The following is a 72089-nucleotide window of genomic DNA, read 5'->3' as shown; positions in this document are numbered from 1 at the left end:
ATTATATATGCATATGTAAATTATGTATTACAGGGTACTAATCTACATCCTATAATCTATTTCTTATCGAAAATCCTTCACCGGATCGTACGAGATGAATCCTGCAACCAGTTCGAGTCCCTCAGATTCCGATAGCTATTCCGATAGTTATTCCAACATAGATGTTCACCTAAGCTCCGAAAACAGCGTCATCGGCATGAATCAACCAATCAGCCATTATCAATTCAGCTGATGGGTTCGTAGTTGACTTAATTAATGGAAACGCGCAGAAAGCAATCTCTTTCACCAACCGAATTCACCTCTTGATAATGAACCTGAAGCGGTTACCGGCGAACCTGTTTGAGACATCATTTTCAGTCTCATTTCCAGGGTAACTCGACAAGGTTATATTCTATCCACAATTCTGAACCTTATTCATCCGCTCGTTCCGATCGACAATCATCTCGGAATAATATAAGAAGTCAACGAACTTCGCAACCGAGTTGTAGCCTTGAAAAGTATGGTGAAAAATGTACCAGCTTCAGCAACATCACTAGCACCAATAGTATCACCAACAACAACATCCGCATCTCAAGCCTAAATTTCACAATCTGTCCCACGAACATCAATATCTGTAAAGACCCGTCCTTATCCACCTGGACAAAGTCTTCAACATTTGGTTCCATTGCGATGATCGACATCAAGTAATGTCTTTAGTATGAGCTAATGCACAGCGGAAGACTTAATTCGTACCTGAGAATAAACATGCATTAAAACGTCAACATAAAGTTGGTGAGATATAGGTTTGATGCTAGCAGCGTTATAACTATGGACCACAAGATTTCATATATTTAAACATAATACACTCGCAAGTGTATGTAAAAGTAGTTGAGCACTTGGTAACCATACTTAACATTTAAATCATCGCAGCATATTCTTAAATAATTGCTACACCGTACCAAGTGTAGTATACAAAAACGAAGTACTGTGCAACCGTTGAAAACTGGTCGTCCAGCCCGGTTGGGGTTGTCAGGCCCGATAGATCTATCAACAGGATTCGCGTTTACATTTCTCATGTAAATATTAGCTACCAAGTATAAAGAAATATGCCATGGTACAACTCAACATAGAATTTATTTTTGATCACTTGTGTCCATAACGTAAATCATAAAATGCATGTATTCTCATCCCAAAATATTTAGAGTTTAAAAGGGACTATATACTCACCATACTGTATTTTGTAGTAAAAATACATATAACATCATTGAACAAGTGTAGGGTTGGCCTCGGATTCACGAACCTATATAAGTTATATATATTAACACATATAATGGTAATCGAACAAATTTATGTATTATTAGTGAATTAATTGTTATTTTAATTATGTGTTTCATTAATAACCTATTTAGTTACATTTATTAGTATTTATTATAAAGGTATTAATATAGTTATGTTATATGTGGTAAATATAGTTTTATATAACTAATAGCTATTTGATAAAATAATATTGATAATAATAATAAATAAAAAGTTGTTTTATTTTACAATAATAATAATAATAGTATAAAAATAATAGTATTATTGTCAAAATAATAGTAATGATAATAATAATATATTAAAATGATAATACTTATAATAAAATAATGATAATATTATAAATAATAATAATATTAATAAAATCATATCTAATGATAATAATAATAAAAATGATAAAAATAATAATAATAATACTTTCAATGATACTTTTAATTAAAATGATAATTTTAATTATAATGATAACTTTAATAGTAATGTTATTTTTAATAATAATAATAATAATAATCTTTAATGATAATGTTAATAATAATATTGATCTTAATAATAATAATAATAATGAAATAATAATAAGAGTATTAGTATTAACTACCTCAAAGGAGTAGCCCTTAAAAATGCCCAAGCCCGGGTTTGAACCCGCGACGTCCCGCTAACCCGATAACATCCTTATCCGTTACTCCGTATCAATTTTCTATTATCATTATTAAGATTTTAATATCTTAAATAACTTTTTTTCAGTTTTGACTCATCATCATTCAGGTAACATATTCTTATGATCATAATTTCGTATCATCATTATCGATCCTGCCATCATACCCGTAACATCACACATAACCATATTCGAATCATCATCATTTTCATATCAACACCATCCATAATTCATGCCATCATATTATTATGTATCATTCTCATCAATTACTGTATTCGTTAACATTTTTCCTAATCAGATGGGCCTCGACCCAATTAATTAACAAAAGGTTTCGGCCCAATCATTTAACTTGTTATGGGATCTCGGCCCAACAGAAAAGAACTACGGCCCAAATACATTTACTGGATCACGGCCCAAGTATTCAACTTGCGTAAGCCCGATTTAGGGTTTAATTTGTACGGCCAAGTATTACAAGACAAATTCGGTTTTTTTTTTTTTTTTTTTTTTTTTTGAATCCACGAACAGGAACAGATGATTTACAGCAGCCACTTTACAGCTCAACCGAAAGGGATCCAGCTTTCTTTTTCTTCAATAGTAAGTGAGGTATTCTTCTTTTGATTTATTCGGTTATCATTTTCTTATGCTCCTTTACAGCTCATCAATCATTATTAGTTTTTGTTATACCTAACTTACCTCATTGTTACTGTTTCAGTCGAATAGTAACTGCAGTAGCAGTTGATTAAACGCGAGTAAACATCAGGTAGTTGGTTCGATGATGGTAGTGTTTGAGGTTCAAAAAGAAACAGAAGGAAAGAAATGAAAACAACGCTGCAGCAGCAAGGTTCGAAAAAAATGAGTAGCAAGCTGTGAAATTGTGAGGTTGTTTGTTGGGTGAAGGATTTACGAAGAAAACAGACAAACCGTGACCAGGAGTGAGAGAGAGGATGAGAGAGAGAATCGTGAATGTTGTCTAGGGTGGTTATGGCGAAGTGAGTTCTCGAAGAAGAAGGTAAAGATAGGTGGATGGCTTCGTTTGGTGATGTTTGAATGATGAAGATGGTGGTGCTCATGGTGGCAACCGGTGGCTATATAGTGAAGATGGTTGTGAGTTTTCTTCGGTTATCACAACAACAGGAATTAAAATATATACATATCGATAAAATGGTGAAGTGAGCTATGGTGGTGGTGTTGGTGGTTTGTAGTGTTTTATGGGTGATGGTGAGGGTGAGCCGATGGTGTAGCTAGGGTGGCGAGTTAAGGTGACGGTGGTGGGTTCTTAAACAAAACCGAAATAGGAAGAGAGCAAAACCGAAATAGGAAGAGAGAGAGTGGTTCACGAGGTATAGAGGTGAAGAAAATTGTGATAGTTGCAGTAGATCAATGGGTGTATATGTATATATTTATGTGTTGCATATGATGTATGATATATGTGTATATATCATAAAGAGGATGATGGATAAAAGGGATAAACAACAAACACAGTACATTTATTATTAATTCACGGGTTTAATTACTATTACTCTGCCGACGTCTTAACACGGGTATTATATCGTGGTCCATTGCTAAACAGTTAAGACATAAAAGTCTTCCTAAAAATCCCAAATTTTTAGATTAAATAAATTTAATTATTTCACTCATTAACTGTTTGAAACCTGATCAAAACGGTTCGGAAAATATTTATTTTCTGTTCTAATTTATATCTACGGAGTACTAATATTTAAACTTTAAAAAGTAAAAATATATTTAACAACTCTAAAGTCTTCGTAGTCAATTTACAGTTCAACTTTTATTTCAATCCTTCATAAACATGTACAATATCTATATTAAAACTAATAAAACATCAACCGAATGTTACCGACGTTTGCCAATTAAGCTCGAAATCCTTCATTTTCCATTTACTCTTTCTCTATATATATAATCATTTTTAAATAACAAAATTTTCTACACAACTAAATATATATTAAATAATTAAATTAAATATAACAATATATATATATATATATATATATATATATATATATATATATATATATATATATATATATATTTATATATACACATATTTATATATATCCACATGTTTACAAGCAATGGTTCGTGAATCGTCAGGCTTGGTCAAAGGGATAACTGATTAACCGAATAAAGATTTCAAACTTTCTAAACTCAACATTACAGATTTTGCTTATCGTGTCGGAAATATATAAAGATTAAGGTTTAAATTTAGTCGGAAATTTCCGGGTCATTACAGTACCTACCCGTTAAAGAAATTTCGTCCCCGAAATTTGATAGAGGTTGTCATGGATAACAATAAGAATGTTTTCATGACGTATATGAGGCAATAATGGAGTTTTATCATTATTGAGAGGTTTAGATAAAACGATTCGATCATGTGAAGCGCACTAGTGAAGCTATAAAAAAAAAGTGAAATGAGTAAATATGGAATCATTTTAATCGATGACGTGGCTACTATTGATTTCCGGAATTTAAGGGATTTAAAGAAAATCTTACGTAATAAGATTTGGTTCTTCGGCGATCAGGATCTTCTTTGATTTAATGCGGCAATCTGTTTCGATTTCTCTGTCGGATATTTCACTATAAATCCGCCTCCTTCATTTCCTTTTTTTTTTTTTTTTTTTTTTTTTCACAACTCACACCTTCTATTCTTTCTCGCTTGATTCATACTTTAAAGCATTCATCAATATATTCCATCCAGTCCCGATTCTTGATATACTCCTAACTTTCGTATCTATAATTCTTCTTTTTCATCTACCGCCCGAAGAATCTATTTACTTCTACTATACTCTTGTGTTTATAGTGTTTCTAGTTCTTCCGTGTCTCTATATTGCTATTTGCATTGATATACACGGTTTGTAGTTTCTGGGTGGTTGTTGGGTTTTATATCTTCCCTTATACTTCGATGTCCCTACTTTTGTCTTCCATAATCATTGTCATCCACAGTTAATACTCTCTCCTATTTGCTGCGATTTATACTCCAATTTTTATTTCGGAGCTTCATTCTTTCGTTTCCTCTTTTTGAGATTAAGCATCTCATGTAATGGTCCGGAATTCACACATATGGATTTCGGAATGAACATAGCTAATGCTCTAAGAAAGAAATGGTAATGGGACGATTTTGATTTGTCAAATGACCTGAATATCTTGGAAAAGACCGAATCATCAAAAAAATATTTTCTTGATATTTTTAGAAATTAGATAGAATGTAAGAATCGTGTAACATGGCGCATGATAATGGTACTGTTGATCATCACATTCCATTAAAAACTCAACATGACTTACTGTAATATATTGACGTTGATCAAGTGTCATTATATTATACTAATTCATGCTTCAGTTCCCAACACTACTTCAAAACATTCATTTTTGTATTTTTCAGAATTTAGAATCTAACACAGTTTCTTTTATGTTGTATCGCAGATGTTTGAAGAGATAACTGATCTCAGATAAGATTAGTTGTGAAAATATCTCCAGAAAGATGGAGAATATTTATAATGGAAGGTACGAAGATATCTTATAATATCTAAGGTCAGAGGATGATGGAGACTATTATTCACAAGGGTTTAGAGTAAGGAGCAAGATATTTGCTAAAGACTTCAGCAGCCATTGAATCACTTGGATTCTTTGAATTCGAACTTATTCTTTGTGATTTGTTCACGGCTTTCTTCATAATTTCGCATAATTCACTTTTCGGTACTAAATTTTCTACCGAGTGTTCCTCACACTCCTTTCTGCATCATCAAACTTTTGGCCGTTTAGACCATCTACCACTTCCCTGTTTCCTCTGCATTTAATGCTACGATATCTGAATCATCGGTTGTTAACCCGAGGTGGTTTCAGGAGAATTGTGTTTTTAAATGATTAATCGCTGATAATAACATGATGGAATATGAAAGGTTCCCCGGTAACGATGAGGGAAGCCAATCGTATATATCAAATTTATAATAAGACTTTATTCGAATGAAAGGTCGAAGTTGTTATGCTGGAGTTGTGACAAAATTTGGCTAATTTGGAAAGGAAAGGAATTGCAAAGTTATTTTGGGTAATAATAACGCCAAAGGAAGTAGCACAGATATGTGTTAAACGTTTACTCAGATTCCGAGAGCCTTTTTCAGGTGCATAAATCTTTTCTTCCGTGGATGAAGTGCGGCTGGTTCATCCTTCCGATCGAGGTGTTTTCAAAAATTGCGAAAGATTTGAACGCGGATTGTAATTGTCGAGGTACAAATGAGGTTTAAGATGAAATCAAGTGGCAAACTTGAAGAATTGTTTAGTTTCATATGTTATAATCAATATTTTAATTCATTTTAATTGTTCAAAGTTAGCAGTTCAAGAGTCCAATAGTCCAATAGTTCAATAATTCATATATAATTTAATATATAATATTCGAATTAATTAATACGTATCGTGACCCGTGTACCGGTCTCAGTATTGATCACAACTCAAACCATATATATATTTTGGAATCAACCTCAACCCTGTATAGCCAACTCCAACATTCACATATAGAGTGTCTATGGTTGTTCCAAAATATATATATAGATGGGTCGATATGATAGGTCAAAACATTGTATACGTGTCCCGTTATTTAAAGTGCGTAAAATAAAGTGCATAAAAGTAAATAACAGAAATTAAATGACGATAAATAAAATCGTGAGAATGTAAATTGCAATAAATAAAATGTAATACGGAATTAACAGTTAGCTGGGAACAGTTAGCTAGGAACAGTTAGCGTGGAATCTTAACAATATTTCAATTAATTAGCGCGTTTGTTTCTAACAAATTTTTATCATATCCAATGTTTTCTTCATTATGCCACTTGTTGTATTCTGATAGGTCAAAATCCAATTATGAAATTTGAATGGAAATGGTTATTTGGTGGTGAATGGATTCGTATATCGGTGGTTGTAGGTAGGATAGTAAATGACCGTTGAATCAGATTCGAAGAATGTAACTTATTAATGTGAAATCTAAATATTCTTCGGGTACTACCTACCCATTAAAATATTTTCATCATTAATAGTTTGTACAAAAGAATTTTTAATTACAATCTTTATGAAAAATATACTTGCATATATATTTTCTTCGGATGTAATTATGAATTTAATGAGTCAATAGGATTTTAAACTCATTTGATTTATCGTTATTACTAGATTACATGATCTCTAAAATATTAGAGATTACATAATCTTCATGTCGAACGAAGATAAATGAGGTGGAACGATATGTAAAGCGAAGATATTCGATGTAGAACGATATGTAGAACGAAGATCATACTAGAAGTACAGATGGTGATATTGAGACGTGTGATGTTGATATCCGAGATACAGTTTGCGATATTGAGGTTTACGACGCAGTTGTGGTTGAAGGTGATAAGGGTACTGTCGGCGTTGATGATGGTGATGCTGATTGTGCTGATTGTGCTGCTGCTGGTGTTTGTAACCTTCGCACCATGTTCTCTAAAGCAGTCACACGAGCGCGTAGTTCGTTAACTTCTGCTAGTATACCGCGATGATTGGCGGTTGGAGCGAGCGGATGAATAAGATTTGAGATATGGGATAGTATATAATCGTGATGAGATACTCTAGAGATGAAAGAGAAAATGGTTTCTCGAACAGGTTCACCGGTAAGTGCTTCAGATTCATCGCCAAATGAGAAATTTGGTGGATGTAAGGGATCTTCGATGTGAAATGATTTTCGGATATCGAATGATATTCTAGCTATATAGAATATCTATATATATAATACTAAAGATTTCGTAGACTACAAAGGAACCTACAGCATATGTCAGGCAAGTCTACAGATATGCTAAGATATGAATTATCAGATACGCTAAGATATGAATTTTTTCTATACACTATCGATGCACTAAATGCCGTAAGACGTGTCTAGACTTAAGAATGATAAACAGGAAATTTTCTAAGGATAATAAACAGATGATTTCTGACTAGATATGATAAGCAAAACTTTTGATATGTAAACATGGTCGAAGTCCAGACTCACTAATGTATCCTAACATCTTATCAGTTAGACACAATAATGTAAGACCTGGTTCACTAGGACCAACGCTCTGATACCACCTGTAAAGACCCGTCCTTATCCACCTGGACAAAGTCTTCAACATTTGGTTCCATTGCGATGATCGACATCAAGTAATGTCTTTAGTATGAGCTAATGCACAGCGGAAGACTTAATTCGTACCTGAGAATAAACATGCATTAAAACGTCAACATAAAGTTGGTGAGATATAGGTTTGATGCTAGCAGCGTTATAACTATGGACCACAAGATTTCATATATTTAAACATAATACACTCGCAAGTGTATGTAAAAGTAGTTGAGCACTTGGTAACCATACTTAACATTTAAATCATCGCAGCATATTCTTAAATAATCGCTACACCGTACCAAGTGTAGTATACAGAAATGAAGTACTGTGCAACCGTTGAAAACTGGTCGTCCAGCCCGGTTGGGGTTGTCAGGCCCGATAGATCTATCAACAGGATTCGCGTTTACATTTCTCATGTAAATATTAGCTACCAAGTATAAAGAAATATGCCATGGTACAACTCAACATAGAATTTATTTTTGATCACTTGTGTCCATAACGTAAATCATAAAATGCATGTATTCTCATCCCAAAATATTTAGAGTTTAAAAGGGACTATATACTCACCATACTGTATTTTGTAGTAAAAATACATATAACATCATTGAACAAGTGTAGGGTTGGCCTCGGATTCACGAACCTATATAAGTTATATATATTAACACATATAATGGTAATCGAACAAATTTATGTATTATTAGTGAATTAATTGTTATTTTAATTATGGGTTTCATTAATAACCTATTTAGTTACATTTATTAGTATTTATTATAAAGGTATTAATATAGTTATGTTATATGTGGTAAATATAGTTTTATATAACTAATAGCTATTTGATAAAATAATATTGATAATAATAATAAATAAAAAGTTGTTTTATTTTACAATAATAATAATAATAGTATAAAAATAATAGTATTATTGTCAAAATAATAGTAATGATAATAATAATATATTAAAATGATAATACTTATAATAAAATAATGATAATATTATAAATAATAATAATATTAATAAAATCATATCTAATGATAATAATAATAACAATGATAAAAATAATAATAATAATACTTTCAATGATACTTTTAATTAAAATGATAATTTTAATTATAATGATAACTTTAATAGTAATGTTATTTTTAATAATAATAATAATAATAATAATCTTTAATGATAATGTTAATAATAATATTGATCTTAATAATAATAATAATGAAATAATAATAAGAATATTAGTATTAACTACCTCAAAGGAGTAGCCCTTAAAAATGCCCAAGCCCGGGTTTGAACCCGCGACGTCCCGCTAACCCGATAACATCCTTATCCGTTACTCCGTATCAATTTTCTATTATCATTATTAAGATTTTAATATCTTAAATAACTTTTTTTCAGTTTTGACTCATCATCATTCAGGTAACATATTCTTATGATCATAATTTCGTATCATCATTATCGATCCTGCCATCATACCCGTAACATCACACATAACCATATTCGAATCATCATCATTTTCATATCAACACCATCCATAATTCATGCCATCATATTATTATGTATCATTCTCATCAATTACTGTATTCGTTAACATTTTTCCTAATCAGATGGGCCTCGACCCAATTAATTAACAAAAGGTTTCAGCCCAATCATTTAACTTGTTATGGGATCTCGGCCCAACAGAAAAGAACTACGGCCCAAATACATTTACTGGATCACGGCCCAAGTATTCAACTTGCGTAAGCCCGATTTAGGGTTTAATTTGTACGGCCAAGTATTACAAGACAAATTCGGTTTTCTTTTTTTTTTTTTTTTTTTTTGAATCCACGAACAGGAACAGATGATTTACAGCCGCCACTTTACAGCTCAACCGAAAGGGATCCAGCTTTCTTTTTCTTCAATAGTAAGTGAGGTATTATTCTTTTGATTTATTCGGTTATCATTTTCTTATGCTCCTTTACAGCTCATCAATCATTATTAGTTTTTGTTATACCTAACTTACCTCATTGTTACTGTTTCAGTCGAATAGTAACTGCAGTAGCAGTTGATTAAACGCGAGTAAACATCAGGTAGTTGGTTCGATGATGGTAGTGTTTGAGGTTCAAAAAGAAACAGAAGGAAAGAAATGAAAACAACGCTGCAGCAGCAAGGTTCGAAAAAAAATGAGTAGCAGGCTGTGAAATTGTGAGGTTGTTTGTTGGGTGAAGGATTTACGAAGAAAACAGAAAAACCGTGACCAGGAGTGAGAGAGAGGATGAGAGAGAGAATCGTGAATGTTGTCTAGGGTGGTTATGGCGAAGTGAGTTCTCGAAGAAGAAGGTAAAGATAGGTGGATGGCTTCGTTTGGTGATGTTTGAATGATGAAGATGGTGGTGCTCATGGTGGCAACCGGTGGCTATATAGTGAAGATGGTTGTGAGTTTTCTTCGGTTATCACAACAACAGGAATTAAAATATATACATATCGATGAAATGGTGAAGTGAGCTATGGTGGTGGTGTTGGTGGTTTGTAGTGTTTTATGGGTGATGGTGAGGGTGAGCCGATGGTGTAGCTAGGGTGGCGAGTTAAGGTGACGGTGGTGGGTTCTTAAACAAAACCGAAATAGGAAGAGAGCAAAACCGAAATAGGAAGAGAGAGAGTGGTTCACGAGGTATAGAGGTGAAGAAAATTGTGATAGTTGCAGTAGATCAATGGGTGTATATGTATATATTTATGTGTTGCATATGATGTATGATATATGTGTATATATCATAAAGAGGATGATGGATAAAAGGGATAAACAACAAACACAGTACATTTATTATTAATTCACGGGTTTAATTACTATTACTCTGCCGACGTCTTAACACGGGTATTATATCGTGGTCCATTGCTAAACAGTTAAGACATAAAAGTCTTCCTAAAAATCCCAAATTTTTAGATTAAATAAATTTAATTATTTCACTCATTAACTGTTTGAAACCTGATCAAAACGGTTCGGAAAATATTTATTTTCTGTTCTAATTTATATCTACGGAGTACTAATATTTAAACTTTAAAAAGTAAAAATATATTTAACAACTCTAAAGTCTTCGTAGTCAATTTACAGTTCAACTTTTATTTCAATCCTTCATAAACATGTACAATATCTATATTAAAACTAATAAAACATCAACCGAATGTTACCGACGTTTGCCAATTAAGCTCGAAATCCTTCATTTTCCATTTACTCTTTCTCTATATATATAATCATTTTTAAATAAAAAAATTTTCTACACAACTAAATATATATTAAATAATTAAATTAAATATAACAATATATATATATATATATATATATATATATATATATATATATATATATATATATATATATATATATATATATATATATTTATATATACACATATTTATATATATCCACATGTTTACAAGCAATGGTTCGTGAATCGTCAGGCTTGGTCAAAGGGATAACTGATTAACCGAATAAAGATTTCAAACTTTCTAAACTCAACATTACAGATTTTGCTTATCGTGTCGGAAATATATAAAGATTAAGGTTTAAATTTAGTCGGAAATTTCCGGGTCATTACAATATCATACGCACCATAGATACCAAAGAGTACCAACATCAATTAACGATGAAGTATTGATCCCTAACTTCATCAATATTCTGCGAAGAATATGTGGATCCTAATAGTTTTAGGGATTACTTATTCTAGCTCGAACCAAAAAAAAAAAAAATCAAATGAGTCTAATATAATGTTGACTTATTAAATCCATGATTACATCTGAAGAAAATATATATGTATATATATTTTCATAAAGATTGTGATTAAAAAGTCTTTCGTACAAACTAGTAATGATGAAAATATTTTAACGGGTAGGTAATACCCGAGGAATATTTAGATTTCACATTAATAAGTTACAATGTACATTCTTCGAATCTGATTCAACAGTCATTTACCATCCTACTTACTCCACAGATATACGTATCTGTTCACCAAAGAATAACCATTTTCATTCCAATTAAATTTCACATACGAGTTTCTGCCGATCAAAACCCAAGTTGAGATTTGACAAGTGGCATAATGAAGAAAATAATGAACAAAATAAAATTTATTAGTAACCAATTAATTAATTACGTAAAACTTTAAAACTATGTTAACTGTTCCTAGCTAACTGTTACTATATGACTATTTCCTTAAAATATACTAGTTTTGGTGGAGCTATTGAACTATTGGACTATTGGACTACTATTATTATTAAAAGAGTAGGAAATATTAAATACAACACTTTTCGACTTAAAAGATTGTAAATAAATTTCATCTTCTACAGTTAAATATTTCCTCAAGTTGCCACTTGATTTCATCTTAAACCTCATTTGTATCTTCACGATTACATTTTTCATTCAAACCTTTCATGATTCTTGACAACACCTCAATCGATTGGATGAATCAACCGCACTTCATCTACGGAAGGAAAAATTTATGCATATAGATATGCACCTGAGAAACTCTCGGCAACTGAGTAAAAGTTAAAACGTAGCCGCGTCAGATCCTTTGGCATTTATTAGCAAAAATAACTTTGCGATCCCTTTTCAAGGTAGCTAATTTTGTCACAGCTCCAGCAAGTCAACTTTGACTTTTTATTCGAAGTAGCCTTACTATAATCCTGATATATACGATTACCCTTTTGATACCGGAGAATTATTTTATATTCCACCATATTACCAGCAACCTCGTTACTTCTTGGCTTAAATCTCTCTGACAAATCATTATATTTATTCACTGAAACCCTATCATATACTCACCCGCATCTTGTGACGAGAACTGCCATACCAATTACCAGGAATCAGCAACCAGTACTTTGAAAACTCACAGCATATCTACATCAACAGTTATATATATATGACATTTATCTCTTAGAATTATGATCTCTCCTTCTGGAATTCTGAAAAGCACTCAGTCACAAATCAATACTTTGAATGTTGAAAAAGCTGAATGAAGCAGCAGAAACCATAGACAACCATAAACGACCATAATCATCGAAAGTTTGATGATAAAGAATAGTATGTTGGAAAAGCTCAGAAAAGTTGGAACTGGAAAACGGATTGAGCTACCCATGAAGGAGACCAAGGACAAATACAAGGACCAAATCCTATATTCAAAGGATTCAGGTAATTCTGGATCCGTTGAAATCTTTAGAGAATATCTTGCTCCGAAGTCATGTTAAAATCTTGCGGAAAATCTTACTCCATCAACCATCAAACTTAGAAATTCCAAAATATCATCATCAATATCTTCGCTATTTCTGAGGATATTTTCATAAATATTCTCGTCCGAAATTATATACCTCTTCGTGCTTCCTGTGTATCATTATATTGGAAACATTCAATAGAAAATTTAGTGCTGAAAAGCAGATTATGCGAATCTATGAAGAAAGCCGTGGATAAAGCACAAAGAATAAGTTTGACTTCAAAGAATCTAAATGATTCAATGTCTGCTAAAGTCTTTAGTGAATATCTTGCTCCTTACTCTAAACCCTTGCAGACAATAGTCTCCATCATTCTCTGATCTTAGATATTCAAAGATATTATCGTATCTTTCATTATAAATATCCTCCATATTTCTGAAGATATTTTTATAATTATTCTTATCTGAAATCATTAATCTCTTCGTGCTATCAGTGTTACATCATATAGAAACTGTTAGTTTCTATATTATGTAAACTTTCGAGTCTAAAATATGAATGTTTTTGAAGTAGTGTTGGGAACTGATGCACGAGTTAGTATAATATAATGACACTTGATCAACGTGATTATATTACAGTAAGTCATGCTGAGCTTCTAATGAAACGTGATGATGGTTCACAGTAGATCATACTGTCATCATGTGTCATGTTACATAACTCTTTCATTCTCCTTAACTTCTGAACATATCAAGAAAATGTATTCTTGATGGATCTATCTTCCGTGATGTTGATAAATTTGAAAATCAAATCGTGCTATCACGTTCTTTTCCGCTTAGAACATTATAATCATTCAAAACTCTATATCTACGAATTCTAGACCATTATTCGCTTGATTTAAAGTCAGGAAGAGAAAACAAAAGAATGAATCTCCGAAATAGAAAAGGGGGGAATAAATCACAGCAAATAGGGGAGAGCATTAACTGTGAATGACAATGATTATTAAAGACAGAAGCAGGGACTTTGAAATTTAAAGGAAAATATAAAGCCCTATAACAACACATAAATTACAAACCGTGTATGTCAATGTTTTTCGCAACATAAAGACACGGGAGAATTAAAAACACTATAACCCCAAGGGCGAAGTAGAAGAAAGCAGATTTCCTCTGGTGGAAGTTGCAAAAGGAGAATGATTGTTGCGATAGTAAGGATAAGGACAAGGATCAGAACTAGATTAAGCATTTTCATAATCTTTTGGATGTATGAATTAAGAAAGAAAATATAGGAATGGTGAGAATAATGGAACGGAAGAGTTTAATTTATAATGGAAATATCAGACAGATTAATCGAGGCAGATCGCCGTATTTAATTATAGAGATCTTAATTTCCTTACTCGCTGAAGAATCAAATCTTTTAGATTTCGAAGATTTTCTTTAAATCCCTTGAATTCCGAAATTCAACCCTGACTCTGTTAAAAGTTAAGACGCGCCTTATTTTCTAAATTCAACCATGACTAGTCAAAAGTTATAATGAATCATGTCTTTCTCATTTCACTATTTAGTGATAGCTTCACTCGTACTCTTCGAGTAATCGAAATATCTTATCTATATTACTCAACAGTAATAAAACTCTATTTATCAGCTCAAATTCGTCATGAAAACATTTTTATAGTTAGCCATGATGACCTCGATCAAATTTCGGGACGAAATTTCTTTAACGGGTAGGTACTGTGATGACCCGAAAATTTCCGAACAAATTTAAACTTTAATCTTTATATTATTCCGACATGATAAGCAAAGTTTGTTAAGTTAAATCTCAAGGATTTTAAACTGTGTTCATACATTCATTGACCTTGATCATTCCCGACGATTCACGAACAGTTTGTTTTTAAATAAATATGTAATTAAATACATATATATAAATTTATGTATATATGATAATTAGAAATAAAAAAAAATGTAAATTAAAAACATTAGAATTAAAAATGTAAGATAGGTTACAAAATAATTGTATTGTAATCTAAAAAGGAATCCATATATAAATATGATTTCTATGTGTAAAAAAAATTACTATTATATATATACTGAATAAATATTCAAATACATATTATATAATTAAAAATTATGAAATGATTGATAAATTATGATATTAAAATTTTAAATGTAATTACAAGTTAAAAATATATTTGTTATAATTGCTTTTATTATTATCAATGTCTGTAGTATTAACATTTTTATATAAAAATGAAAATATGTAAAGTGTTATATCTTAATTATAAATTGTATTATTATTACATTATCATTAACAAATATTATTATTATAGCCATCTTTATTATTATTTATTATTATTTAATATTACTATCAATGTATTATTAATAATTATTATTATCAGTATTATATTTATTAGTATTATTATTATTATTATTATTATTTATTATTGTTATCAAAATAATTATTATTAATATATTTATTTATTAATTATTAATAAGTATTATATAAACTATTAAAATCAAGGAAAAGAGTACGAATCCATTTAACATAGCTATCTAACTGTTTCATATTCAATTTCCTGTCTCTGATTGATTACAAAAAGGATTCCAAATCACAAGAATGAATCCAAAAATCAATAGAAGTCGATTTCTTTTTTTTTATTTTTCTCTGATTGAAATCCTTTCTTATGTACTTCTTGTCTGTCATCTGGTACAACTTGATTCCAACTAGTTCTATTAACAAACAAAATTAGTTAAGGTCAAATACATTTTTTTCAAACCTTTATTCTGACAGAATATTTTATGTGGACCTCAAGTCTGCTACAAACAAAACTTTGAGAAATTAATATCAAATGAGTGTACGAATCTGTTACACATCACTTTCTGATTTATATGTTTTTGTTTTCTTCTTCCTGGCTCGAATAGCTCTGTCGACCACCTTCTTCACTACAAAACAATCGAGACCAAATTCTTGACACGAAATATACATTCACTTATAGATATAAAATCACTACTTCAATTCGAGAATTAAATAGAGAGAGATAGAGAAACAAAACTCACTTATTTTATGTCTTGCTGTTAGAAAAAGATCACCTTCAAAACACCTTCACTTCATTCGGACGGAAACCACAACCATATATTGTTATCGTTAACAAACAATGAAAGAAAACGGCTGCAACTTCTGTTTGTTTCCTGTTTTAACCCGTCACCAAGAACCACTTTCTCAATCCTCGCCACCTTTGAAAACCCACCTCAAATCCATTTGATCACCAATCGAAAACCATAAATCGTCACCTTCATGATCACCATGATTCCGCCATGAACTACCTTGCACCTTTATTAAATCATCATCATTATAACCCATTCAACCATCGAATACCCCTTTAATGGGATATAAGCTTACTGTTTTCTGTTTCAATCCACAAAGCCACCTTCTACTTCCTCTCCTTCGTTACAACCATTAAAACACCACCTAAATGAAGGCTGCACTTGTTTATTCTTTTCTTTTTGTTCAAACCAAACCCATATCACCTTCTCATCCTTCTGCTGCTGTAAGTTATACTACTACTATATCTACTTTGTTACAACTATCCGATAACCAAAATATATCCAAAAACCCTCATACAACCACTATATATTTGCAATCTTTGTATCACTTATTCAATCAAAAACTGCTGTAGCGAATGCCTATGTTCTCTTTTTGGCCGACAATTAAAAAGAATACAACCCCACTTATCCTTTTATTCATTAGTGGGTTTTGTCAAAATTAAATATCTTATACAGCAAATCCTCAAAACAAATGTTAGTGTATGTGGGACAATGTATAGATTTTTGGTCGACAAAAGGAATCATTTTAAATAAAATGGAACACTATCATCACCAACACCTTCCTTGCTTATTCATTCGGGCTTAACATAAAACCAAACAGGCCGCTTTTCTTTTGGGCTTGGTAATTACTAATGGACTTGATTTTTTTTTCCTGATGGGCTATTATAGGACCAACTGAAACCCTCATCTAATCGTTGTTGCTGCTATACAACCTTTCTGTTAAAGCTTTATTCGATTGTTATATTGCAGCCGTAAATTTCTATTTTTCTTTTAACTTTGAACGAATACATGAGGATAATAAAATACAATGATGTGAGGGAGTTGAAGATCACGTGAAGTATGGTGATGATAGAAGAAAATGAAGACGATAAAATGATGTATATTATGATAGATATTAAAGATGATAATGAATCATGATAGTTATAATGGAATGATGTTACGCGTATGATACATATATGATATGAAGCTGAGATGTTAAAATGACGACAATGATACGTGATGATGAAGATTTATGGTGATACATGATAATAACTACAGTTGCTTTCGGTTCGAACGATGATGATGGTGGATAATATCACGATTAAGATGATATAGTGATTATGTGATGCATAATAATGAGTTCTATGATAATGATAACGATGATGAAATGAGATTTATTTTTAGAAGATAGATAGACGGGTTAAATATATTACGGTATCATTAATTTCAGAAAAACATAGTTAGAAGAATGGTTTGAGTGCGTGTTAGAGTGACGAGAGGTTGCCGGTTCGAACCCGAGCTATGACATATGGGTTATCTTTTAAGGTATTACCATTATTACTACCATTATTATTATTATTATTATTATTATTATTATTATTATTATTATTATTATTATTATTATTATTATTATTATTATTATTATTATTATTATTATCATTATTATTATTATTATTATTATTATTATTACTACTAAAAGTATCATAATTGTTAAATTTATCTTTATTATTAAAATCATTTTTTATTTATTTAAAATTATCATTATTTTCAATCATTATTATCATTATTATTTTTAACATTAATATTATTGTTTTTAACATTATTACTATTATTATCAATATTACTATTAATATTATTAATATGATTACAATAAAGATTAGTCATATAAAAATATACATAATGTAACTATATTAAAAAAATTTAATGAAACATATAAGTTATCAATGATATCACTAATAAATACATATACAAATTGTTCGATTACAAATATTATGTGTTAATATATATAAATGATATAGGTTCGTGAATCCGAGGCCAACCTTGCATTGTTCTGTTGTTCAATATCGTCATATGTATTTTTACTACAAAATACATTATGGTGAGTTTCATTGATCCCCTTTTACTCTTTACATTTTTGGGGCTGAGAATACATGCAAATGCTTTAGTAACTATTTTACAATAATTATATGCGTGAGTTTCATTACTCCCTTTTTAAATCCTTTTTGCAATATATATTTTTGGGACTGAGAATACATGCGCTGCTTTTATAACTGTTTTACGAAATAGACACAAGTAATTAAAATTACATTCTATGGCTGGATTATTAAACCGAATATGCCCCTTTTTAGTTTGGTAATCTAAGAATTAGGGAACAGACACCCTAATTGACGCGAACTCTAAAGATAGATCTATCGGGCCCAACAAGCCCCATCCAAAGTACCGGATGCTTTAGTACTTCGAAATTTATATCATGTCCGAAGGAGGATCCCGGAATGATGGGGATATTCTTATATGCATATTGTGAATGTCGGTTACCAGGTGTTCAAACCATATGAATGATATTTTTGTCTCTATGTATGGGACGTATATTTATGAGAAATGGAAATATGAAATCTTGTGGTCTATTAAAATTATGAAATGATTATTTATGCTAAACTAGTGAACTCACCAACCTTTTGGTTGACACTTGAAAGCATGTTTATTCTCAGGTATGAAAGAAATCTTCCGCAGTGCATTTGCTCATTTTAAGGACATTACTTGGAGTCGATCATCGCTCTGGAATCAAATGTTGATGACTTCGTTCAGATGGATTAGGACGGGGCATCTCATAGCGCAGCCTGTACTGCGGCTATGTTTGAAGCTAGAAAAGTACGGAATTCCTCTTCATTCATATTCACGGTGTGTCGAGTAGTCGGTGCCATTTCCTTCAAAATAGTCAAATGGAACAAGTTAATCATACAGAATATTAAGAGTAGTTAATAGTATTTCGTAGCATAATATGAACTCATTTATAAAAGCTTTTTCTTCATATTAGCGTTTTATAAGTTTAAATTCGGGTAGTACCTACCCGTTAAGTTCATACTTAGTAGCTAATATACCATTCAACTACTACAATTCTATATGAAAAACTGATTATAATAATATTTCGCGTTCAAACTTTTACACAATATTTTACAAACTTACAATACCGCTTATTTTACATATAGCATGAAATATAGCACACAATAAATTTGATACAAGATGGTTGTGAAGATAATTCTAGCTAGTACACAAGTCTTTCAGCAAAGGAAATAAAGACACGTAATTCATACGTCCAGAAACAAGTCATGCATTCTGGTTTTACTAGGATTACTTCCCATCCTTGGTCTTGTGGAACATAACCATTATGGCCGTTGATAAGACAGCGTGTTGTAACGTCATCAAAGGGACGAGGGTTACGTAATGTCCAACAGTCCCGTAACAATCTAAAAACCTCATTTCTTACCCCAATTACCGACTCCGTCACTTGTGGGAACGTTTTGTTTAATAGTTGTAGCCCGATGTTCTTGTTCTCACTTTGGTGAGAAGCGAACATTACTAATCCGTAAGCATAACATGCTTCTTTATGTTGCATGTTACCCGCTTTTTCTAAATCACGAAGTCCAATATTCGGATATATTGAGTCAAAATAATTTCTTAACCGATTGCGTAAAATAGCATTTGGGTTCCCCGCAATATATGCGTCAAAGTAAACACATCGTAACTTATGGATTTCCCAATGTGATATCCCCCATCTTTTGAACGAAAGCCTTTTATAAACCAAGGCATTCTTGGAACGTTCTTCGAATGTCTTACAAACTGATCTCGCCTTAAATAGTTGTGCCGAAGAATTCTGACCGACTCTAGACAAGATTTCATCAATCATGTCTCCGGGTAGGTCTCTTAAAATATTGGGTTGTCTATCCATTTTGTGTTTTTATACTGTAAAATAGACAAGAGTTAGATTCATAAAAAAAATACTTATTAATACAAGCAATTTTTACATATATCATAAAGCATAAGCACACTATATTACATATATTACACCACACGAATACAACTATCTTATTCCGACTCGCTTGTTTCTTCTTCTTCGGTTTTGGTTCGTTTTGCCAAGTTTCTAGGGATATATGATGTTCCCCTAATACGAGTCGTCGTTTTCCACATTGGTTTAGAAAAACCTGGTGGTTTAGAGGTTCCCGGGTCATTGTTACAACTTAAGGACTTCGGGGGTTGACGATACATATAAAGTTCATCGGGGTTGGAATTAGATTTCTCTATTTTTATGCACTTTCCCTTATTATTTTCTTTTGCCTTTTTAAATTCAGTTGGGGTAATTTCTATAACATCATCAGAATTCTCGTCGGAATCCGATTCATCGGAGAATTGATAATCCTCCCAATATTTTGCTTCCTTGGCGGAAACACCATTGACCATAATTAACCTTGGTCGGTTGGTTGAGGATTTTCTTTTACTTAACCGTTTTATTATTTCCCCCACCGGTTCTATTTCTTCATCCGGTTTCGATTCTTCTTCCGGTTCCGACTCTTCTTCCGGTTCCTCTCCGGGAACTTGTGAATCAGTCCACGAATCATTCCAATTTACATTTGACTCTTCATTATTATTAGGTGAGTCAATGGAACTTGTTCTAGAGGTAGACATCTATCACATAATATCAAACGCATTAAGAGATTAATATATCACATAATATTCACATGTTAAAAATATATAGTTTCCAACAAAATTTGTTAAGCAATCATTTTTCAAGTAAACACGGTCGAAGTCCAGACTCACTAATGCATCCTAACAAACTCGATAAGACACACTAATGCAAAATTCTGGTTCTCTAAGACCAACGCTCGGATACCAACTGAAATGTCCCGTTCTTATTGATTAAAAACGTTCCATATTAATTGATTTCGTTGCGAGGTTTTGACCTCTATATGAGACGTTTTTCAAAGACTGCATTCATTTTAAAACAAACCATAACCTTTATTTCATCAATAAAGGTTTAAAAAGCTTTACGTAGATTATCAAATAATGATAATCTAAAATATCCTGTTTACACACGACCATTACATAATGGTTTACAATACAAATATGTTACAACAAAATAAGTTTCTTGAATGCAGTTTTTACACAATATCATACAAGCATGGACTCCAAATCTCGTCCTTATTTAAGTATGCGACAGCGGAAACTCTTAATAATCACCTGAGAATAAACATGCTTAAAACGTCAACAAAAATGTTGGTGAGTTATAGGTTTAACCTATATATATCAAATCATAATAATAGACCACAAGATTTCATATTTCAATACACATCCCATACATAGAGATAAAAATCATTCATATGGTGAACACCTGGTAACCGACATTAACAAGATGCATATATAAGAATATCCCCATCATTCCGGGACACCCTTCGGATATGATATAAATTTCGAAGTACTAAAGCATCCGGTACTTTGGATGGGGTTTGTTAGGCCCAATAGATCTATCTTTAGGATTCGCGTCAATTAGGGTGTCTGTTCCCTAATTCTTAGATTACCAGACTTAATAAAAAGGGGCATATTCGATTTCGATAATTCAACCATAGAATGTAGTTTCACGTACTTGTGTCTATTTTGTAAATCATTTATAAAACCTGCATGTATTCTCATCCCAAAAATATTAGATTTTAAAAGTGGGACTATAACTCACTTTCACAGATTTTTACTTCGTCGGGAAGTAAGACTTGGCCACTGGTTGATTCACGAACCTATAACAATATATACATATATATCAAAGTATGTTCAAAATATATTTACAACACTTTTAATATATTTTGATGTTTTAAGTTTATTAAGTCAGCTGTCCTCGTTAGTAACCTACAACTAGTTGTCCACAGTTAGATGTACAGAAATAAATCGATAAATATTATCTTGAATCAATCCACGACCCAGTGTATACGTATCTCAGTATTGATCACAACTCAAACTATATATATTTTGGAATCAACCTCAACCCTGTATAGCTAACTTCAACATTCACATATAGAGTGTCTATGGTTGTTCCAAAATATATATAGATGTGTCGACATGATAGGTCGAAACATTGTATACGTGTCTATGGTATCTCAAGATTACATAATATACAATACAAGTTGATTAAGTTATGGTCGGAATAGATTTGTTACCAATTTTCACGTAGCTAAAATGAGAAAAATTATCCAATCTTGTTTTACCCATAACTTCTTCATTTTAAATACGTTTTGAGTGAATCAAATTGCTATGGTTTCATATTGAACTCTATTTTATGAATCTAAACAGAAAAAGTATAGGTTTATAGTAGGAAAAATAAGTTACAAGTCGTTTTTGTAAAGGTAGTCATTTCAGTCGAAAGAACGACGTCTAGATGACCATTTTAGAAAACATACTTCCACTTTGAGTTTAATCATAATTTTTGGATATAGTTTCATGTTCATAATAAAAATTATTTTCTCAGAATAACAACTTTTAAATCAAAGTTTATCATAGTTTTTAATTAACTAACCCAAAACAGCCCGCGGTGTTACTACGACGGCGTAAATCCGGTTTTACGGTGTTTTTCGTGTTTCCAGGTTTTAAATCATTACGTTAGCATATCATATAGATATAGAACATGTGTTTAGTTGATTTTAAAAGTCAATTTAGAAGGATTAACTTTTGTTTGCGAACAAGTTTAGAATTAACTAAACTATGTTCTAGTGATTACAAGTTTAAACCTTCGAATAAGATAGCTTTATATGTATGAATCGAATGATGTTATGAACATCATTACTACCTTAAGTTCCTTGGATAAACCTACTGGAAAATAGAAAAATGGATCTAGCTTCAACGGATCCTTGTATGGCTCGAAGTTCTTGAAGCAGAATCATGACACGAAAACAAGTTCAAGTAAGATCATCACTTGAAATAAGATTGTTATAGTTATAGAAATTGAACCAAAGTTTGAATATGATTATTACCTTGTATTAGAATGATAACCTACTGTAAGAAACAAAGATTTCTTGAGGTTGGATGATCACCTTACAAGATTGGAAGTGAGCTAGCAAACTTGAAAGTATTCTTGATTTTATGTAACTAGAACTTGTAGAATTTATGAAGAACACTTAGAACTTGAAGATAGAACTTGAGAGAGATCAATTAGATGAATAAAATTGAAGAATGAAAGTGTTTGTAGGTGTTTTTGGTCGTTGGTGTATGGATTAGATATAAAGGATATGTAATTTTGTTTTCATGTAAATAAGTCATGAATGATTACTCATATTTTTGTAATTTTATGAGATATTTCATGCTAGTTGCCAAATGATGGTTCCCACATGTGTTAGGTGACTCACATGGGCTGCTAAGAGCTAATCATTGGAGTGTATATACCAATAGTACATACATCTAAAAGCTGTGTATTGTATGAGTACGAATACGGGTGCATACGAGTAGAATTGTTGATGAAACTGAACGAGGATGTAATTGTAAGCATTTTTGTTAAGTAGAAGTATTTTGATAAGTGTATTGAAGTCTTTCAAAAGTGTATAAATACATATTAAAACACTACATGTATATACATTTTAACTGAGTCGTTAAGTCATCGTTAGTCGTTACATGTAAGTGTTGTTTTGAAACCTTTAGGTTAACGATCTTGTTAAATGTTGTTAACCCAATGTTTATAATATCAAATTATATTATCATGATATTATCATGTATGAATATCTCTTAATATGATATATATACATTAAATGTCTTTACAACGATAATCGTTACATATATGTCTCGTTTAAAAATCATTAAGTTAGTAGTCTTGTTTTTACATATGTAGTTCATTGTTAATATACTTAATGATATGTTTACTTATCATAGTATCATGTTAACTATATATATATCCATATATATGTCATCATATAGTTTTTACAAGTTTTAACGTTCGTGAATCACCGGTCAACTTGGGTGGTCAATTGTCTATATGAAACATATTTCAATTAATCAAGTCTTAACAAGTTTGATTGCTTAACATGTTGGAAACATTTAATCATGTAAATATCAATCTCAATTAATATATATAAACATGGAAAAGTTCGGGTCACTACATTGTGATGTTATAGGTGTTGTTGATTCTGATGTTGACTGTACTGACGATGCTGGTGACGCTGACGGTACTGTTGATGCTGTTGATAAAACAAGTTTAGCTTGTTAATCACACACCATTTTTATCAAGGTTTCTACTCTTTCTTCTACCATTTTGGTTCACTTAACTGATTTATGGTTAGGGCTAGATTATATAATCTCTAAGACTTTAGAGATTACATAATCGAGTTATTGTTGTTGGTACTCCTTGGTATCTATGGTGCGTATGACGTTGATGCTCGTGGGACAGATTGTGAGGTTGAGGTTTACGACGCGGTTGTGGTTGGGGTGGTAATGGTACTTTTGGCATTGATGATGGTGGTACTGGTTATGCTGCTGGTGCTGCTGCTGGTGTTTGTAACCTTTGCACCGTATTCTCCAAAGCCACTACCCGAGCGCGAAGCTCGTTGACTTCTTCTATTACACCGGGGTGATTGTCGGTTCGGACGAGCGGATAAATAAAATCTAAAATTTGATGTACTATATAATCGTGACGAGATACTCTGGAAATGAGAGAGAAAATGGTGTTTCAGACAGGTTCGCCGGTAAGTGCTTCAGGTTCTTCGTCAAGAGGGCAATGTGGTGGATGGAAATGATCGCCTTCTTCTTGTCTCCAATGATTGAGGAGGATACGAACCCATCCCCAATTCATCCAGAATAGGTGATGACTGATTGGTTGATCCATTCCGGTCACACTACTTTCGGAGCTTGAGTGAGATTCCATTTCGGAATCCGAGTGACTTGAACTAACGATGAATTCCATTTCGTACGATTTGATAAAGGATTTTTCGATATAAAATGATTTTTCTGGCTATCGGGTGATATACTATTTACATAGGATATCTATATATATAAATCAAAAGATTTCGTAGAATACGGAGGAATTTGCGGGATATGTCAGGCAAAGTTTAAAGTAACAGATACGATAAGATATGATTTAGCAGATACGCTAAGATATGAATTTTGTCTATACACTACTCATGCAATTAATGTAACAAGACGTGTCTAGACTAATAATGATAAGTAGGTAATTTCATAAGGATGATAAGCAGATGATTTCCGACTAGAAATGATAAGCAAAACTTTTGACATGCAGACACGGTCGAAGTCCAGACTCACTAATGCATCCTAACGACTTATCAGTTAAACCCATTAATGCAGACCTGGTTCGCTAAGACCACCGCTCTGATACCAACTGAAAGGACCCGTTCATATACATTATAAATGATTTACAATAGTTGATTACATCGCGAGGTATTTGACCTCTATATGATACATTTTACAAACATTGCATTCGTTTTTAAAAGACAACTTTCTTTACATCGAAAATTGACAGGTATGCGTACCATTTCATAATATCCACTATCCAACTATAAATTTACTTAACAATAATCTTTGATGAACTCAATGACTTGAATGCAACGTTCTTCGAAATATGCCATGAAAGACTCCAAGTAATATCTTTAAAATGAGCAAATGCACAGCGGAAGATTTCTTTAACACCTGAGAATAAACATGCTTTAAAGTGTCAACCAAAAGGTTGGTGAGTTCATTAGTTTATCATAATCATTCATTTTCATCATTTTAATAGACCACAAGAATTTCATTTCCAGTTCTCATAAATATACGTCCCATGCATAGAGACAAAAATCATTCATATGGATTGAACACCTGGTAACCGACATTAACTAGATGCATATAAGAATATCCCCTATCATTCCAGGACATCCATCGGACATGATATAAAATAACATCGAAGTACTAAAGCATCCGCTACAACGGATGGGGTTCGTTAGGCCCAATAGATCTATCTTTAGGATTCGCGTCAATTAGTAGACTGGTTTACTAATTCTTAGGTTACCAAGCAAAAGGGGCATATTCGGCTTCGATCATTCAACCATATAATGTAGTTTCGATTACTTGTGTCTATTTTGAAATGTCCCGTTCTTATTGATTAAAAACGTTCCATATTAATTGATTTCGTTGCGAGGTTTTGACCTCTATATGAGACGTTTTTCAAAGACTGCATTCATTTTTAAAACAAACCATAACCTTTATTTCATAAATAAAGGTTTAAAAAGCTTTACGTAGATTATCAAATAATGATAATCTAAAATATCCTGTTTACACACGACCATTACATAATGGTTTACAATACAAATATGTTACATCGAAATCAGTTTCTTGAATGCAGTTTTTACACAATATCATACAAACATGGACTCCAAATCTTGTCCTTATTTTAGTATGCAACAGCGGAAGCTCTTAGTATTCACCTGAGAATAAACATGCTTTAAACGTCAACAAAAATGTTGGTGAGTTATAGGTTTAACCTATATATATAAAATCGTAACAATAGACCACAAGATTTCATATTTCAATATACATCCCATACATAGAGATAAAAATCATTCATATGGTGAACACCTGGTAACCGACATTAACAAGATGCATATATAAGAATATCCCCATCATTCCGGGACACCCTTCGGATATGATATAAAATTCGAAGTACTAAAGCATCCGGTACTTTGGATGGGGTTTGTTAGGCCCAATAGATCTATCTTTAGGATTCGCGTCAATTAGGGTGTCTGTTCCCTAATTCTTAGATTACCAGACTTTAATAAAAAAGGGGCATATTCGATTTCGATAATTCAACCATAGAATGTAGTTTCGCGTACTTGTGCCTATTTTGTAAATCATTTATAAAACCTGCATGTATTCTCATCCCAAAAATATTAGATTTTAAAAGTGGGACTATAACTCACTTTCACATATTTTTACTTCGTCGGGAAGTAAGACTTGGCCACTGGTTGATTCACGAACCTATAACAATATATACATATATATTATAGTATGTTCAAAATATATTTATAACACTTTTAATATATTTTGATGTTTTAAGTTTATTAAGTCAGCTGTCCTCGTTAGTAACCTACAACTAGTTGTCCACAGTTAGATGTACAGAAATAAATCGATAAATATTATCTTGAATCAATCCACGACCCAGTGTATACGTATCTCAGTATTGATCACAACTCAAACTATATATATTTTGGAATCAACCTCAACCCTGTATAGCTAACTCCAACATTCACATATAGAGTGTCTATGGTTGTTCCGAAATATATATAGATGTGTCGACATGATAGGTCGAAACATTGTATACGTGTCTATGGTATCTCAAGATTACATAATATACAATACAAGTTGATTAAGTTTTGGTTGAAATAGATTTGTTACCAATTTTCACGTAGCTAAAATGAGAAAAATTATCCAATCTTGTTTTACCCATAACTTCTTCATTTTAAATCCGTTTTGAGTGAATCAAATTGCTATGGTTTCATATTGAACTCTATTTTATGAATCTAAACAGAAAAGGTATAGGTTTATAGTCGGAAAAATAAGTTACAAGTCGTTTTTGTAAAGGTAGTCATTTCAGTCGAAAGAACGACGTCTAGATGACCATTTTAGAAAACATACTTCCACTTTGAGTTTAACCATAATTTTTGGATATAGTTTCATGTTCATAATAAAAATCATTTTCTAAGAATAACAACTTTTAAATCAAAGTTTATCATAGTTTTTAATTAACTAACCCAAAACAGCCCGCGGTGTTACTACGACGGCGTAAATCCGGTTTTACGGTGTTTTTCGTGTATTCAGGTTTTAAATCATTAAGTTAGCATATCATATATATATATAGAACATGTGTGTAGTTAATTTTAAAAGTCAAGTTAGAAGGATTAACTTTTGTTTGCGAACAAGTTTAGAATTAACTAAACTATGTTCTAGTGATTACAAGTTTAAACCTTCGAATAAGATAGCTTTATATGTATGAATCGATTGATGTTATGAACATCATTACTACCTTAAGTTCCTTGGATAAACCTACTGGAAAAGAGAAAAATTGATCTAGCTTCAACGGATCCTTGGATGGCTCGAAGTTCTTGAAGCAGAATCATGACACGAAAACAAGTTCAAGTAAGATCATCACTTGAAATAAGATTGTTATAGTTATAGAAATTGAACCAAAGTTTGAATATGATTATTACCTTGTATTAGAATGATAGCCTACTGTAAGAAACAAAGATTTCTTGAGGTTGGATGATCACCTTACAAGATTGGAAGTGAGCTAGCAAACTTGAAAGTATTCTTGATTTTATGAAACTAGAACTTTTGGAATTTATGAAGAACACTTAGAACTTGAAGATAGAACTTGAGAGAGATCAATTAGATGAAGAAAATTGAAGAATGAAAGTGTTTGTAGGTGTTTTTGGTCATTGATGTATGGATTAGATATAAAGGATATGTAATTTTGTTTTCATGTAAATAAGTCATGAATGATTACTCATATTTTTGTAATTTTATGAGATATTTCATGCTAATTGCCAAATGATGGTTCCCACATATGTTAGGTGACTCACATGGGCTGCTAAGAGCTGATCATTGGAGTGTATATACCAATAGTACATACATCTAAAAGCTGTGTATTGTACGAGTACGAATACGGGTGCATACGAGTAGAATTGTTGATGAAACTGAACGAGGATGTAATTGTAAGCATTTTTGTTAAGTAGAAGTATTTTGATAAGTGTCTTGAAGTCTTTCAAAAGTGTATGAATACATATTAAAACACTACATGTATATACATTTTAACTGAGTCGTTAAGTCATCGTTAGCCGTTACATGTAAGTGTTGTTTTGAAACCTTTAGGTTAACGATCTTGTTAAATGTTGTTAACCCAATGTTTATAATATCAAATGGGATTTTAAATTATTATATTATCATGATATTATCATGTATGAATATCTCTTAATATGATATATATACATTAAATGTCTTTACAACGATAATCGTTACATATATGTCTCGTTTAAAAATTATTAAGTTAGTAGTCTTGTTTTTACATATGTAGTTCATTGTTAATATACTTAATGATATGTTTACTTGTCATAGTATCATGTTAACTATATATATATCCATATATATGTCATCATATAGTTTTTACAAGTTTTAACGTTCGTGAATCACCGGTCAACTTGGGTGATCAATTGTCTATATGAAACATATTTCAATTAATCAAGTCTTAACAAGTTTGATTGCTTAACATGTTAGAAACATTTAATCATGTAAATATCAATCTCAATTAATATATATAAACATGGAAAAGTTCGGGTCACTACATATTTCGTAAAACATTTATAAAAGCAGCGCATGTATTCTCAGTCCCAAAAATATATATTGCAAAAGCATTTAAAAGGTGAGCAAATGAAACTCACCATACTGTATTTCGTAGTAAAAATACATATAACTTCATTGAACAAGTGCAAGGTTGGTTTCGGATTCACGAACCTAAATTAATTATATATATATATATATATATATATATATATATATATATATATATATATATATATATATATATATTGGTCAAAATTTGTCTAACAATTTAAGTCTGGTCATAGTGTACCACAATCCTAATGCTCGAGACTAATATGCAATAGTCAATAAAAGTCAATTTGACCCAAAATGATTTCCAAAATCCATACGTGATTAACATATAACTTGAATATCATCGTTTTATATTTTTAAATATTTTTAAAAGATTTTAATAGAGTAAATAATATAATTCATTTATTATTAAATTTATATAATAAAAATATACTTTTATATATCTTAAGTAATAAAATTTATAAAGTTCATTTAATATAATATGATAGGTAGTATTAACGTAATTATATTACACGTAATAAAATATATTTGTATTACATATGTATTTGATAAAATAACATTGATAATAATAATAAGCAAAACTTGTATTATTTTGAAATAATAATTTTTATTATTCTATTAATAATAATATCAATATTTATATTTACTAAAAGTGATATTATGAATAAACGATAATTCTAATTATGATAACTTTAATATTTACGATACTTTTTAATATTATCTTTAAAATAATAATTCCATTTAAAATGATAATAATAATGATATTTTATAATGACAATGACATTTCTATTAAGATGATAATTTTTGTTAAAATGATAGTTTTAATACTAACAATACTTTTAATAATAATAGTAATAATAAAATAATAAGAACGATAATTTTATCTAAATCAATATCTTATAATATCTTAATTTCATCATGATACTCTTACTTATTATTTCCTAATCATTTCGTTTAATAGTTTTTAATCGTCTTTTATGTCGCGATCATTTTAATGATAATAATAGTAATTATAATAATTAAGTGTTACTACTACTAATTTAATTATAATAATACTAATAATAACTAATATTATGATAATGATATTACAAATAACTATTTTAATGATAATAATAATAATAATACTAATTATAACTTTAACGATAGTAATAATAAAAATAACAATTTTTAATGATCATACTGTTTATTGATAATAATAAAAATAATAACAATAATAATAATAATTTGATTAAAACTAGAACGACGATAATAACGACGATAATAATAATCATTTTTAATAAAAATATCGAAAATTCAATTGATTATAACTTCTAATCCGTTCATCGAAACCATTCGATATCTAAAGGAAAAGTTCTTAATTTTTCGCTAGCTTTCCAAGGACATGCATATCTTATACCTTATCTCAACCGCAAGTGTAACTAATTCAAGATTTAACCGAACCTGTCTAAGGGCAATAACAAAAGTACAAACATACATAATCCTATATTCTCGAGCACTAGTCAGGGATACACTATCAATAAGTAAAAGTTAATTTACAAGTACTCACGTATCAATATTGAGATTCAATATTGCAGGAAAGGTACGTAGACGCAACGGAGATGACAAACACTAAATTTGACCTTACGAGAATACTCATGAACCATACTCATCACCTCCATAGCTATAACCCATAATTTCCTTAGCCCTATCCCACTCATAAAACCCATGTTACAATAGCTCGCGCGTACCCCTTGTCGTAGTATTTTATGTATAATACAAGTATTATCACTCCTAATAATACTAATACTAATAATAATAAAATTAATAATCTTAATAATAAAATTAGTATATAAATAAAATAAATAAGTAAATATTACGGAGTAATATACATAGATAGAGAGATTGAGAAATGGATTCGGCACCAGACTGCGAGCTTTATAATGTGGCCTCACCAAACCCCCCATGCGATCGCATGGGGGTTCCTTGAGAAAAGCATGCGATCGCATGCCATGGTATCCCAGCTCATATGCACTATAAAATTTGTTGCCGACACTTCTTTCATTTACATATACTACGTAATAGGTTTATTTATATATTAATTAATATATAATATATTTAATTTTTAGAATTAATTAAATATTATATTATATTTACGTTAATGATAAAAATATAATTTTTACAAAAATGACTCGTACGTTGTCACTCGACTCATGTACTACTTCCGGTTTTTCGAGCGCACTTTCGTATGATTAGAAAACAAGCCTATTACGTTACGCGACGTGTACCCTTATAAATAAATTAACTTACTCATCAATAAATTACCTTATAAAAGTGTAACTTTATAAAATTGAGCGTTGTGGTCATTTGCTTCTATAAATCAGTGGCTCGTTGTTTGTCAAAATATTTTATTTTAAATCAGGACATTTATGACTAAGTTAATATATATATATATATATATATATATATATATATATATATATATATATATATATATATATATTAAAATTGTAAATTTGTACATAATATATATGTTCGAAATACTTATCTAATGATATAATATTTAGTCTTTCAAAATCAATTATATTTCAAAGTTCGTTTTATATAATTTAACTCTTTTTAAATATTAGTAGTTATTCTACCAAATTTTAATATGAAAAATAAAATGGTTGATTTATCAAGGGACACTAGTTAATCAAAGTAAAGTACACTTTTAAAATTTAAACGGAAATGATTACTAACTTTTGACTAACGCTTGTAAATGACACTTTTGTAAATCACTTTTACCAACAATTCCGGATACCGTTAAAAAGAAAAAGTTTTCTAAATCAAAGTGGACCTCTCAATAGGGACTCGTAATCATAATTCAATGTATCTGATAAATCAAGCATTTGATATTATCTTCTAATTCCATCGCTAATCATATTGAAACAAATATGTTCATTTAAAGTATTATACGTTTAATATTTTGTTAACATTCTCAAACTGTTATATATACATATACCTATACATATTCATATCCAATTAAATAATAGTTCGTGAATCGTCGTAATTTGGTCGAGGTTAAATGAATGTATGAACACCGTTTAAAATTCTTGAGATTCAACTTACAAATTTTGCTTATCGTGTCGGGAATATATAAAGATTAAAGTTTAAATTTGGTCAGAAATTTCCGGGTTGTCACATAGACTGTTACCTATTACCTTTTACTGTTACCTTTTACTGTTCGGCAGCTTTTACTGAAACCGAATTTTGAAATGCCGGTTTTCAATTTTAAACTACTCTATATAAACCGACATCTATTAGAAGAAACGGATTTATCACTCTCTTCTCCAAACCTAAATTTTAAATTTGTAAACATGTCACCAACTCTTGTTCAGATTAATGTGTATTGGAATGGCCAGTTTTCACCACAATGCAAGTTTTACTATGGGAACAAATATAAGTACTTTCAAAATGTGGATGTTAGTCAATGGACAATTTCAAAGGTGTTTGAGTGGCTGAAAGAAAACACTACGGTAGAACACTCGGGCGTGATGTTTTGGAATGAAGGTAAAGGAAAATTCGAGCATCTTTGCGAGGAAGATGAATGAAATTTAATCAAAAACGAAGCAATTGTGAAAAACCAACCTCTTCCATTGCATCTAATTTAATAATGTGTTAAATTTCTATGTGTTGTATGTGTTGTTTTTGTTTTTAATTATGTTTTTTTTTATTTTCAAAAAAATGTAACCGTGATTTTGATATTAATAAAAGTGTTGTTCAAAAAATTTGTGTTTTGCATCTTACTACTACTAATATTATATTGTTTATAATGTTATTGATTTTAAGGTAATAGTAGTAAAAAAAACTATCAAATCTAAGTTATTTAAGTAAATTAAAGGTTAAAAAATACATAAACCCTAAACCGAAGTTTGAAACTTCGGATTTGACCAAAACCGAAGTTCCAAACTTCGGTTTTGGTTTTCTACTGACACCTCACCCAAAACCGAAGTTCCAAACTTCGGGTTTGGCAAAATCAAAGTTTGGAACTTCGGTTTTACCACTTTCGTAACGTTTTTTGATAAATTTCCATTTTTGCAAGTCTGGTTAAAAAAATTACTATTTTAAAAAGAAAATCAATGTAAAGATGTTATACGGATATAATTGTCTGATTGATCTATATATGGCAATTAGTAGATATCTACGTTTGTAGTTTGTGAGACTTTTTAAATAAATTTTTCACATTTAACAAATGTGACATCCAAGTTTGAAACGTAAATAGGATATAACAAACTTTTTGCATATACTCACGATTATTAATGTAAAACACATTTACCTTTTCACCTTTGATTCATGTTCAAAAAATTTATGTTAATTTTTTTTTTCTTTTGACGCTTTTATGTTGGAGCCGTTTGGATCTTGGGATCGAAAGTTTCGTGAATCGTTGACGTTGGGGATCGAATGAGTCGAACCGGATCGTTTTGGATCGGATTAGAACGAAGCCCTAGAGTCTTGATTCGACTTGGTGGGTTTTTGGTTCAGTTGTAGATGAGAGAAAATGTCTGGGAACTTATTAGGGTTTATGGAACCATCAACCTTCAAATAATGAGGATGCAATCGGGCCGACAGTCGATCGACTGGCCCAACAGTCGGTCGACTGTCTCTTTTCAATTCGTTGATCCGAACTCAGGACTTTTATGCACCAACATTTTAAGTGTTAGTATTAATTTTCTGACACGTTTGAGTTTTATTAATTTTCTGAGACGTTTGAGTGTTATTAGCATTTCCTTTTTTATGCTTTTAAATAGAATAAAGTTTGTGACACTCAAAGATAGGTGTCTAATGTCAAGTTATTTACGCGCTAAAGTGTAAGGAATAATGTTAGCGTCAAAAAATAAAAAATGAAGCTTTTTTGTAGTGAACTAGAAGTCTAGAAGTGAATGCATAAGTCTGGATATATATAGTATACCAAGGTTCTTTCGTCTATGAAGGATAAATAAAATTGAAGAACATGGTGATATATATGTGCAATACTTAAATTTTTGTTAGCCGGAGAAAAATAGCTCGTGGTAAAGATAAGATATCTATAGAACCACTTTGTATTTGTTGCAAAATGGTACTCTAAGGAAGGTGTACGTTATAGTTAGCTGCATTAAGTTTAGTTTAGTTTGTCAGTTTTATATTCGTTTTAATTTAGACATATACGCTCCAAGCCTCCAAGTTAAATTTGCCAAGTCCTGAAAAACGAATACAAATGAACATTTAACCAGGGAGTACATTATTAGCTAGTAAAGCATGCAAATTCGACAACTGTAGTTTATTTGCGGTCTAAATCGGTAAACTGAAAAGTATTGACAATAACCATAACATTCTTAACAATTATCGTTAACACGCTAAGAGAGAATTGAAAAAATTTAAACATTGCGAGTGTTCATCGAAGGAGAAGGGTACGGGGAATCAGATATAGAACTCGAGGGAGAGACTTCGTTAGTTGTAAGATTCTTCTGTTTTCGACAATGATAATAGCAACGACATTGAACCGCATTTTTGCATTCTCCGTGGGTCGCATATCCATGGGCTCTCAGACATATACCAAGACAATTGTCAGAGTCACAAGGGAATTCAAAATGAGTGTCCGTACAAATAGCTTCGTCACCCATAATCAATTGTGTACCTACAAAAATATACTTATGTCACACATTCTTTTAGTAAACAAAGTTCTTAGAACTTATCCATTTAATATTTTAAAACCGTTTCATAATTTCATTGATGAATTTTATAAGTATTAAGACTTGGTACCTATTAAAATTGATTGATTATATTATTACTTAGGACTTAGTACCTACTAAAATAAGGGGACACATATAGATTAATATATAACTTAACTGTCACGATAATAAGGGAATGAAAATTGAAAAATTACCTATTATCATGAAAGACAAAATAAATATGTTGAAAATCACGCTTCGTGTCATCTTGATATTTTATTTGCTTACAACAAATACACTATTATCTGGCGAACGCCTGGCATATATAGTAGAGAGGGCATTAAAGTTTTCAAGCAATTAATACTTGTTGCATTCACCATTGAAACTTTTTTTATGTTATGTAACGTTCAAGCTTCAACTTAAAATAACGTCTTCAATTCAGATATGTAACATATTTCTTATTTAATTATATAACTCTTCTATATCAACATATCTATCTATATCTATATACTAGCTTTTAAGAGCCCGTGCGTGCACGACAACTCTTAATCAAACAAACTGGAACTGTATATGTTATATCAATTAACGGGATGATAAAGAGAGTATCATAAGTATTCTTGTGAATGAAACAATGAGTTGTCAACTTAAAAAAGATCTTTCATTTACTATATGGTTTTTCAATACATAATTTTTGACAAATCCCCAAAATGTTTTCCCTGTCCACCAATTATATTTGGGTTTGTTACCCAACTTAACCCACCCGTATAGCCACCTATACTTTTTTTGGATATGGGGACGTTGCCCCGGAAAAATTCATTAGAACAAAAACAAAGATACAATTACAACGGGTATACCCGAGGGTTGTTTTTAGTGAACAACATAACACTTACATATGACACAAAAATGACTACTTAGATGACAAAAAACAAAACGAAGTGGACTTATTAGTGGACATCCCAACTCCAGATGTCATTATACGTAAAATAAATAACAAAAGAAAAATACCAAAACCAAAACCAAAACTCACCAAGGCTTCCACGAGTAAAATGGTGCAGGCATAAATTAATTTTTGGGCCCAAATTAAACAAAGCATCTTTAGAAGAGCTAATAGCCCATGTATTGACATGTGGACTGGGCCCAATATATCTGATGTAGCAAATACCACGTTGATTAGGGACAAAGACTTTATTCTTCTCAAGGCACACATGAAAACCAAGAATAAGCTTATTATCATCCATGGAGCATATAAAACTAAAATTGATACCAATCATCCAATTGCCATCGTGGACACACCCTGTAAAAGTACCATAAACCAAAATCCACCAATACTCACCCATAAAATAATCTTCACTATTCTTTGAGTTGACCCGTTTACTTTTTGAAGTCAACATAACCATAAAGAACCAAATACTGGAAATAAAAGCAGGCCACACAAAAACATTTTTTAAATTACAAAACTTCACGCTAATTTGGAAATGAAGTCAGCTCCAGTTAAACTTAAAACTATCTTTTCTTCTAAAAGGCTTGCTAGTGGGATTACCTATAATTATTATAAACCTTTTGCACAGACAATTAAGAGTAACATGATAATTAATCCACTATCCATTTAACATCCATAACAGTATAATGCCAGCAACACCAAAAAACATACCACATGAACCCTTTTGCATTATAGTCCACACAAACAATAATACCCAGACTTTGACTTTGAGAAGTCAAACCATAAATCAAATCTTTAAGCAGGTACACGAATAGAACCAGAATCATGTTAAAATAGAACCAAAATCATTTTACGTGTAGTTCTTTTATGAAACACAAAAAATAACCTTTGATGTGACTCTAATCCTGCTTTGCTTGATCAGTATCTTGATCTACAGTATCAAAAGGCATACTAACTGAGGAAAGAACACAAATATGACAGTTTATTAAGTAAATATATTTCAATATATACTGCCGTGTATGAGTACTTAGCTGGTTACGTACCTCAGGGGACCATCTTGTACTAATAGACAACCCAGCCAAGTTCACAACACCATTTGACCATTCGATGCAATATTTCCACTCGGGCTCCTCTGCAATTACAATGCCTGGAAAATCCTTGGCTACAATCGATAAAGGGCATTAAACCATTTACAAGTCAGATAATTGAATCACTTTTAAAATAATTACAGTTTTTTTAATGAAAAACTGAAACGAAGCGACAATGAAAATGATTTTTTGTTCCTTTTGGGAAAAACAAAAATGACATGGATACATTCTATAGAAACATATTTATATTCTCTCTCAGTCAGATTCAGTTAACCACAAGAACTCGAGTTAAGATAATTGACTTTCATACAAAGATTTAGCAATTTTCGTGTATCAGATACAACTCAAGTAATCATTACCTTGTTACCCGGAAAAATAGACTGCGCTTTAGATATTGATCGCGTCAAAACACAGTCGGAACTCATTAAGATTCAGTTGGATATAAATATATTATGACAGGATATGAATATCAGAATATCATGACTGTTTACAATCATACATGTTTACAATCATACATGCTGAAATACGTAAATATATACCCCGAAGTCATAAATGCATATTACATGGTTGTAGAAGCCATTTCAAAATTTAGAGATACAGAACCCACAAATATTAATTACAGTTTAATTATAGTTTAGCAAAATGTGTAGATATAATAAGCACACAGTTTATTAATGCTTAACTTCTACAAAATGCATATCACTGATTTGAACAAAATTATATGAGTTATCTGCAATATTATTTGAATGGTTGCTCATTCGTTTAACTGTAGTATTTACAGAGCCGGGGCATAGCTGAAAGGGACTGGAATGCAAATCTACCCTTTCACTAAATATCAAGTTACCTCCATTTGATTCACATGCTCCATCTTGACATTCAATTGTTTGGCCTAGTAAAGTCAAAACCACAATTCTTTTGAGCAACCTCCGTATAAAGCAACAAAAAAGATCCAGAAAATTCTAACCTCACTCGTATCTTCACTGACCCATAAGCTTTTATGTAGAAATTCTGACCCATGTAACCTTTGGGTAACAACTTTGACCCATATCTATTGACCCAATATAGTCAGCGTAAACTCTAAATACAATCATAAAATTGTAGACTTCAGTAAAAAGTGCGCAACGGTCAATTAAATGAAACCTGCATATATACAGGCAATTGGTCTTGTAATACACTCCTAAAAGACACTAACCAAAAAAGAAAGTTTGAACAGTTCAAGTTCATATAACTACAGGTAATTCATTATAAGATCGCTATCCCAGTAACCCACCCCAATTCTAGGGTAATGGGTCAAAAATAAGAACTGTAGTTCATTATAAGATCATTATAACTACAGTAGGCTTCATAATGGGTCGTGTTAAATTCAGACCTGTGTGTATCGATGTGAAAAAAAACAATAAAATTAAAAATTGAATAAAATTAATGGGAATTAATTGTTGTAATAGCCAGTACAATACTTACCAATCGATAAAATCAACCTATGTGTAATTTATTATATCAATGAACTCGATCAAATAAAACCCGAATCAACGTTAACTATAACTATGAATTCCTAAAAAAAATCTTAAACCAAAAACATGAATTACTAACCTTAGATGATACGGAAGTGAGATAACCTTATCAGACGAACAACATCGATCATGAAACATTTACAGATTAACATGAAAAGCCGGAAGTGAAATAACCTTACCAATCGCTTGATTTTGGGTGGTAGCGAATCCTTGTGGAATTGTCTGGTGTAACGCATCTTAAATAACTCACGAACTGTACCTCCATCGATTCATTCGTTTTATCTGATTGCAGTTCCAGATCCAATTTGCTCTTGAATATATTTTATGGGTACAATCAATGTAACGAATTAATTAGTAGATGTGGCGAGGTTGTTGATAGCCGTCTGTCGGAATTAACGTCGAGGAAGAAGATCTTGGGGTGTTTTGTTGGAGGAGAAAGGTTATGCCGGTATGTGAGAGAGAATTTCTTAAATATAAGTCGTAATTAACCCAAGTGGCAAATAGGGTAGAGACACTTGTCGCATTTTGGTAATTAACATGATTAATTAAGGACTAATAACAAATTTACACGTGGAGATAGTTGATGGGATTGATGTGAAAGCGACACGTGACAGTAAGCCACATGCTTTGTAATGCTTTGTAAAGGGTAGGGAAGATAGAGATATTATAAATACTAAATATTATATGAATATATGATATGATGTAAGATTGTATTTAAGTCCAATGATAAAGCATGTTTAATAAAAATGTAGTTACAGAAATTGAAATGAATTTTAACACCCGATTAGTTGAAGTTTTAATGTGATAAAATTACGACAAATTGTTTTCAAGTTGGTGTCAAATTTAGGACAAATTGTCATAATTGGTTGAGGAATTTCAAAGTCTATGGTGTATTTGTTGCAAACACCAACTACACAGTTTCTTCATCAGTATTAAAGTAGTATATATATATATATATAAAAAAGCCATGAATCTATTGTTATCAGAAGACACAGTAACATCAAACCCATCTATCTTGATTAACAACAATATCGACGTCTGTTGCTCATACCAAACAAAGATCTGAATACAACTTTAGAAATTTGCTAACGATAGCCCTTAGGGTTGTCGTTAGTGCGCTTAAAAGTGTTGTAAATTCTAGTAACCGCCTCATGAAAGTCAATGTTTAACTTCCAGGTACAACCATTTCATGCACACTAAAGACAGCCCTAAGGGCTGCCATTAGCAAAATCCCTTTGGATAACCAAGGTTTTCCACTTAACAAAACAGACAGTATAAGTCATCAACCAGCTTAACATATACCACACGAAAACAATCGTCTCTAAAAGTACAGGGAGGCCTTTAGCTTTACCAACGATCGTTAACCTTGTTCTTTGTAAGGAGTCCAAATCAATTTGCTAACATCGACTTCAAGACCACCACGACCTGCAGCTTTTAGATGACGATCTAGCACTTTCGGATCTGCACATATCACGTGCTGACCTTTTCTGTACTGTATCAGTTCTAACGCCTGAAGAGTTGCCAATATGTCTTCTGCCCTAATGGCTGTCATGTCACTAAGCTCCTGCATTAACAAACGGAATATTAAGGTCCCGTTTGGCTCACAGAATCCAATGGGATTCCGGCAGAATTGGAATTGAATTTAGGCACGACGTGTGTCAAAACAAGTCGAATGGGTCAATTTAGACATATAGAAAACAATTTGACCCGTTTATAGGTAAATGGGTCATTTTATGCTATATAAATCATCTCTATATGTTAAATCGATGAAAATAGAATGTTCAAGTAAACAGAATGTCGAATGGGTCGAACAGGTCAGACAGTTGAAAAGTTTAGTAAACTATATTGACATATGCATAAATCCCCCTATATCATTTTCTAACCAAAAAAGAATCTTTTCTAGTTGGAACCTTGCCTTTCAAAAAAAAAAGAAAAAAAAAATTTGTAGTAATATAGGATCTGTAAATTATTCTTGGCATATCAGTTATTTATAAAACTCAAAAGAAGGAAGATCCTCTATGGAAAAACTCCAATATGGGGCCACCCGTTTGCAACCGGTTATTGCGTGAACTATTCTCTGAGTACTCATTACACTACCTACTGCATTATTATTCTCCATCCACTAGTATCGTATATGCATATCAAATTATAAATACCTATATCTATATGTACGTGAACTTAGTAACAAACCTTGATTGATATGTTGCCTTTGTGCTTTTTCAAAATGTCTAAAAGAACCCTGGTCCAATATCCCCTGTAGCTAAGCAATCCCAGGTCAGAAAGAGGCCTTTCGGGTGTCCCAACTTTACCTTCTTTCTTTGAAAGTTCATACGCTACACAATCAGATCAGCCATATGACAGAAATCAAATATATAAGCAAACAATTAAATTCGAAAACTAAACGGTTCCATATTTCATCAATAATAACTGTAGAAGTGATCTGTAAATAAAACTAAAATAAACATTTGTGACTTATCCTTCTAGAACAGTTGTTGTTGTTTGTTTCTTCTTCTATAACAGTGTTCATAGAGAACATAAATCCAATAAACTTTCCTATCAAAATTTCAAAAGATATTAAAGAATCTGTTGCTTTCTTATAAAACACAATTATATATTGCATATTGTTTGTTCATTATGAGAATTTTTCATAGCATATTAATAAATGAATAATGGATTAGGTTACACTGTACCATGAACACGGTCTACAAATTTATTAACAGAGATGAGTTAGCTGAGCCTTTTTGTAACCTATGTACAAGCTGGAAAGAATTTGCGATCAATAACAATTGTGCTTAATACGGCTAACGAGGAGAAGGATGTGTCTAATATGAAAAACTAGTTCTGGGGCTGACTTTGAACCTATAAATGAAACTAGTGGGGACAATGTTGAAGCCGATTTTAGCGAGTAATTTCCGACCATGATGTCGTGTTTGGGACACCTATCAAAGTGATGAATTCGGGTGAACCACAAAATGTTTTGGAAGATCCGGTGGGTAACGCGGTTACTAGTGATCTGTGAGTTAAAACTTTTGCTAACTTACCAATACCAAATTGATTTAAAAGGAAGTATACTTTTTGTATTCTAGAAGATCCTACTAGCAGTGGCTGATATTGGATGAATATTTTGAGGGGGGGCAAGATTATTTACGGGTTGAGTTTATATACATAGTACATCTAAACGATAATATCTAATTATTAGTTTTATAGTTCAGCTATAAACAAACTAGCTAATTATTAAAATATATACATTATTAGATAAAAAGAAGTACGGTAACAAATATGGAGTATAAATCCAAATATTTAATTAATACACGGAGTAGTAATAATTAATAATTATAATTTATAATTTTATAATATGTAAAGATATAAATCTATATAAACTACTGTATAAAGTGTAGCTTATACTCTATGATGATAAAGACAAGTCACTTATTCAAAATGAACTTCTTATTATTTATTTAGTATCTCCATCATGTGGTCTAATATAAAACACATAAAGAAAGCCTTTTTCTTCCTTCATCCACTTCCTCTCAGTTTCTCTCCTATGTTTTCTTCTTCAAAACATCTTCAAGTATTGTAATATACTGTAAACCGTTCCAAATACACACTACTTACCCAAAATCCAGGGAGGATGAGTGCCCCTTCCAGCCTCCGCTAAGATCCGCCCCCGCCTACTACTAGTGATGGTGCAGATGCTGCAATTCCGTTGTCTTCAGCATTAGAAGTTAATGAGTGTTTAGGGAACGCAATATATGAAAAAGAATGATTGGACGAAAGATGGCCTCCAAAAGACCATGATGAATTCGAAAGAGGCTTCTTTTTCTTCAAGATACTTATGAAGATGACGAGGACAGTGATGTTGAAAAGAAGGTGACTCGAGAAATGGAAGTTTTTTGTAGTGACTTCGGAATCGGGATTACAGGCTCGCTACCAAGAAAGGCAATATTGGCTTTTTTTTTAAAAGACGTCAAGTCTAGATAGCTCATTTGCTTGTTTTGTAGTTTTGCCGTTATGGCTGATATGTGGAATTCATCCACAGACGTTGCTTATCTGATTTTGTAGGTTATAATATTTACTACGTGGCCCTGACCTTTTACCCATAGAATTGCAACAAACTCCAAACCATATGCAGATATTACAAATTACAATAACTGTTATATAAAAAGATAAGCTTCACAAGTATGGCTGGCAAACACGACCCATTCTTCAAAAGATGGGTCAGTTGGGTTGACTATCGGTTTCCAGCGGGTTCATCGGAATTATGATTAAGTATGAAAGCAGACCCAAACAGGTCTTTATATTATATCTTCAAAAAGTAAAGTGGGTCCAACGGGTCAGACAAATGGGTCTGAACAATTAAAGACCATAACATCCAGTTTATTGATATTTTTATTTACCGTCAGTATGTGACCGACGTAACAACCACTTAAAGGAGTTCTATCCATTTATATAATTTAATGCACTTAATGCGTAACTGTTCTCTTTAACAATTTAATTTTAATTATTGATTAAACTTGAAAAATTAATAGTCTTTTTAGTTAAGTTTCTTTGTTTTTTAACAGTTTGAAAATTTTACTATTAAATATAATATTTATAAATCTATTACGTAAAATGGTCAAAAATATACGTAAAACATAGACGTGAAAAGAAAATTGTAGACGTAAACGTAAAAATTATAAGTAAAACGTAATACGAACACGAACAAGAAAACATATCTTAAAATAAACACGTAAACATAAACGTCGAGTTAATGTTTCGAGTTAATGTTTCAGTTTTTAGTTTCATGTTTCAATTTCACGTGTCAGTTTTAAATTTCACCTTTCTGTTTTCATTTCGGGTTTCAATTATTAAGATTCGCGTTTCAATTTTCATTTCGGGTTTCAGGTTTAAAATACAGTTTTCATTTCAGGTTTCAGGTTTCAAAAAAATTATGAAGAAAAGTAGGTCTCGACCCAATCAGACCAACCTGACCCGGGTCTCGACCCAACCAGACCCGGGTCTCGACCCAACCCGTTAGACCCATTTAAAAGTAGACCCGTTTCGACCCAAACCCATTTGATCTTTGACCCAACCCGACCCGTTTTCCAGGTAGATTCACAAGTGAGTTGAAGCAATTAGAAAGAAAGGGAACTCACAAAAAGCGATAAGGAACTTTCCGTAGCCTTTCCTCTGATAAGGAGGAAGAGTTAGAATGCATGCTAGATTGTATGACTCCTCTGAATGCTTCTCCTGCAATATCAACAACGGAATACAGAAACGATTTAATCCATTAAGTTTTCCAAAATTGGTTTATTATTATGGAACAATTCAATGATGGAATCTTGAATAGATATTTTACCTTGGAGAAATAGCCAACCATGTGGCAGCCACGATCATCACACTCACATAGAACGTAAAATAAAAACAAGTCAACATCATAATAGAGGGTCTTGTGATCAAGAAACAATTTTGCCAGATAACAAAGATTTTGGCCATAAACCTTGTTCTTTTTCCCATCAACCTGTATAAGATGCAGTTAAAATGCACATTATTAATATGAACTGTAAGGTGTAGATATAACCAAATATCCTTTGATGCCTTTTTCTAAGATACTAAAACTTTAGCATGTGAAAACAAACATCATGTACTACGAAATGGCTAAAACAGAAAGCTCATTTAATTATTCACTGTCAGAGAATTAGCTTCTTTGTTTATCGGAACAACATCAAAGAATTAGGTTCATGAAATTTAATACACAAAATTTGAATCAAATAATATGTAAATCCAACACATTTAGATCATCAAGGAATAGCCCTACAATTTACTGGTGCACGACTTTTTTAATTGGTTAATGAGGGTGCATCAGCTAAAAAGTTAATAATGGTCAAAGACATTAACAAATTAAGTGTTCAAGTCTTCTGAATAACTGATTGTACAATAGAATTCCTTAAACAGCCCAAATAAAAGCTAATATGAGTGCATACAGTATGCATGAAATGGTTAGATTGTTTAAGTCATAAAATTACAAGAACATACCTCAAACATTGACAGGGTACCACTACGATATATCTCGTCACCAGGGGGATGCTTGAGATCACATTTTCTCTATAACACAAAAAAAAAAAAAAAAGAATTACATAATTATATTACTCCTTTATAAGCTTAAAAGTAAGAAGGGGGAAAGACTGCATTACAAACAGCAAATGTTGAAAACTCAGCTAGATATAACATGTCTCGTTTAGTACTTCTACAATTATATGGCATGTTGGTTAATATGTAACTATCTTCTTCCTCCTCGGTCTTCACAGGCATGTGATGATCTAAAATTTATAAAACAAGAAAAACTAAAAAAAATAAAAAGGTTACCATATGCCTCTGAAGCTGCTCCTTGCGCTTCATGAAATTCAGACAAAATTCACAAAAGTAGAGATTAAGAGAGTCATTGTATTCTGGTGGGAAAGGGGAAAAGTACCACGTCTCGATTTCGTACTTTCCAAGTTCTATAGTCGCGATGTTTTTAACTTTTGTGAACTCTTCATGTTCACGTAAGCTGGCAGCATCAAGCTCTTCATGCCCCTACAGAACCAATAAAAATTGAAGATTCAGAAATTATAAATGAAAATTCACCAACTTAAGTAAATGTATGCAACCTGGTAAATTCCAACATAAGGCTCAGAGGCATATTTATTTATGTCTAAAGAAGCACTCCATTTATTCACAAAATCAACTTATTGTACTCTAATATAGTGGATTTTAATTTAATGTATAAATAAATCTAGAACCAATGATAATATAATGTAGGTAATTTAAATCTCGAAACAATATATCATAAGACATTCCATTAATAATGAAAACAGTCCAAGATTAGTAAAGGTGAAACTTTTGACCCACTTAAGTATTGGTGTGTCAATTTGGGTTAAGTGCTTACATTTTTTACCTGTTGAAAAGGTCAAACCTCAGTAAGATAAATAAAAACTTGATTTCAGGGAAACGGGTCAAAAGTCCCTCAGAGTGTAGTTTATACATTATATAACCTCTGGCACGTACAGCCCATAATTCAGAAGAATTATGTAATTAGTAGTGAATTATTTTAACTTGTAAGCATACTTGACACACTAACTTCTTAATTTATATAACAATTTTTAAAATATATATTTGGAGGAAATTCTTTTCATATCGAACCCATCCAGCTTTGACCAGCAGCATAATTTACAAATTCTGACCTGTTAACTGGTCCACCCATTTAGCCACCTCTAAATTAATATGATCAATAGAACTATAGAAGAAATAATATACTTTTCACTGGATACACATACCAATATTTTTTCCCCCCCAAATTTGTCATTTCACCAAAGATACAGTCATATTTGTTAAACAAGTCTTCTTAACAGAAATTGATTAACGGAGCGCCAATCTGTTATGTGATTCCAATTGTTGGTCAAAAGTTCAAAGTTGGACGTTACTGTACTATCTACAGATTAAAACTTAGTATAGGTACAAGTGTACAACTGGTGTAATTTACCCAATGCTTTATTTATATAAATGATCCATTTTAAAATCCACAGATTAAAGGCCATAACAAATTTTACCCACTCAATCAATTTAGCCTTCATTAAGCACATTAATTAACATACGTAAGAAATAACAGAAAAAAAAAAAAACAAACCTCAACATGTGTCTCGTCAATCTTACGTTTCTGGTGGCGTGTCATTTTCAAACCTGTTACCTAGATACATCAATGCCAAGAAACAAAGTAAGGTCAGGTCACTTTCAACCTTCAACAGATGAATCGAAAAATATAACAAAAAATACAACCAGAATAAGAGTGTAAATCACAAACTACCTTGTCTTCCACCTTTTCATCTACATCGTTTTCTACTGAATCAAGATCAAGTTGTTCAAGTCTAACCCATTCATCAAGTCTCCTATTGACTGTCAACAATAACAAGTGAGCTCATCACATGTCATCAAACAGAAAAGAAAGAAAACAATACTGCCACAAGCATACACTATTATTTCATACTGTAAAGCATCAGCTGCATACATTAATACCAAACAACTAGGCATCTTTCAAACTTAACAGCCCTCTCCAGTATGCAAATTTAAACCATTTCAAGTTGCACCACTAAACTTTAGTGTTGGTGATTGTGCTAATATTTTACCTGCATGGATCTATATTTAAACATTCAGTGATTGTGATTGTGCTAATGTCTTACTCCATACCTACAAACATTTATATTTATATACATATTAAAATTAAACTTTTAGTGATAGATACAAACTATAGTGCTACAAGCCTACAAAGCATGCCCAAATTCACTGTTACAGACTGATATTATTCCAGATGGGCACGAAATTTTTGAGCTTGATTAATAATTTGAAGTTTTACCATATGAGTGACGTACACTAGTGTGTATAAAGTCTATAGAATTAAAACTTTCTCAAGATGGGTATCGTTTTCACGTATACGGCGTATTTACTAGGATTAATGCATACCTTAGATGTGGTTGTAAAAGCAGAAAATGATATATACAGCCACGTCAGCAATTGTAGAAGAATAAAAATACTGAATAGCTAACCTAACTCTCTCGTATCAACCATAATGAAACTTAAGCTTTCATTAGTGTAAGAAAAAAGTATTCTTTACCTCAATAACTCAATTAATGTTATCCAAACCTAAATAATTGTATAATAACAATGATTACCAGCAGCTATTAGTTATGGTTTCAAAGCCTTACGTTACTCTTGCAAAAAAGCCCTAATTCATAAACCCTAGGTACAGACATAAATAAAATTGAAAGCATACAGATATGAAATAACTTGAAATCAATAGTAAGAAACGTACACTCGGTGTAATGAACGTAGTATTCGTAGTCATTAGGTCCACCGCCGTGAAGTCGCCGGCGTTCAATAACTTTAACGGGATGATGTTTGCCGTCTCTCCACCGGCACAAAACACGAGTGCCCACTTCTAATGGTTGCATGACTTAAATTCTTTCGATTATGATGATGAATTCCGACCAATAATAACGTTAATTTCAGATTTAATTTGAGATTTAGACGATTTTATTATATATAGGTACTGCTATGCTATGCTATGCTATTTGTGATTTTGCCCCCAAAGTCCGGAACGTAAATTGAAAGAGAAATTCTACAACCACTCACTATTTTTACACAATAATACCCACACACTGACGTGGCTAATGACTTGGCCCACTTAATGTTCCACGTAAATAAAGGAGAGAAAGTAATTGCCCGTTTTAAAATGGTTAATTATTATAAACTAGAAAAAATCCGACCGCGCGTTGCTGCGGTTGTATTCGACGCGCGATCCAATTTGAATATACGATGTTCGTTTCGCGTATAGTTAGTCGTGTTGTATATGTATATATATGTATGTAATATAGCCCGAAATATTTATTTTTTTTTAACGATGTCCGTTTCGCGTATAGTTAGTCGCGTTGTGTTCGTAAAATTATTTCGAGTTGAACGGTGGTCTCCGAAAAATTTAACTCGCACCGAGCGTGAATATAGGGCCCGTTATTTAGTGTTTTTTTAACGATGTCCGTTTTGCATATAGTTAGTCCCGTTGGGTTCGTGAGATTTTTTCGAGTTGAACGGTGGGCTCGGAAAAATTTAACTCGCACCGAGCGAGAAGATAGGACCCGTTATAAATTCGAGTGGAGTAAGGTTTTTTTATTTTAATTAACTTATAAATTTACGTTTTTTACCCCTGAAAAAGTGTAAAGTTGAGGGGTTGTTGTGTAATTTGTGCGAAAGTTGGAGGACCATTTGTAGTGTGAACGCAAACTCAAAACGACAACTCGGTAAAACTGAAACGACCAAATTGGGGGAGGTTTAGTATATAAGATTAAAATAATTATAATTATTTTATTTACCTTTTTTTTTATAATTTGATTATTATATTCAAATAAAAATAAAATAATACCCAACTAATAACCTTTTCATTCTTTCAGTTATCACCCAAAAACATAAGAATCTCTTTTTTTCCCAAAAGTAATCTCTTTCTTCCAAAAAGTTAAATTTCTCTAACATTTATTGTTAATTATATAGAGCTATAACATTAGAAGAGAAGTTGTATTATTAGGTCACTCCCTATCGTAACTAAACTATTCATCCTCTTAACCTTCCACATCGGCGTCACATCAACACCAATATCCTATAACTAACTCATAACTAAACACTCCCTATCATGGCTAAAACAATACTCCTCTTAATATACAACGTACAAGCAATAAAGCATCAAGTCCAACAATAAAAAACACTGGGACCCGCAATTCCTATACCTCTTCCGTTAAATCTATGGTGAAAGCGGGTAACTAACGCAGGTAACTAAGTGGTGCCTATGGTTAGTTACGGGTAATGAGCGGGTAATGGGCGGGTAACTAACCATAGGGGGCGGTCTTAGGCCACTCCCTATCGTAACTAAACTATTCATCCTCTTAACCTTCCACATCAGCGCCACATCAACACCAATATCCTATAACTAACTCATAACTAAACACTCCCTATCATGGCTAAAACAATACTCCTCTTAATATACAACGTACAAGCAATAAAGCATCAAGTCCAACAATAAAAAGCACTGGGACCCGCAATTCCTATAACTCATCCGTTAAATCTATGGTGAAAGCGGGTAACTAACGCGGGTAACTAAGTGGTGCCTATGGTTAGTTACGGGTAATGAGCGGGTAATGGGCGGGTAACTAACCATAGGGGGTGGTCTTAGAGGGTAAAACACACAACAGGAGCTGGAAAATCTTGAAAATATAAAGAACACAAAACTTGGTAGCAAGTAACAAACTTCGAACCAAAAGCCTAACTTAATTGCTGAATTTTTTTGTAGATTACCATCAAATGATTGAGTAAAGGGAAATTCCCCAAAATACACTTTTTTAAAAAGTTTTATTCCAAAATACACTTTTAGAAGAAAAAAAATTGTCTATTTGCACCATTAAGTCGACCACCCGTTGGGTCGACTACCTCTATACCCGGTCGACCACACCAAATTTCAATGTGGTCGACCACCGTTTATAACTGTCAAGGTCGATTTCTGTTGGCTATAGGTCGACCACTATATTCGACCCCAAAAAACACGGGCGACCTTAATGATGGTCGAGTATACAAAAAGACACTGAAATAGCGAGTTGGGATAACAAAATTCAAATTTCAACTCTAACAAAAATTCGCTCCACAAGCCCTAGTTACGAACCCTGATTCATCAACCCTCATTCATTGCAGATTCAATCAAGAGATCACTTCAATAGTTTGTAGATAAACCCTAATTCCATCGTCAGTGTATCTATTTCGTCCCTAGATTCAATCAAGAGTTCCCTTCAAAGATGACAGATATTGAGGTAAAACCTATTTCGTTGTTGTATGTATATGTTAGTTTATCTGTATGTGTATATATGTGTATATATGTATATCTATGTATGGGTCCCTGTATTTATATCTATGTGTGTATGGATGTATTTGTATGTGTGTACATGTCAGTATATGTATATGTATATGTATATGTATATGTATATGTATATGTATATGTATATGTATATGTATATGTATATGTATATGTATATGTATATGTATATGTATATGTATATGCAGATATACAATTCTCCCATTGTTTTTGCTAAAGTGTATATATCTGTATATGCTTATGGGGATGCCTTAGGTCAGAAGATCACTTGCATACACGACCATTCAAAGGGTCGACTGCCAAAAACATACACTATAGTCGACCCCATTTTGGTTCGCCTATAGTTGAATAAAACTGTAGTCGACCAGAAAGAAGGTCGACTATAGTGTATTTGCTTTTCAATTGTATGTACCTGTATGTATGTGTATGTATATTAACATTTATGTATAATGACATTATCATTGTCTGATTACAGGTTTGGTTCGAGGCCAAGGTCACCATTCGAAGCAAGATGTCTCTTATAAGGGAGATTAAGAACAAACTCACTCCGGCTCAGACAAAGATTTTCAGAGAGACGTGTTTCGGTCATTGGTTATATATAAAGTGTGTCTAAAAGGGTTAAAAGTTACGAGTGGCACTACTGGAAAATGTGCAAAGCGTATAGAAAATCTGATTTTGATCACCACTATGGTATACTAGCACGACGTATCCCAGACAGTGCACGTACACTCACTACTGTTGGCCTCAACAGATGGTCTAGACATCATGCAGATCGTGTTCGGTATGCTTACCTAACTTCTAATAGTGCAGAGTCAATGAACGCACTGTCAGTTCATGCGAGGAAACTCCCGATTACAATGCTTCTTGAATTCTTTAGAACTTCAGTTCAACAATAGTTTTGGGAACACCGAAACACTGCTGATGGTTTAACAACACCTGTCACACCATATGCAGAGCATAAGCTTGGTAAAAGAAATCGTAAGTCTATTAGTTGGACTGTCAAACTGATATCACAAGTTAAGTTTGAGGTATTGGATATGAAAAAAGGCGGTAAAGTCAATCTACAAGATAAAACTTGCACATGTAAACAATGGCAGTTTTCCGGTATACCCTGTGGACATGTAATGGCAGTAGCAAGGTATTTTGTCCTACGTAACGTTACTACACACGTTCAGAAGTATTTCCACACTGAAACGTACAAGTCGGCATACATGGAAGATATTAACCCGCTAGATCATATTTCTGAATGGATAGATCCAGGACACCTACAAACCGTCCTACCGCCATTGGTTACAAAGCGACAATCGGGTAGACCGAAGAGTACTGCTCGTATACCATCCCAAGGAGAGGACAAAGACAATTTCAAATCTAAAAGAAAATGCAGTCGTTGCTTGGAATATGGACATACTAGATCAACTTGCACCACACATTATGATCTTTCTGAAGGTAAACAAAAGTCCAAGTGTAACTCAAAAACAAAGGCAAAGCCGAAGGGGTTGTTAAAGGGCAAGGGTAAAGGAAAACGTGAAGACTCATGCTCAACACAATTTGGCTCCACTTACAATTTGAGTGATGATTACCTTCTTCTTTGTGTTTAAAATGTGTTTAACAGTCATGAATGTTAGGTATGTGTGTTCGTATGTTTTCTGTTTAACTGTCGTGTATGTTATATGTCTGTAAGTTGTGTTATTTGTTGTGTAATCCATAAATGTAGTATGAGATAATATATAATATTTGTTGTTCAAATTAAAGTTTAATTCACTAAATTGGATGGTAACACAACACATAATGGTAAATAAATCTCCAAGGTACATTGAAGGTACATTGCTAACACAGTAAACTTAAATAAAAACCTTATCTAAATTCGCAATAATCTTATCTGATATATCTTATCCACTAGTAGTATGTTTTTATGATTAGTCGACCAACTTATCGGTTGACTATAAAGCAACTGTGGTCGACTATGTTAGTCGACCGAGTTTAGGCCTACAATTCGGTCGACCCTTAGGTCGACCATATAACTGAAGTAGTCGACCAACAACAATGAAGAATGGAGGTCGACTACCTTGAAAACTAAAGTGGTCGACCGGGTAAAGGGGTAGTCGACCCACTGAGTGGTCGACCTAACGGTGTAAATAGACAATTTTTTCCCCGAAAGTGTATTTTGGAATAAAAGTTTAAAAAATAATGTATTTGGGCGAATTTCCCTTGAGTAAAAGTATAATCATGTCATTATGTTCCAATAATAATTGGAGGTGATTACTTGACGTGGATTAGTGGATGTATAAGGCCTAGTAGATGTACAAGTCAATCTGCCATATCATTGTGTAGATTTAATTGTGTTAATTCATTAAAACTGCTGGTGAATAAATCCACACAACGGTTAATTTTGGTCAAAAAATTGACTCAATTGTATAATTCTTTATATATCATTGTGAGTATTTAATTGTGTTAATTCATTCGTATCTGGTTTTGAAGCAACACCAGCAATTTTGAGGAAGAAAGAGATTCTTGTAATTTGGATGAGAACTGAGAAGAATGAAAAGCCTATTAACTGGGTATTATTTTATTTTTATTTGGATATATTACATATAATCAAAATCAATCAATTTAAAAATGAAAGTAATAAAGATAATAATTATACGGAGTAATAATGAACCAAATTAAAAGGGGCAGTTACTTTCTCTCCATTCTTTACGTGGAACATCAGGTAGACCAAGTCATTAGCCATGTCAGCGTGTGGGTATTATTGTGTAAAAATATTGAGTGGATGTAGAATTTCTCAAAGGGGGATGATTCTCACACACACTTTTTTGATCCTCACACACCTATTTTAACCTTTTACTCTTCTAATAAAACTCAATTGGTGTGTGAGGATCAAAAAAGTGTGTGTGAGAATCATCCCTCTTTCTCAAATTGAAACCGCCAGATTGGATTATTTTACTATTGTTTCCTTTCTTACGTGTATTTCTTTTTTCCCTTTTTTGTATTCTTTTTTTTAATTTTTAAATATAAACACAAATTACGAGTATATAATTCGTTTTAGGACAAATTTCATAAAAAGGTAACATATTATACCAGTTTTCCTATTTTCGATAATATATTTCATTTCCTTATAAAAAAGGAATGTATTTCGAAAGTTAATCTAAAAGAGAGGTGTCGTTAACTTTTGTTAACTTTCTCAGTTAAATGTCAACTTTGCATAACATGTCAAGTCCTTTATCGATCAACGTTTTTAAATCGCGATTTTGACACACATTTTCAACGCGCGATCCCAACACGCGTTTTCGAGGCGTATTTTTCTATGTTGTTTTCGAGGTGTTTTTTTCGATGCGGATTTTCGATGTGTGTTTGTCCCGTGTAAAGTAATTCCCAAAGACATAATCGAAAATGGCGACATTTTGATACTCGTCGAAATCGAGCCACGAGAACGTGCGTCGAAGTCGCGAGTTGAAAACGTGTCACGATCGACGCGCATCGAAAACGTTCCTTTAAAACGTTTGTCGAAAAAGAAAGTTGAAAACGCGCCTCGAAAACGCCGGTCAAAAACGCGTGTCGGAATCGCGCGTCAAAAACGTGTGTCGAAATCGCAATTTGAAAAAGTTGGTCGATAAAGGACTTGACATGTTATGCAAAGTTGACACTTAACTGAGAAAGTTAACAAAAGTTAACGACACCCCTCTTTTTGATTAACTTTCGAAAATACACTCATTTCTTATAGCAAAATGAAATATATTACCGAAAATAGGAAAACTGGTATAATATGTTACCTTTTTATAGAATTTGCTCTTCTTTTTACAAGTAATTTAGTTTTACCTTTACTACCCTGTGTATATGTATGTGCGCAATATACAAGTGTTTTTTTTGCAAAATGAAAACATTATAAGTTAATAGTATATAGAAGTTTCGAGAACATGACCTATGATAGGAATGCGTGGAAGACTAAAATTAGGATAGACGAGTAGGTATATATATGTATAGATGTATCTATGTATATGTATCTATGTAAATGTATTTGTGTAGTATATGTGTATATGTAAATGTAACTATGTTTTCTGTGTATATGGTTCTATGTATATGTATATGTATGTAAAAGGTTGTAAAAATCGGAAAAATCGGCCGAGTTCTCTCCGAGAAATTGTTTTGGAGTTGCTGCCGATTTCTCATTTTGAAATCGGCTAAAAATCGGTCAACGACCGGTTTAATCGGTCAACGACCAATAAATTGAGTTTCTCGATCAAAAATCGGTCAAATCTCGGTCAAACCGGTCAAACCAGTCAAATCTCGGGTATCATAAAAATTATCCCAAAAGTCAACGAAAGTCAACCACTGAGAACTCCTCGAGTTCTCCGAGAACTCCTAAAAATGGTTCCGCCGAGAACTCCCCGAGTTCCGATTTCTTCAACCTTGTGTATGTACCTAAGTATTTGTATGTAATATAGGTATATATCCATGTGTGTATATTTAGGTATTTGTAACTGTGTATATGTATCTTTTTATATGCATCTATGTTTATGTATATGTGTGTGTGTGTGTGTCTATATATATATATATATATATATATATATATATATATATATATATATATATATATATATATATATATATATATATATATATATATATATATATATGTATCTATTGGTATCTGTGACGACTCGGAAATTTCCGATCAAATTTAAACTTAATCTAAATATGATTTCGACACGATAAGCGAAGTCTGTAATGTTGAGTCTTAAAAATTTTGAACTATTTCATATATGCATTTGACTTACGACCGTTCTCGACGATTCACGAACAATTAATTGTAAATAGTTATGTATTTATATGTATATATATATATATATATATATATATATATATATATATATATATATATATATATATAAATGGAAATTGGAAAAATAATTTGAAACATTATATGTTGTCGTATTTAAAACTAACTATGTAAAATAAAATAAAATTATGATATTATAATAATTATTATTTAAAACATAACTATATATAAATAAAATATATTAAAAATAAATAAATAAATAAATACAGTTAATTTAAGAATATGGGATTTTCCTGAAAACTTTTATCCATCACTGTTTAACAACGGACCACGATATTATATTCGTAATTAAAATTGTCGGTAATTACAGTCCAAGAATGAGGCTGCTAATCATTTGTTTATTATTACTTTTCACCTGCACGTTTTCTTTTCATTCTAAATTATGATTATGATATATGATTTATATTATAACATATTATATTATTACTTTTAAATTCTAGATTATATACATATGCATATGAATGCATAACCCAGAAACCACAAAACTATCAATGAACTTGCACCCTTATTCCTCTTTCTTTCTTTTGTTTGCACGACTTCACTTCACCACTCACTTCACCCTTTTCCTTCTTGTTCTTGTATACTAAACAACAACCATCAAGCCTTCGCCATTTAACCATCACCTTGATCACAAGCCACACTCAACCACCTTCAAACACCAAACCCACCGAACCACTTTATCATTTTTCACTTAAGGGTTCCTGCTTTCTATATAAACCGAACCCCACAAACCTCAACCATCATCCATGATCAACACCACAATCCAATACCCCTCCCTATAAACTCAACTACTACTACTAGTTTATCTTATTTATTTATGTAATTATTTGACCCCAACGAGGCAATGGTCGAGACCCTTGCTTGTGTTATTACTATCTGTACAACCCCAATAGCACCTAACATTTAAACTCTCTTTCTGCTACTATTCCAGTTGACAACCAAAACATGAACCATCGAAAACCACTCACTCGAAAACCCTTCGACTTATAACTGTATAACGACTTGAGCACCATCAATATAAATCCCATGTCACCTGTGAACCTGCTCCTATTTACAGTTATATATAGCGAAACACCCAAGAATCAACCACCTTTTAAAACGATTAATATTCTGTTCCAAAATCATACTAAACTGCTATTCGGTTCAGCTGTGTTCCAGTCGAACCCAAACACCATTAACATCTCTACAACCCAAGTAAGCAGTCACATAAAATCACACTAAATACGTCTGTGTTGCTGCAATATAACCTTATGTTTCTGCATCCCTAATCACCACCAAAACCATCGAATTTAATTTCTGTTTCCCGAATTCTGTTTCTTTTCGCTGAATCAACAACACCAACACATCGATTCTTTTTCTGCTACAACGATTGCACCTGTTCTTCTGTCGAGTGCCACATAACAAAAGGAAAAGGTCACCATTTAAAATATTGTCAACTTGATTATAGAATTATTACTACATACAAATATGTGGGACAATGATAAAAATTTTATGGCAGACAAGATTAAGTAATGAATTGGATTATGGTAGGGTCTGTAAATAAGAAAATCCTAGTGTGAAGCTGGCACCCAAATTCATCTATTATGATATTGATAAGGGATAGTGGATGATGATGTGAGACTGATTGCAAATTCTATAAATTCTATTACTTTATGTTAACATAACAGAAACCCTTTACCTTTATTAATTAGGCTGCTAATTTTTTTTTTTTTTTTTACTTGTGGACTCCCTTTAAACGGATGGGTTTTTTTACAACTTGGATTTTTATAAGTTGGGCTATTGAAAATGGGCCAAGAACAATCAATATTTGGTTGCCGTATATATATTAAAGTTTTGTGATTGAGATCCTAATTGGCCTTCCCGATAAATCTGGAATAAATATATTTTCAATGGTTTAAGAATGATACGCATACATGATATTAGAAAAGGATGATGTTATGATACGAGAGATGAATGGGATGATAATGATTATAATGATATGGGTTTTATTCTAAGAAGACGGTTTAGACGGGTTAAATACATTAGGGATGATAATAATAACAGAAAGACAATAAGCAGTTTATGGTTTGGTGTGTTTGTGTGTGCTTATTCAAGAGGTCGCGGGTTTAAACCCGGACTTGAGCATTATTTTTAGGGCTACTTCCTTAAGGTAGTTATTTATCTATTTATTATTATTATTACTATTATCATTATTATTATTGTTATTATTATTATTTTTAAAATTATTATTAATAATATCATTAATATTATTATTAATATCATTTTTATTAAGAACTATTATTTATATTAAAAGTATTATTTTTACTATTATTATTATCATTATTATAGAAATTATCATTTTTATCAAAATTATTATTATTACTATGATTATTATTATTTTGACATTAATATTATTATATTATCAATATTATTACCATAATAACTATTATTATTATTATTATTATTATTATTATTATTATTATAAAATAAGACAACTTTTATTATTATTATCAATATTATTTTATTAAATAACAATTAGTTATATAAAACTATATTTACTACACATAACATAAATATATTAATACTTTTATAATAAATATTAAATATTAATAAATATAATTAATAAGGTTATTAATGAAAAACCTAATTAAAATAACAGTTAAATCTCTAATAATATATATAGTTGTTCGATTACGATTATATGTATATTAATAAATATACAAATGATATAGGTTCGTGAATCCGAGGCCAACCCTGCATTTGTTCAATATCGTAATATGTATTTTTACTACAAAATACAGTATGGTGAGTTTCATTACTCCCTTTTTATATATATTTTTGGGCTGAGAATACATGCGCTGTTTTATAAATGTTTTACGAAATAGGCACAAGTACTAAAACTAATTCTATGTGGGTTTAAACCAGAAATATACCCTTAGCTTGGTAACATTAAACTACTTGTCTATGTACGGTAGGCGCGAATCCTAAAGATAGATCTATTGGGCCTGACAAACCCCATCCTGACTATGGGATGCTTTAGTACTTCGAGGTTATTTTAAACACACCTGATCTGGTGTACTTCAGAGGGTAAAACATGAACGTTAAGGCTTGTTACTGGGTGCCTACAACTTATAGAATACTTTTATACACTTGCGAGTGTATATATATTTATAAATGGAAATCTTGTGGTCTATTAATATATTGAAATGATTGATATGATAAACCTATGAACTCACCAACCTTTTGGTTGACACTTTTAAGCATGTTTATTCTCGGATACGAATTAAGTCTTCCGCTGTGCATTTGCTTATTTTAAAGATATTACATGGAGTCGTTCAAGACATATAGAGGTCTGTACCTCGTAATGGAACCAGTTGTTGAAGACTTCGTCCAGGTGGATTAGGACGGGTCATCACAGGTGGTATCAGAGCGGTGGTCTTAGCGAACCAGGTCTTGCATTAGTGTGTCTAACTGATAGTTGTTTAGATGCATTAGTGGGTCTGGACTTCGACCGTGTCTGCATGTCAAAAGTTGTGCTTATCATTTCGTGTCAAAAATTATTTGCTTATCATCCTTAAAGTCTAGACACGTCTTACTGCCTCTATTGCATAGACAGTGTAGAGATAAATTCATATCTTAGCGTATCTGTTATTGTTACCTTTGCCTGACAGCTTCTGTAGAATCCTCCGTAACTTATGGGATTTTAGTATTATATATGCATATGTAAATTTATGTATTGCAGGGTACTAATCTACATCCTATAATCTATTTCTTATCGAAAATCCTTCATCTGATCGTACGAGATGAATCCCTCAACTAGTTCGAGTCCCTCGGATTCCGACAGCTATTCCGATAGTTATTCTGACAGCTATTCCGATAAGGATGTTCACCTAAGCTCCGAAAGCAGCGTCACCAGAATGATTCAACCAATCAGCCATCCCCAAATCATCTGATGAGTTCATAGTCGACTTAATCAATTGAGACGCGAAGAAGGCGATCCTTTACGTCAACCGAATTCACCTCTTGACGAAGAACCTGAAGCACTTACCGGCGAACCAATTCGAAACACCATTTTCACTCTCATTTCCCGAATATCTCGCCATGAACATATCATATCTCAGATTCTAAACTTTATTTATCCGCTCGTCCGAACCGATAATCATCCCGGTGTAATAGAAGAAGTCAACGAGCTTCGCGCTCGAGTAATCAATTTGGAGAATATGGTGCAAAACTTACCAGCTTCAGCAACATCACTGGCACCGATAGTACCAGCAACAGCACCCGCACCATCAACACCACACGCCACAATATCACAATCTATACCCCAAGCATGATCTTCGTTCTACATATCGTTCTACATCGATTATCTTCGTTCTACATATCATTCTACATCGATTATCTTCGTTCTACGTATCATTCTACATCATTTTTCTTCGTTCTACATAGCGATTATGTAATCTTTAATGTTTTAGAGATTATGTATTCTAGTTCTAATGGTAAACCAGATGAGTTTAATATCACATTGACTCATTAAATCCATGATTACATCTGAAGAAAATATAAGTGTAAGTATATTTTCATAAAGATTGTAATTAAAAATTCTTTTGTACAAACTATTAATGGTGAAAATATTTTAACGGGTAGGTAATACCTGAGGAATATTTAGTTTTCACATTAGTAAGTTACACTGTACATTCTTCGAATCTGATTCAACAGTCATTTACTATCCTAATTACATCCACAGATATACGAATCCGTTCACCGCAGAATAACTATTTTCATCCAATTTTATAATTGGATTTTGATTTATCAGAATCCAACAAGTGGCATAATGAAGAAAACATTGGACAAAATAAAATTTGTTAGAAACAAACAAATTAACTATGAGAAATTTTGTTAAGAATCCACGCTAACTGTTCCTAGCTAACTGTTCCTAGCTAACTGTTAATTCCGTATTACCTTTTATTTATCGCAATTTATTTATCGCATTTTATTTATCGCAATTTTAATTCTTGCAATTTTATTTATCGTCATTTAATTTTTTGTTATTTATTTTACGCACTTTAAATATCGAGACACGTATACAAGGTTTTGACATATCATATCGACGCATCTATATATATTATTTAGAATAACCATAGACACTCTATATGTAGTAATGTTGGAGTTAGCTATACAGGGTTGAGGTTGATTCTACAATAATATATATAGTTTGAGTTGTGATCGAGTCTGAGACATGTACACGGGTCACGATACGTATTAATTAATTCGAATATTATAAACTATATATGAATTATTGAATTGTTAACTGTGGACTATCAACTGAGGACTACCAACATTGGACAATTAAAATGAATTAAAATATTGTTTATAACATATGAAACTAAACAATTCTTCAAGTTTGCCACTTGATTTCATTTTGAACCTCGTTTGTATCTTGACGATTACAATCTGTGTTCAAACCTTTCATGAATCTTGAAAATACCTCAATCGAGAGGATGAACCAACCGCATTTCATCTACGGAAGAAAAGATTTATGAATATAGTTATGCACCTAAAAAACTCTTGAAACTTGAGTAAATGTTTAACACATATCTGTGCTAGCTCCTTTGGCATTACAGAAAATAACATTGCAATTCTTTTTCACAATAGTCAGTTTTGTCACAGCTCCAACAAGTCAACTTCGACTTTTCGTTCGAAACAATCTTATTATAACCTTGATATATATGCGTGCTCTTTTATTGATACCGGGGAACCTTTTATATTCCACCATATTACCAGCAGACGTATCAGCAACCTCGTTGCTCCTTGGCTTAAATCTCTCCGACAAATCACTATATTTATCTATTGAAGTCTTATCATGAACTCATCAACATCCATCGATATTGGAAATTCTAAGATATCATCGTACCTTTCGTTATAAATATCTTCGATATTCCTGAGGATACCTTCACAGCTATTCTTGTCTGAAATTATTTATCTCTTCGTGCTATCTATATTACATCATAAAAGAAACTATTTTAGTTTCTATATTTTGTAACAATCGAGTTTAAATTATGAATGATTTTTTAGAGAAGTGTTGGGAATTGAAGCAAGAGTTAGTATAATATAATGACGTCAGGCCAACATGGTTATATTACAGTAAGTCATGCTGAATTTCTAATGAAACGTGATGATGGTTCACAGATCTTACCCTCATCAGGTGCCATGATACATAACTCTTTCATTCTATTTAACCTCTAAACATATCAAGAAATAATTTTCTTGATAGTTCTATCCTTACCGTGATTCTAGCAGTTTGCTAATTAATCATGATATTACATTTTCTTTCTGATTAGAAGATTTCCTTAAACTCCTTGAATTCCGGAATTTAACCAAGACAACAACAAAAGTTAAGACGCACCTTATTTTCTAAATTCAACCATAACTAGTCAAAAGTTATGATGAAACATGCCTTTCTCATTTCACTATTTAGTGATAACTTCATTCGTACTATTCGAGTTATCGAATTATTTTATCCTTATTACTCAAAGATGATAAAACTCTAATTTCTAACTCGTATGTGTCATGAAAACATACTTATTTCCAGTCATGACCATCCCAATCAAATTTCGGGACGAAATTTCTTTAACGGGTAGGTACTGTGACGACCCAGAAATTTCCGATCAAATTTAAACTTAATCTAAATATGATTTCGACACGATAAACGAAGTCTGTAATGTTGAGTCTTAAAATTTTTGAACTATTTCATATATGCATTTGACTTACGACCGTTCTCGACGATTCACGAACAATTAATTGTAAATAGTTATGTGTTTATATGTATATATATATATATGTATATATATATATATATATATATATATATATATATATATATATATATAAATGGAAATTGGAAAAATAATTTGAAACATTATATGTTGTCGTATTTAAAACTAACTATGTAAAATAAAATAAAATTATGATATTATAATAATTATTATTTAAAACATAACTATATATAAATAAAATATATTAAAAATAAATAAATAAATACAGTTAATTTAAGAATATGGGATTTTCCTGAAGACTTTTATCCGTCACTGTTTAACAACGGACCACGATATTATATTGGTAATTAAAATTGTCGGTAATTACAGTCCAAGAATGCGGCTGCTAATCATTTGTTTATTATTACTTTTCACCTGCACGTTTTCTTTTCATTCTAAATTATGATTATGATATATGATTTATATTATAACATATTATATTATTACTTTTAAATTCTAGATTATATACATATGCATATGAATGCATAACCCAGAAACCACAAAACTATCAAGGAACTTGCACCCTTATTCCTCTTTCTTTCTTTTGTTTGCACGACTTCACTTCACCACTCACTTCACCCTTCTCCTTCTTGTTCTTGTATACTAAACAACAACCATCAAGCCTTCACCATTTAACCATCACCTTGATCACAAGCCACACTTAACCACCTTCAAACACCAAACCCACCGAACCACTTTATCATTTTTCACTTAAGGGTTCCTGCTTTCTGTACAAACCGGACCCCACAAACCTCAACCATCATCCATGATCAACACCACAATCCAATACCCCTCCCTATAAACTCAACTACTACTACTAGTTTATCTTATTTATTTATGTAATTATTTGACCCCAACGAGGCAATGGTCGAGACCCTTGCTTGTGTTATTACTATCTGTACAACCCCAATAGCACCTAACATTTAAACTCTCTTTCTGCTACTATTCCAGTTGACAACCAAAACATGAACCATCGAAAACCACTCACTCGAAAACCCTTCGACTTATAATTGTATAACGACTTGAGCACCATCAATATAAATCCCATGTCACCTGTGAACCTGCTCCTATTTACAGTTATATATAGCGAAACACCCAAGAATCAACCACCTTTTAAAACGATTAATATTCTGTTCCAAAATCATACTAAACTGCTATTCGGTTCAGCTATGTTCCAGTCGAACCCAAACACCATTAACATCTCTACAACCCAAGTAAGCAGTCACATAAAATCACACTAAATACGTCTGTGTTGCTGCAATATAACCTTATGTTTCTGCATCCCTAATCACCACCAAAACCATCGAATTTAATTTCTGTTTCCCAATTTCTGTTTCTTTTCGCTGAATCAACAACACCAACACATCGATTCTTTTTTTGCTACAAAGATTGCACCTGTTCTTCTGTCGAGTGCCACATAACAAAAGGAAAAGGTCACCATTTAAAATATTGTCAACTTGATTATAGAATTATTACTACATACAAATATGTGGGACAATGATAAAAATTTTATGGCAGACAAGATTGAGTAATGAATTGGATTATGGTAGGGTCTGTAAATAAGAAAATCCTAGTGTAAAGTTGGCACCCAAATTCATCTATTATGATATTGATAAGGGATAGTGGATGATGATGTGAGACTGATTGCAAATTCCATAAATTCTATTACTTTATGTTAACATAACCGAAACCCTTTACCTTTATTAATTAGGCTGCTAAAATTTTTTTTTTACTTGTGGACTCCCTTTAAACGGACGGGTTTTTTTACAACTTGGATTTTTATAAGTTGGGCTATTAAAAATGGGCCAAGAACACTCAATATTTGGTTGCCGTATATATATTAAAGTTTTGGGATTGAGATCCTAATTGGCGTCCCGATAAATCTGGAATAAATATATTTTCAATGGTTTAAGAATGATACGCATACATGATATTAGAAAAGGATGATGTTATGATACGAGAGATGAATGGGATGATAATGATTATAATGATATGGGTTTTATTCTAAGAAGACGGTTTAGACGGGTTAAATACATTAGGGATGATAATAATAACAGAAAGACAATAAGCAGTTTATGGTTTGGTGTGTTTGTGTGTGCTTATTCAAGAGGTCGCGGGTTCAAACCCGGACTTGATCATTATTTTTAGGGCTACTTCCTTAAGGTATTTATTTATCTATTTATTATTATTACTATTATCATTATTATTATTGTTATTATTATTATTATTAAAATTATTATTAATAATATCATTAATATTATTATTAATATCATTTTTATTAAGAACTATTATTTATATTAAAAGTATCATTTTTACTATTATTATTATCATTATTATGGAAATTATCATTTTTATCAAAATTATTATTATTACTATCATTATTATTATTTTGACATTAATATTATTATATTATCAATATTATTACCATAATAACTATTATTATTATTATTATTATTATTATTATTATTATTATTATAAAATAAGACAAATTTTATTATTATTATCAATATTATTTTATTAAATAACAATTAGTTATATAAAACTATATTTACTACACATAACATAACTATATTAATACTTTTATAATAAATATTAATAAATATAATTAATAAGGTTATTAATGAAAAACCTAATTAAAATAACAGTTAAATCTCTAATAATATATATACTTGTTCGATTACGATTATATGTATATTAATAAATATACAAATGATATAGGTTCGTGAATCCGATGCCAACCCTGCATTTGTTCAATATCGTAATATGTATTTTTACTACAAAATACAGTATGGTGAGTTTCATTACTCCCTTTTTATATATATTTTTGGGCTGAGAATACATGCGCTGTTTTATAAATGTTTTACGAAATAGGTACAAGTACTAAAACTAATTCTATGTGGGTTTAAACCAGAAATATACCCTTAGCTTGGTAACATTAAACTACTTGTCTATGTACGGTAGGCGCGAATCCTAAAGATAGATCTATTGGGCCTGACAAACCCCATCCTGACTATGGGATGCTTTAGTACTTCGAGGTTATTTTAAACACACCTGATCAGGTGTACTTCAGAGGGTAAAATATGAACGTTAAGGCTTGTTACCGGGTGCCTACAACTTATAGAATACTTTTATACACTTGCGAGTGTACATATATTTATAAATGGAAATCTTGTGGTCTATTAATATATTGAAATGATTGATATGATAAACCTATGAACTCACCAACCTTTTGGTTGACACTTTTAAGCATGTTTATTCTCAGGTACGAATTAAGTCTTCCGCTGTGCATTTGCTTATTTTAAAGATATTACATGGAGTTGTTCAAGACATATAGAGGTCTGTACCTCGTAATGGAACCAGTTGTTGAAGACTTCGTCCAGGTGGATTAGGACGGGTCATCACAGTATCTCTCATAGAATTATAATTAGATTTCATACGAGAGTAATGAATAGAGAAAACACTAAGAGAGAAATAGAGAATCCAGTGAGGCATGTCACAACAACAGCGGGTACGGCAAGATCCCGAGATCAATGCATTGGCAACTATAGTAACCAATACAAGTGTTCAAACAAAAACCATTTAACATCGTTCATGTTTTTCAACTTTCTCGAAGTTTGGAAAAATCGTTGATCTTTGGAAACTTTTCAAACCATAAGGTTCGGTGAGAGGCGTATATGTGGCAGCTAAACGTCTTCGAAACGGAAGTCATTTTGACTTTGTTAGGTTTGGTAATGTAAGAGATAAAGCTGCCGTTTTGAATTCATTAGAAATGAAGATCAATGGTGTAGCAATTCGCATATTCCCCGCAACCGTAAGGGCACCTAAAGAGAATGGGAAGGATTCTAAGGTTCGATCTAACTCAGCTTGTGAGGGTGTTCATATTAAGACAGGTGCAAACACTTTACAAGATGAAAAGAGCTTTCGAGAGGTTGTGGGGAAGATAAAATCCGATTTAAGAGAGAAGCTTAATAACATAAAGGACCATACGTTCCAATCAAATAAGTAAGATGAAGGTAAAGCAGGAAAGGTTATTATGGCAGACGATGAAGAAAACATAAACAACAATCTAGGAATTCTGGAGAGATCTATTATGGAAGAAGTTAAGTGTCAAGATTTTCTTACTAATCTTGAAGATTTACTCGAAGTTGAAGGGTTGGGTGATGCTAACATCAAGTTCCTTGGTGGGTCAGGCGTTTTGATTATGTGTAATTCTACAGAGAACGTAAAAGAGGTATTTCGGGATGAACATTCGATTAATAAATGGATTCATAAAAAACAACCATGAGATTTTTCGTATTGGCCTGAAGGGCGATCCTCATGGCTAAAAATCAGTGGGGTTCCGCTACCTTGCTGGACTGAAGATACTTTTAAATCCATTGCTGAATGGTGGGGGAATGTCTATGTCCTGGAGAATTGTTCGTTGAGTGGCAACCAAAAATATCACATGGAAGGGTTCTAGTAAATTTATACAATCCAGAAACTGTTAACGAATCTCTAAAGCTTATATATAAATCTAAAGTCATTTTCATTAACGTGGTAGAAGAACAGAAGATTTTTTCACTAGAGAAGAAGAAGATGAATTATGAGTTTCAGGGAAATTCTAGTTATTACTTAGATTGTTCAACATGGTGTGTTCGGATGACTTATCCACTAAAAATTTTCCGGTGAAAAAGTGTCGGAAGATGATGATGTTTTAGGGTTTCCGGCGACAAAATAGAAAGACGAAGATGAAGTGTCCGTATGTTTTGGGATTGGTGATCCATTTAATGATGGTGAAGATTTCATGGCAGGGGTGCAAATGATAGTTTGGTCAAAATGGACCATCATTGTACCAAAGGTTTACAAAACGATGTTTTGGAACTTACAGAAATCATGGAGAAATTTAAAGGCTTACCGGCACAATACAATTCTTCCTAATCCGTTCAAATAGATTTAATGTCCCGTTCTAATCCATCTGGACGAATACATTACATTTGGTTACATCGCGAGGTACTTGACCTTTATATGATACATTTTACAAACATTGCATTCGTTTTTAAAAGACAAACTTTCTTTACATTGAAAGTTGATGGCATGCATACCATTTCATAATATATCCAACTATAATTGACTTAATAATAATCTTGATGAACTCAACGACTCGAATGCAACGTCTTTTGAAATATGTCATGAATGACTCCAAGTAGTATCTCTAAAATGAGCAAATGCACAGCGGAAGATTTCTTTCATTCCTGAGAATAAACATGCTTTAAAGTGTCAACCAAAAGGTTGGTGAGTTCATTAGTTTATCGAAATCAATCATTTCCATAATTTTAATAGACCATAAGATTTCCTTTATTCAATAATCATACACTCGTAAGTGTTTAAAAATCATTCACGTGGATTGAACACCTGGTAACCGACATTAACATCATGCATATAGAATATCCCCAAAACAGAAATCCATCAGTATAATATAAACTCGAAGTACTAAAGCATACCATTTTCCAGTATGGGGGAGTTAGTGCTCGTAGATCTACCTTTAGGATTCGCGTAAATAAGGGTGTCTGTTCCCTAATTCTTAGGTTACCAAGCTAAAGGGGTGATATTCGATTCGATAATCCAACCATAGAATGTAGTTTCGATTACTTGTGTCTATTCCATAAAACATTTATAAAAGCAGCGCATGTATTCTCAGTCCCAAAAATATATATTGCAAAAGAATTTAAAAAGGGAGCAAATGAAAACTCACGATACGATATTTTGTAGTAAAAATATTCATACGACTGAACTGAACAATGCAAGGTTGGCCTCGGATTCACGTACCTATATCATTTGTATATATATTAACACACATAATTGTAATTGAACACACATATATATAAATTTATTAGTTATATCCTTTTTATATTAGTAGTATATATAATATATATGTTTCGTATATTCATTTTGTATATAATAAAATATTAATTTTTGTTATGTTATATGTATTAAATATATCATTTTTATATTATTAATAATAATTATAATAATACTAAAATAATATTAATAGTGGTAAAATTAATTATAATACTTAATATAATTAATAAGATAAGAATGTTAGTAATTCTATTAATAATAATAATAATAATGATATTAATGATAATAAATGTAAAAATATTAATTTTATTGTTAATGATAATTATGATAGTGATTTTAGTAACTACATAATAATACCGATAACAATAATAATGATAGTTTTAGTGATATCAAAATAATAATTTTAGTAAAAATGATAATATTAATAATAGTAATTTTTAATAATAACAATACTAATAATTGTAATCATATTAATAATAATGATAATATTTATAATAATACACATGTTAATAATAATAATAATTCTAATATTTATATAATGGTACTAATACTAATGTTTATGAAAATAATAATAAATTTTTATTATATTAATAATAATAATAATAATAATAATAATAATAATAATAATAATAATAATAATAATAATAATAATAATAATAATAATAATAATAATAATAATATCCATAATCGTAGTAACGATAATAATACTAAAATGATAAATCAATAATGATAACATTAATAATACTTATAATAATATTAATAATAATAATAATAATAATAATAATAATAATAATAATAATAATAATTGTTTTAATACTTATAACTAGGATAATAATAATTATTATTATAATTCTTATAATAACAATAATAATAACAACAACAATAATAATAATCATGGTAACAATAATAATAACAATCATAATAATAATTTATAATTAATAATAATAATAATAATAATAATAATAATAATAATAATAATAATAATAATAATAATAATAATAATAATAATAATGATAATAATAATAACAATAACAATAATAATAATATTAGAAAACTACCTCAATTGAAATGGGTTCCAAAAATGTAAGCCCCTGTACTCGAACCCGTGACCACACGCTAACCTGACACTCCTCTTAACCATCCATCTGAACCTGTTTCTCTAATTCATACCCGTTTTAAATTCTATTATTCTAAAAACTGTATTCATCATCTTCTTCTTTTACAGTAATCGACTGGAGAGCTAATTTCCAAACAAAACACTAATAACCATCATGATTTAGGCTTTAATACTTAACTAGAATCGACATATAACAGACACAAAGTAAAAAAAAATAAAACAGATAGCAGAAGCATTCGCGACTGCACTTATGAACTCAAATTGCAAATTCGATTTTTAGGATGTTTTAGACAAATATTTGAACACAAAATATGTTTAATATTATTACTAGAAGCTTTACAAACCATCAATTTAACTGTAAACAAAACAGAAAATTCGAATTTTGCCGATGAACAAATGTTGACTTTTTGAAAATAAAAGTTTGACTTCCAAATTCGAACTCGATAATAAAAATTGGGACCTAAGATTTTACATATAGTTTGAGCACAAGATTCCTAACAACTCTGCATTTATGGATTTTGAAATTCGATTCATTTTCTAATTTTTGATAAAAAGAATGAAAACAGAGGTTTACGTATCTGTGTTCTAATTTTTCTCTCTTAGATTTCCAAATGCAGTTAACGTTATATATAATGTGTCGAATAATTTAATTAGAAACATGATGGGATTAACTGAAATCGACTTGTAACAACATCCGACAGAAAACAAAAGTCAGTATAGTTCGATCGTGATATAAAGCCGATGGAATTATTCAGATTAAATATTCTATATTTAGTTAATTAATATTAATAATTAATATTAATAATAATACATAATACATTAATATTATAAAAAGAATACTAATAATAATAATAGAAATAAAAACAATAATAATATTAATAAAACTAATAATATTGAGAAAAATGATAAAAGTAATAAAAAAATAATGTTAATAAAAAAATGATAATAATAATTTTTAAATAAAAATCTTTAGAAATAATACTAATAATAATAATCATAATAATAACTAATATCATAATTTTACTACTAATAATAATATTAATAATAATAGCAATGATATTTGTAATATTAATAATAATATAACAAATTTAAATGTATCAAATTATGTTAAGATATTAATATTCATAATAATGGTATTTATTTTAATAATAATAATGAAAGTAATAATAATAATATCGATGTAACAACTATAATCTAACTTGTAGTTTAATATTACATTTTATTATTTACCTAATATTTAATGATTATATATTATTTATTATATAATAATTTATTGAGTACTAAATTTTATACATTTTAATATATTATAATATGCATACGATCAATAATTATGTATAGCAATCATAATATATATATATATATATATATATATATATATATATATATATATATATATATATACATATATATATATATATACATATATATATATATATATATATATATATATATATATATATATATATATATATATATATATATATATATATATATATTCATTATATTAACACGTTGAAAGTTATTTATATACTTAATTAATATTCCAATTTATTGTATATATGTATTTATACACTTGTCCATTAACAAATAGTTGTTCATGAATCGTTGGGAATAGTCGAAGGGTAAATAAATATATAAACATAGTTCCAAAATTTACGAGACTCAACATTACAGACTTTGCTTATCGTGTCGAGATCATAAAAAGATTAAGTTTAAATTTGGTCGGAAATTTGCGGGTCATCACAGTACCTACCCGTTAAAGAAATTTCGTCCCGAAATTTGAGTGGGATTATCATGGCTGACAATAAGTATGTTTTCATGACTCATATGAGCTGATAAATAGAGTTTTATTACCATTGAGTAATAAGAATAAAATAATTTGATTATTCGAAGAGTATGAATAAAGCTATCACAAAAGAGTGAAATGAGTAAATGTAGGTTTGTCATATCTTTTGACGTAGATAGGATTGATTTCCAGCGTTCAAGGGATTTAGAGAAAATCTTCGTAATAAGATTTGATTCTTCGGTAATTAAGGAAATTAGAATCCTCTTTGATTAAATACAATAATCTGTTTCGATTGCTCTGTCAGATATTTCACTATAAATTCACCCTCTTTATTTCCTTTATATTTTGGAGTTCCATCCTTTTGTTTTCTCTTCCCGACTTTAAGTCAAGCGAATAATGGTCCAGAATTCATAGGTATGAAGTTTCGAATGAACATGACTAATGTTCTAAGAGAAAAATTGTAATAGCACGATCTTGATTGGTTAAATTACTAGAATTCAAAAGAAACGATAGAACTATCAAGAAATTATGTTCTTGATATGTTTATATATTAGATAGAATGTAAGAGTCGTGTAACATAGCACATGATGACGTTAAAATCTGTGAATCGTCACGTTCCATTTAGAAACTCAGCATGACTTACTGTAATATAATCACGTTGATCAAGTGTCATTATATTATACTAACTCATGCATCAGTTGCCAACATTACTTCAATATCATTCATAATTTAAACTTGAATTTTTTTAGAAATTTAGAAACTAATACAGTTTCCTTTCTGATGTAACACTGATATTGCGAAGAGATAAATGATTTCAGATAAGAATAGTTATGAAAATATCTTCAGAAATATCCAGAATATTTATAATGAAAGATATGATGATATCTTAGAATTTCTAATATCGAAAGATGATGAAGAAGATTTGTCCGTAAGAACGTAAAGTCAGTAGTAAGGTATTCTTTAATGACTTCAGCAGATACTAAATCATTTGGATTCTTTGAAGGCAGGTTTAGTCTTTGTGATTTGTCTTTAACCTCCTTCATGGTTTGTTCAATCCATTTTCCAGTTCCAAACCTTCTCTTTTTCTGAGCTTTACCAATACACTATTCTTTATCATCAAACTTTTGACTGTTACTGTTGTCTACAGTTTCTGCTGCTTCATTCAGCTTTTTCAAAAGTCAGTGTATTGATTTGTAGACTGGGTGCTTTTCAGAATTTCAGAATGAAAGATCATAATTCTAAGAGATAAATGTTATATGTATACATATGACTGTTGATGTAGAAACACTGCGAGATTCGAAATACTGATTGCTGATTTCTAGTAATTGGTATGACAATTCTCATTACAAGATATGGATGAGTATATGTTAGAGTTTCAATGAGCATAATGATGGGG

The 72089-nt window shown here is 31.4% G+C and overlaps 2 protein-coding genes across 2 annotated transcripts; one reads left to right on the top strand and one right to left on the bottom strand.

Moving 5' to 3' along the window:
* Window positions 1–40147: 40147 nt before the first annotated feature.
* LOC139898623 (histone acetyltransferase of the MYST family 2) lies at window positions 40148–47989 on the bottom strand. Its single transcript, XM_071881376.1, has 9 exons — window positions 47730–47989; window positions 46728–46816; window positions 46551–46610; window positions 45251–45460; window positions 44921–44989; window positions 44244–44405; window positions 44041–44134; window positions 41096–41238; window positions 40148–40469 (listed from the first exon to the last, which is right to left on the bottom strand). Exons 1-9 carry the CDS (start codon window positions 47866–47868, stop codon window positions 40266–40268), a joined length of 1170 nt encoding a protein of 389 aa, XP_071737477.1. The 5' UTR covers window positions 47869–47989; the 3' UTR covers window positions 40148–40265.
* A 2982-nt stretch (window positions 47990–50971) lies between these two features.
* On the top strand, window positions 50972–51922 carry LOC139902093 (uncharacterized). Its single transcript, XM_071884748.1, has 2 exons — window positions 50972–51154; window positions 51221–51922. The coding sequence occupies exons 1-2, from the start codon at window positions 50972–50974 to the stop codon at window positions 51920–51922; spliced, it is 885 nt and encodes a 294-aa protein (XP_071740849.1).
* The last annotated feature ends 20167 nt before the right edge of the window (window positions 51923–72089 follow it).

The sequence above is a fragment of the Rutidosis leptorrhynchoides genome, chromosome 3 (assembly GCF_046630445.1).
Source record: "Rutidosis leptorrhynchoides isolate AG116_Rl617_1_P2 chromosome 3, CSIRO_AGI_Rlap_v1, whole genome shotgun sequence".
In the NCBI taxonomy this organism is placed as follows: Eukaryota; Viridiplantae; Streptophyta; class Magnoliopsida; order Asterales; family Asteraceae; genus Rutidosis; species Rutidosis leptorrhynchoides.
This window is presented reverse-complemented; position numbering and strand designations above follow the sequence as displayed.

Coding starts and splice junctions, on each gene's coding strand:
- LOC139898623 (XM_071881376.1), bottom strand. CDS start 47,868: ATGCAACCATTAGAAGTGGGCACTCGTGTTTTGTGCCGGTGGAGAGAC. Junction 46,817..47,729: donor CTACGTTCATTACACCGAGT/GTACGTTTCTTA, acceptor TATTGTTGACAG/TCAATAGGAGACTTGATGAA. Junction 44,406..44,920: donor GTACCCTGTCAATGTTTGAG/GTATGTTCTTGT, acceptor CATCTTATACAG/GTTGATGGGAAAAAGAACAA.
- LOC139902093 (XM_071884748.1), top strand. CDS start 50,972: ATGTGCAAAGCGTATAGAAAATCTGATTTTGATCACCACTATGGTATA. Junction 51,155..51,220: donor AGTCAATGAACGCACTGTCA/GTTCATGCGAGG, acceptor GTTCAACAATAG/TTTTGGGAACACCGAAACAC.